Source organism: Polypterus senegalus, chromosome 4 (assembly GCF_016835505.1).
Source record: "Polypterus senegalus isolate Bchr_013 chromosome 4, ASM1683550v1, whole genome shotgun sequence".
NCBI classification, from domain to species: domain Eukaryota; kingdom Metazoa; phylum Chordata; class Cladistia; order Polypteriformes; family Polypteridae; genus Polypterus; species Polypterus senegalus.
The window spans coordinates 217,282,604-217,346,000 of record NC_053157.1 but is presented as its reverse complement, the minus strand read 5'-3'; the positions used below and the strand labels follow the sequence as shown (position 1 = coordinate 217,346,000).

Genomic DNA, 63,397 nt, shown 5'->3' with positions numbered 1-63,397 from the left:
ATACATTTTGTTTTTCCTTAACATGCATCATAGTTGTAAACTGTGTATGCTAACAGTAATGATGAAGAGTGATACTTCATTTAGGTCACGTACCTTCCCTTTCTGAATATGGACCATCAAGACTCAATATGTTGATTGTTTATGGATGAGCCATACATGTGGCTAGACATTCCCGAATAGTAGTCGGCGTGCTGGTGACATAGGGTACACTGAAATGCAGCCATAATGCCATTCTCCGTGCCGCAATCGGTCCTCAGTCTCATGGACACAACACCAAGGTGTCGCACACAAGTTAGGAAATTGTGAGCGATCACTGATGGATTGTTATTTGTTGGTCCACTTACAAGCCACAATACTTTACGTGAAAATCCATCAATGCATCCAGAAATAGCAAACCCGAATGGCTTTAGTTTGTCGTAACCATCAGCATGCCACATATAATTCGGCATCATCGAGTGGTATAGGTTCTTCTTATAAACCTTCTGCGCGCTCTTCTATCGCATCCTCGAAGATTTAGCTCCCAGAGTAAAACCATAACATCATATCTCTTTACTCGCAAATTGTACTTTTGCCTACTAGCCATATCATTCGGTAGCCAAAAAGTTGTCCAGGTCCACGAAGCTCCAACCTGATGGCATTCCTGGCAGCGTTTGTGGAGGAATATTTCTTTCTATGATATAGCCCAGCTTCTCTAAGTTTAGTTTTAAGACACCGCAAGCTAATGTTTACACCATGTAAAAAAGGACATGTCAACGATTACATTGTAAGAGTGGCCTTCATTGGCATAGCCTATACAACAACGTTTCATGTCTTCCATCTGGGGAGCCTCTTTTAGAAAGTCTAAACATTTCCCACAAGAATAACAAAAGCGAGCCAGCTGGCTACAATGGTTACCACAAAATGGACAAAACATCGTCGCCTGGCAGTACTTAATTGCTACAAACTCTATTCATTTTTCCCTAGCAAAACAGTTTGAATGACACAAAAGGTCAGCAACAAGCACTTCCTGTGTATTGTACCTACCCTTTCCATTTGATTTGCTGTTTGTAAATTTGTTTCGGGCCACTTGTAAAGTTGTTTTCTGAACTGTTAATTTGTTTTACCGCTTGTAAATTTGTCTTGGGAGTTGTAAATTGTTCTCACTATTGTAAAATTGTTTTCTGAAATGTTAATTTGAATTTCCTTTATAAATTTTTCTTAATGGTTATAAATTTGTTTTGTGAAATGTAAATTTGTTTTGCCCTTCTCGGCCACCGTACCAACCTGGTCAGCAATGTAAATTAAATGTTGCTGTTCTTCTTTATATGCCCTGAATTGTGCACCACTAAACACTGACACTTGTCAATATACCAATAATCCACTCATCCAACAAATCACTCAGAATGTGAAACCAATGTAGAACACAAGGCATAGAAGTTTTATCTGTTGCTCTTCTACAAAATCATAATCACCTTTTTCATCTTTCTCAAACCTTCTCAGTATTTAATCTTCTGAAAATGCTAAGGATTAAGATATTTAGAAAACATATTGCATCTTATTAAACAATTAACTCTTCATATTTAACTTTCCAACAATGCACTGTTCCCAATATTTTCAAATTACAAATTTTGTTAAAAGGATTCTACCACCACCTCAACAGTATAAAAAATATCTTATTAGAATGCAGCATTGAATTTAATGGCTCCATCATCTTAGAACCAGAACCTTTAAAACCACCCTTTCAAATGTTCTCTCTATTTTATTCTAAAGGAACAGGCTATTGGACCTCTTCTAATTGAAAATTATCCTTAGAATGATAACTGTACCTTTATTAAGTTTATAATGTAACATATTTGAGTCTATCTATTTAAGAAGATTAATATTTGAAATAAACCTTAATTATTTAAAAACAAATATAACTGTGTCTATGGATGTATGAAATTTCTGAGATCTGCCCTACAACTATAATATGACAGGTCCAGTAGGTTAAACCGTTAGATGTTGGCCAGGCTCAGCCAAAAGGTGGTCCCATAAAAATTATGTTTAGCAGTCATTCAACATTCAAGCCTTCCTAATTAATCTTTCCTTTGTCCAACAGATGAACACACTGCAATTTCTTGAAATAAATCTTTATTTAAGCAGAAATCAAAGTTTTCTGGAAGATTTTGAAAAGCAAAGCACCTTTTAGCATTAGTCATGTATTAATTACATATGAAGAAATATTAATTAAAATAATAAGCATCTACATTTTTAATATTAAGCATAACACTTTAAGCAGTATGCATCCTCATTTTAAACATTAATTGTGTTTATAGATCAATCACGTATTGTTGTTTTCTTCAACATTACATAAGATGTGTCACATAATCCACTTGTCTGTTATCCATTTGTATACTCGGAACGTGCAAAATGTATGCATGTTTTGCTAATATACTTTAAATACTTCCAGACAAGATTAACAGGAAAGGCACGTTCCCTTAATACTGTGCGTTTAAATTAAAGATCCATTAGAAGAATTAATAATATTTTAGCAAAAAATGCATGTATTTTTAACATTCTGAGATTACAAATGTATAGTAGACATGTGGATTGTGCAACCTCTCTTATGTGGGAATTTTTTTTTCTTTTTTCCATGGACATTTTTAACATTGCCGTTGTTCAGAGTCAGTTACCATTAGGCACCATTCAGTATGAATATTTGTTATTTCTCTTCTCCACAAAAGCATGAGATTAATATTTTTCTTACCAATCACTACAAACTACAAGCAATAAGTAACATATAAAAAACATATCTTTTTGGGTCAAATATTCCTTTAATGACCTTTTTTTTGGCAACATGTTAGATTATGTATTTTGAATTTTAATTATTGATATTAATTATTATTGCTCTGTACTTATTATTAATTGCATGATTAAGGTTAAACTGCCTAGGCATTATTACTTTGTTCTTTACACAGCACATATTATATTCACATAAGTTATGTGAAACAGACAGTAATAACACGCTGTGGTGCGGGTGTAGGTAAATACTGAATAATTACTTACTGGGCAGTGTTCACACTGGCTGAATATAAAAATCAATAATGTGCCACATTAACTGCAAATTGGAAAAAAATGTTCATTGAATAGTGGGTGTTTCAGTTTATATATTTGCTTATTTATTTTCAGAAAAAAAAAGTGTTTTTTTTAAGATGGAAATAAAAACACTATGAATTTAAAATTAATTTGAGCATAGCACAAAATAATTTCTAAAGGGGTTATTTTAGTTTGAACTTTCTTAAAACATTTTATTTCACTAAATTTGACTAGTCTTGCGGCAACAGAAACTTCAAGTACCTCTCATAACCTCGCTCCAAGAAGTTCTCTTTTCCCAGACTATGAAGAACAATTTTTTTCCTCAAAGTTTTACTTAAGCTCTGTATGTTTGTGTCCTCAGAGAGAGCTTTATTGAGGATTTCATTCCACTTTCTTGAAAAAGCAGCTTGAAAGTCTCTAGGTAGTATACTTAGAACATCATTATATACTTTGAAATAATCAGAATAAGCACTTTTTTGGGGGATTTGAATATTTTTAAAAAACAATTCGACTGCATTGGAAGTTTCTGTTCGCAGAGCCTTTTGTTGTTCTTCAGAAAGCTTACCTCTTGGAATATTTTCAAGGTTTAAAGTTGTCCGTAAAGAACTAATTACTCTCATGCTGGCTGATGTTATTTTTTTATTAATCTGTTGTCTTTGTTCTATTAAAAAGCTCTCAAAATATCTCTGAAAATTGTTTACTTTGAAATTCTGAGTTTGTCTGACATGATCTGCTAAAATAAACTGATCATAAGTTTCACCATCAAAGCCCCACCATTCATCAAACTTTACATAGCATTTGCCTGGTTTGTTCTTAAACCAGTTCTTACACCTTTCAAGAATAACCAACATGCAAGACTTGCCATCTGGGGTGGAACGAGTCATACATGGCGAGTTCTTTGTGTACCAGAATATGTCCTCTGCATCTGCCACAACTTCATCTTTTATCTCCAAGCTCAAACAAACTTCAGTATGGCACTGAACCTCCCTTCCATTAATAGTTATTTTATTATTTTTATTCAATGTGCTATCCCCAATTTTTTCAAGTTTGTTATTAACCTTCTTATAAACATATGAATGTTGCACATCAGTTTTCTCTGTTTCTGTCTTCATGCCTTCAAAGTATGATACAATTCTCCTATAATCAGGATAATTGTTATCAATAATTTTGTCAACTAAATTTCTTTTTAAAGTTTGCTCATTCAGAATTTTGTAGTAAGAATAAATATATTCCCTTGAAATGTCATTTATCCCTTGAAAAAAATGATCTTTAATGTAGATTAAATCATGGTCTTCACTGTTGGATGGAGTCATCCGTCGGTACCGCTTCACAATTTTCTCTTTGCCTGTTTGAATTTCTTCCAACTGCTTCATTGGCTTCTCCGCCTTGGCAGCCACTTCAGTTTTTGACTGCACTGCAGCAGCATCCTTCTTTGATGATCCCTGTCCTGTGCCACTCAGAAAAGAAGGTCACTGCTCTTGAACTTGAGGGACTTTTCAAACCTGACCTCAGTCCATCAGGGAGCAACAGGAGACTCAGAGAAGGACAAACATTAGGCTACTGGGCTGACTATCTCCTTGATTGTGAAGGTTTGCAAAATAGATTGCATAATTATTATTTATTTTACAAGTAGTTAAAAATAATACTTAATATGCCAAGATGTGCATGAACAATTCTGTTTCCTTACAGAAGGTCAGAATTCTCAGGATTTAGCTGTTTTTTAAATCAGGTGTGATTGGGTCCACTAGATGTGGATAAATCACTACAGCTTGAGAACTTCGCATCCATCTGCACTGGTGGACACACTTTAGCACTATTATTATTTCATTTTGTATAATAACTGCTGCATTTGTATATTTGAGATTTTGAAGAAACCACATGTTTGATTATTGTTTATTTAAGCTACAACTGAAGATGTTTTAATGTGTTCTTGTTTATATTATGTTACATTTGGACTGTTTTATCAAATCCTGAGCTCTGAAAGAGAGATTTCCTGGTAATAAAGCCAAATCAAGAGTACTTAAAATTAAACATTTATTTTTGATACTTAAATAGTGTAATAAATATTTTATACTTTGCCTTACTTGTACTCCACTTTATTTAATTTCACACTTACTAATAAAAGGCAAAGCCCTCACTGACTGACTGACTCACTCACTCACTCACTGACTCATCACTAATTCTCCAAGTTCCCGTGTAGGTAGAAGGCTGAAATTTGGCAGGCTCATTCCTTACAGCTTCCTTACAAAAGTTCTACACGTAATGGGCATAACTGGAAGCTATTTTTCTCCATTTACTGTAATGGAGTTGAGCTCGAAAGCCGTGGGGGGCGGAGTTTCGTGTGACATCATCACGCCTCCCACGTAATCACGTGAACTGTCAACGCAGTGCGTAGAAAACCAGGAAGACCTCCAAAAAGCACTGAAGAAAACATGCATTATATAATTGAGAAGGCAGCAAAACAATAAGAAGCGAGCGAGTGACACATACAACCATATTCATGAGTGCTGCTACTTCGGAAACAAAGCAAGGTGTAAACCTAAAGTTTAAATTAAGTTCATAGACAGGCTGCCGCTGGCGTTTGTCATGCCCACGGGTAATGCGGGATACAAGTTTAATGAGAGGATGCAGGATATAAACGAGAGTTTTGATCACTTTGTAACTAAGTTAAAATTGCACGTGAAGGGCTGTGCTTATGCAAATTCCGAGACTGTGTTTGTGGGGGATTGACAGTTAAAGGCGGGTGAGTCACGTCATCATCTCCCTCCCATTCACCTCATTTAAGCTCTGAGCTCAGCTACCGCTGCAGTGTTCACAAGCGACTTTGTGGCGCTGCCACCAAATACTCACAGAAAAATCCACAAGTTAATACACACACTGTCTCTACAGTTTCTCCACACTGAATCCTCCAGGCACTACTTACAAAAGGTTACATTGACAATCGTGTTACGTTATTTTTAAAATGTTTTCTTTTCTTAGCACAAGCACAGCTGAGAAGCTTTGATGCATGTGCTCCGAAGCAGCTAAAAAATCACGCATTTAATCACACTTTGCAATACAAGCAAAGGAGAGCTTCTGTCAATGCATGATTTCCTGGTACACGATTACATTGATCAGCGCTTCCGTTTCATTTTACCCGTACACCCTTGGTTTAAGAAGAAGTATGAAAAAATACGAGGTTAACACAGAAAAACAGATCACCAATTGAAGCTTTATGAATAATCGATTTGCCATCAATTAATTGTTTTGGTAAAGCCATACTCAGTGTAATCCTCCTTCCATTTTATAATTTTTACGCCACTAGACAAGATTAAATGAAGGGTAAAAAACTAAGAGCGAAGCGAGGGTGACTTATTCAGGCAGGCAGGCGACAGCTCATTAGCTCGAATTTGGATATAAGTAGGTTCTGTTTAATGCAGAAATATCTTTGTTAGGAATGGAAGTTGAATTTAGTCTTTAAATTTCTATGGTAAAGAAAAAGTTATGCAATGATGACTAAATTTAACTGTATAAAGTCAAAAGTTTTATATATAAAGTCATTCCCGAATATATAAAGTCAAACCTTGATTATATAAAGTCAGTGTCGGAGTAAATAAAGTCAAAACCTGAGTATATAAAGACGGCGTTGGAATATTTCTGAATATATAAAGTAAGCGCTGGAATATATAAAGTCAAAACTTAAATATATAAAGTCAGCGTCGGAATATATAAAGTCAGCGCTTTTTATATTCTGACGCTGACTTTATATATTCAAGTTTTCACTTTATATATTCCAGCCATGACTTTATATATTCAAGTTTTGACTTTATATATTCTGACGCCGACTTTATATATTCACAAAATCAATGTATTTGCCTGTTTGGCACCCCATAGTATATGTGTGTGTGTATATATGTACACATGTACTGTATGTATATATGCCAGCAACACTCATGACAGTGACAAAACAATTACATTGTCAATCATGTTACGTTATTATTAAAATGTTTCCTTTTCTTTTTACTTCTTCACTGCCAAGCGGGTATTTTGCTATATATATATATATATATATATATATATATATATATATATATATATATAGATAGATAGATATGAGACGTTATTTTTAAAATTTTTCCTTTTCTTTTTCATAACTTCTTTAACACACTACTTCTCCGCTGCGAAGCGCAGGTATTCTGCTAGTTTACAATAATTTAGGGCAGATGTGGAAGTTTTTCCAGTAAAAATTAAAATTCATGGACAGCACAAGTTACTCTTCACACGTTTGAGACACTGTTTCATTAATGTGTACATTATTACATCTGTAGTACACAGAATTATAACTGAGCAATTTCTTTAAGACGTATGTACAGTTCTGATGCAGGCTCCCAGTTCTCTGGCTTCTGTAGGTGACTGTGCTCCATAACAGTCCAAGTACTCCTGCATGTTCAGGTCACCACATGATTGCATTGGCTGATTTGATTCAGGGAAAGTATCCAGTTCTGTACATTCAATCCTAAATCAACAGTCTCTGCAGCCAAATCTAGATTGAGAAATGGATCGGAGTAATAGCATTTATTTACATTTAAGCTACAAAGAAAACAAAAAGTTTCTGGGAAATGATAATCCGTTACATAATCCATTAATCCAGGACATGACGCGGTTGTAGAAGGGCGAATCCGGTTACTGTTCCACAGAATCATGCATTCATCCAGGTCCTTCTGTATGACATCCTTGAAGCAAAATCTTAGCAAGCACTGATGTTCATGACTTCCATTAAAGTGTCCTGCATCTCTGAGGTCTGCAAATAACTCCATCCAGAACTGAGACCTATATAAATAACTGGGTTAAACTTCATATTAATTCTGCCATTTGCTTAGACATACCAGTTTATTTACACTTATAGATCAAGAGATGATATCAAGATAAAGAAAAAAAAAATGTTTACAAGGGACCAGTGTTGGGGTATGTTACTTTTAAAATTAACTTAGTCACATTCCTCATTACTTAAAAAAAAAAAGTAACCACATATGTTATATAGTTACTTATAAAATTGAATGCATTACAAACCGTGCTTTTTGCATTTTTTTCTTAAAGTAAGAGATACAAAAACCATACTTATAATAAAAATAAATCTATTTTCATGAACTCCATTATTCCTGAGCAAGATGTTAACAAACAGAATTCCATTTATTTATAATGCAGCTCACCAAACGACCTGAAGAACTCATGGGCACTATGTGGCAGCCTCAGAAGGCAACGACTTTGAGAATAGGGCAGTACTTATAGGAAATAAAGCCATACTAATCCTAATAATAAAACAGTAATTATTATTATCATTTTTTGCTGCTTAAGTAACATTAATATTTTCCTTCAACAAAATAAGTATCGCATTAAGTTACTCGCTACTTTAAAAATTAATTTGACTATGTAGCGCAGGGGTGCCCACATTTTTTCGGGCTTGCAAACTCCTTTAAAATGACCAGGTCGAAATGATCTCCTACATTAAAAATGATATATATATACTGAGTATACTTTATGCATAAAATATATGTTGTCATACCTTGCATAACTGAATAACCTTTATGGCACAATAACAATTCAATACATTTATGGTCACTACAGTATTTGGATTTAATAATCTTCATGTGGGAAAAGGCTCACTCGCATAAATAGGTGGAGCCGAATAATGCAGTCAAGGAGGTAGCTCTTGGAAGAACTTCTTATGCTTAATGATCGAGTGACTCACCCGGAACGATGCTTTGGTGATGCTGCCTTTGCTTTTGAATTCGGCCGAGTGAAAAATGACGGCTGTCCGATTAACTGCGATTTTGGTTCCCTCTCCTTTCCCTTTCTCACATCGCTTTTCGGAAGGAAGTCAGTTTCATAGTTTTTATAAACAGTTCGAAAGTGCCTTTCCACATTTTCCTTTTTTTGGAATAGCAATGATAGATTGACAGATCAGACAAACGCGATTGTGACATTGTGAGAAAAATCCTCTTCCAATTCCACATCCAGCCCAAACCCTCCACAAACAATTTTTTTTAAAAATCCCTTCTTTTAACTATACAAATTGGAAGGCTAACTAGATCACAGCCGGAGTTTTGCAGTAGTTTGATCATGCATGGGATGACCAGTGTGTTAGAAGAAAAGAAATCACAGACTGGCTGCCCTGTATGTCAATCAAGTGGCAAATGCCATAGGGAGGATATATGATAGATTAACGTTTAAAAAAAAAAAATTTTGTTGAATGCAACGCAATCTATCTGCACTACCTTTCCGATCTACCGGTCGACCGCGATCGACATCTTGGGCACCCCTAATGTAACGTAACTTTTAACGTTGCCCCAACACTACAGAGGACAGTAAGTGGGCAGGGATCCTAAATAGCGCAGTTAGGGGTTGCGTTTAAAAAGTTAATCCCATAAAGTTTTAACGCTTATGGTGATTAATCAGCAGCCTTAACGTAACTTAATACATTTTGTTTTTCCTTAACATGCATCATAGTTGTAAACTGTGTATGCTAACAGTAATGATGAAGAGTGATACTTCATTTAGGTCACGTACCTTCCCTTTCTGAATATGGACCATCAAGACTCAATATGTTGATTGTTTATGGATGAGCCATACATGTGGCTAGACATTCCCGAATAGTAGTCGGCGTGGTGACATAGGGTACACTGAAATGCAGCCATAATGCCATTCTCCGTGCCGCAATCGGTCCTCAGTCTCATGGACACAACACCAAGGTGTCGCACACAAGTTAGGAAATTGTGAGCGATCACTGATGGATTGTTATTTGTTGGTCCACTTACAAGCCACAATACTTTACGTGAAAATCCATCAATGCATCCAGAAATAGCAAACCCGAATGGCTTTAGTTTGTCGTAACCATCAGCATGCCACATATAATTCGCATCATCGAGTGGTATAGGTTCTTCTTATAAACCTTCTGCGCGCTCTTCTATCGCATCCTCGAAGATTTAGCTCCCAGAGTAAAACCATAACATCATATCTCTTTACTCGCAAATTGTACTTTTGCCTACTAGCCATATCATTCGGTAGCCAAAAAGTTGTCCAGGTCCACGAAGCTCCAACCTGATGGCATTCCTGGCAGCGTTTGTGGAGGAATATTTCTTTCTATGATATAGCCCAGCTTCTCTAAGTTTAGTTTTAAGACACCGCAAGCTAATGTTTACACCATGTAAAAAAGGACATGTCAACGATTACATTGTAAGAGTGGCCTTCATTGGCATAGCCTATACAACAACGTTTCATGTCTTCCATCTGGGGAGCCTCTTTTAGAAAGTCTAAACATTTCCCACAAGAATAACAAAAGCGAGCCAGCTGGCTACAATGGTTACCACAAAATGGACAAAACATCGTCGCCTGGCAGTACTTAATTGCTACAAACTCTATTCATTTTTCCCTAGCAAAACAGTTTGAATGACACAAAAGGTCAGCAACAAGCACTTCCTGTGTATTGTACCTACCCTTTCCATTTGATTTGCTGTTTGTAAATTTGTTTCGGGCCACTTGTAAAGTTGTTTTCTGAACTGTTAATTTGTTTTACCGCTTGTAAATTTGTCTTGGGAGTTGTAAATTGTTCTCACTATTGTAAAATTGTTTTCTGAAATGTTAATTTGAATTTCCTTTATAAATTTTCTTAATGGTTATAAATTTGTTTTGTGAAATGTAAATTTGTTTTGCCCTTCTCGGCCACCGTACCAACCTGGTCAGCAATGTAAATTAAATGTTGCTGTTCTTCTTTATATGCCCTGAATTGTGCACCACTAAACACTGACACTTGTCAATATACCAATAATCCACTCATCCAACAAATCACTCAGAATGTGAAACCAATGTAGAACACAAGGCATAGAAGTTTTATCTGTTGCTCTTCTACAAAATCATAATCACCTTTTTCATCTTTCTCAAACCTTCTCAGTATTTAATCTTCTGAAAATGCTAAGGATTAAGATATTTAGAAAACATATTGCATCTTATTAAACAATTAACTCTTCATATTTAACTTTCCAACAATGCACTGTTCCCAATATTTTCAAATTACAAATTTTGTTAAAAGGATTCTACCACCACCTCAACAGTATAAAAAATATCTTATTAGAATGCAGCATTGAATTTAATGGCTCCATCATCTTAGAACCAGAACCTTTAAAACCACCCTTTCAAATGTTCTCTCTATTTTATTCTAAAGGAACAGGCTATTGGACCTCTTCTAATTGAAAATTATCCTTAGAATGATAACTGTACCTTTATTAAGTTTATAATGTAACATATTTGAGTCTATCTATTTAAGAAGATTAATATTTGAAATAAACCTTAATTATTTAAAAACAAATATAACTGTGTCTATGGATGTATGAAATTTCTGAGATCTGCCCTACAACTATAATATGACAGGTCCAGTAGGTTAAACCGTTAGATGTTGGCCAGGCTCAGCCAAAAGGTGGTCCCATAAAAATTATGTTTAGCAGTCATTCAACATTCAAGCCTTCCTAATTAATCTTTCCTTTGTCCAACAGATGAACACACTGCAATTTCTTGAAATAAATCTTTATTTAAGCAGAAATCAAAGTTTTCTGGAAGATTTTGAAAAGCAAAGCACCTTTTAGCATTAGTCATGTATTAATTACATATGAAGAAATATTAATTAAAATAATAAGCATCTACATTTTTAATATTAAGCATAACACTTTAAGCAGTATGCATCCTCATTTTAAACATTAATTGTGTTTATAGATCAATCACGTATTGTTGTTTTTCTTCAACATTACATAAGATGTGTCACATAATCCACTTGTCTGTTATCCATTTGTATACTCGGAACGTGCAAAATGTATGCATGTTTTGCTAATATACTTTAAATACTTCCAGACAAGATTAACAGGAAAGGCACGTTCCCTTAATACTGTGCGTTTAAATTAAAGATCCATTAGAAGAATTAATAATATTTTAGCAAAAAATGCATGTATTTTTAACATTCTGAGATTACAAATGTATAGTAGACATGTGGATTGTGCAACCTCTCTTATGTGGGAATTTTTTTTTCTTTTTTCCATGGACATTTTTAACATTGCCGTTGTTCAGAGTCAGTTACCATTAGGCACCATTCAGTATGAATATTTGTTATTTCTCTTCTCCACAAAAACGTGAGATTAATATTTTTTCTTACCAATCACTACAAACTACAAGCAATAAGTAACATATAAAAAACATATCTTTTTTGGGTCAAATATTCCTTTAATGACCTTTTTTTTGGCAACATGTTAGATTATGTATTTTGAATTTTAATTATTGATATTAATTATTATTGCTCTGTACTTATTATTAATTGCATGATTAAGGTTAAACTGCCTAGGCATTATTACTTTGTTCTTTACACAGCACATATTATGTTACGCAAGTTATGTGAAACAGACAGTAATAACACCGCTGTGGTGCGGGTGTAGGTAAATACTGAATAATTACTTACTGGGCAGTGTTCACACTGGCTGAATATAAAAATCAATAATGTGCCACATTAACTGCAAATTGGAAAAAAATGTTCATTGAATAGTGGGTGTTTCAGTTTATATATTTGCTTATTTATTTTCAGAAAAAAAAAGTGTTTTTTTTAAGATGGAAATAAAAACACTATGAATTTAAAATTAATTTGAGCATAGCACAAAATAATTTCTAAAGGGGTTATTTTAGTTTGAACTTTCTTAAAACATTTTATTTCACTAAATTTGACTAGTCTTGCGGCAACAGAAACTTCAAGTACCTCTCATAACCTCGCTCCAAGAAGTTCTCTTTTCCCAGACTATGAAGAACAATTTTTTCCTCAAAGTTTTACTTAAGCTCTGTATGTTTGTGTCCTCAGAGAGAGCTTTATTGAGGATTTCATTCCACTTTCTTGAAAAAGCAGCTTGAAAGTCTCTAGGTAGTATACTTAGAACATCATTATATACTTTGAAATAATCAGAATAAGCACTTTTTTGGGGGATTTGAATATTTTTAAAAAACAATTCGACTGCATTGGAAGTTTCTGTTCGCAGAGCCTTTTGTTGTTCTTCAGAAAGCTTACCTCTTGGAATATTTTCAAGGTTTAAAGTTGTCCGTAAAGAACTAATTACTCTCATGCTGGCTGATGTTATTTTTTTATTAATCTGTTGTCTTTGTTCTATTAAAAAGCTCTCAAAATATCTCTGAAAATTGTTTACTTTGAAATTCTGAGTTTGTCTGACATGATCTGCTAAAATAAACTGATCATAAGTTTCACCATCAAAGCCCCACCATTCATCAAACTTTATGTAGCATTTGCCCAGTTTGTTCTTAAACCAGTTCTTACACCTATCAAGAATAACCCACAAACAAGACTTGCCTTCAGGGGTGGTAAAAGTCATACATGGCGAGTTGCTTTGTGTACCAGAATATGTCCTCTGCATCTGCCACAACTTCATCTTTTATTTCCAAGCTCAGACTAACTTCACTATGGCGCTGAAACTCCCTTCCATCTATAGTTATTTTATTATTTCTATTCAATATGCTATCACCAATTTTTTCAAGTTTGTTATCAACCTTCTTATAAACATATGAATGTTGTTGTACATGAATTTCACCTATTTCCCCCTTCATTTTATCAAAGTATGAATTACATATATCTCTATATTGAGGAGAATTGATATCAATAATTTTGTCACCTAAGTTACTTTTTAAAGTTTGTTCATCCAAATTTCGATAGTGAGAAATAATATCTTTCCTTGAAAACTTATCTTAAACTTGAAAAAAATGATCATTAATGTATTTTAGCAGCTTTTTTTCGTTCTCTGAGGGTTGAGATTCATGATCCATCCGTCGGCACCGTTTCACAATTTTCCCTTTCCCTGTTTGAATTTCTTCCAGCTGCTTCACCCGTTTCTCTGCCTTGGCAGCCAGCATGTTTCCCATTTCGTTGAGCTTGCGAGACATCACTTTGGTTTTGGCTTGAATGCTCCTGCCCATGTTAGTTGTCATCTTTTTTGCATTTCCCAAAGTCAGGACTTTGGACGGAGTCAAGCTATGGCTTATTTCTGAAGCCTTGACAGAAGAGAAGAGTGAACTGTAATCTTCATTATCTGTTTCTGTGCTATACCTTGACATGTCTTCATCAAAGTAAATCTTCAAATCTCCAGTGGATGCTTTCAACATCACAATATGAAATTGCTGCAGAAGTAGAAAAAAACTCCAGAGGCCAACAAAGCGCAGGCTCCCTCGGCTCCCCCATCTGGTAGCCATGATGGATATGGCCTGTGTGTCTGAAAGTTGACCCTTTTATAATACAATTCTGAAAGGGGAACAAGAAAAAACATTTTGTCATCTCAGTAAAACTTTTCACTTTCTCAAACAAATGAAGAATGGGAGTGAAGATCACACTGAAATCTTTGTGGTTGCAAAATACAGATGTTTATGGTATTAATTTTTGCAAATTGAAGGTCAACTTCATTTATTCAATGACCAGAGTATCTTTTGCTTTGTATTTCATCGTAACACAACTGGATTTCTGGTTTGTGATTATTTCATTAATAGGCTTCTTCTTCCCCACAACCCTTATTTGGATAAGAAGGTATAGAAAATGGATGAATGGTTGAATTTTTGTAGCATTTGCAGGTAAGGTTGAGGTAGGAGAAGTTCCCAGTCATTCTTGCATCCATTTGTTCAACCTACTTAATTCAGTTTTAGTGTCAAGGTGAGGCTGAAGCCTACTGTAGTTGAACAGCACTGGGGGAAAGGTAGGCATGACCTGTGGAAAAGAAATGCTATATGTGTGTCTATCCATCCATTTGCTGAACCCTTATAATTCAATTGTAAGAATATGACTGAGTTAAACATTTTTAGGCAGTATTGGGTAAATGGGGAAACCAAAGCTGAATGAGGAATGACTTTACATCCATCCATTTGCTGAACTCGGTTACTGCAGTTCATGGTTGTGGATAGTTAGGGTCTATACTGGCAGAAATGGGTGAAAGGTCTACAAATACCTGACAGGAGAGCAGTGTATTGCAGGGCACACTGAAATACCCACCTATACACACTCATACTTTGGAAAGAGCCTATAATCATTAATTAATTAAACGTAATATATTAGCAAAAAAATAATAAATTACTGAATTCAGTTACTGAGACTCATTGTCAGTTAAAGCGGCAGAGTATTGGTAGGCAGTGTGGCATAATGGTAAAGGCTTTGGATTTCAAACCCTGAGGAGGTGAGTTCAAATCCCACTACTGACACTGTAATCATCAGCAAGTCACTTAACTTGCTTGTGCTCCAACTGGAAACACAAAAGAATTGTGATCGATTATCAAATGTTGTAAGTTGACTTGTATGAAGGTGTCAGCTAAGTAGTAGTAAAGTGATATTTACTTTTTGCTACAAAACATCAACAACACTTACCAAGCGCCAAACACTATAGCAAAGCAGATATACTTTTTTTGCAATCACTGTGACTCAGTCTGATCATTCAGTCTCCTAACAGCATTTTCCAAAGACATTACATGTAACAAAGGCGACATCTTTGCACTCATGTTTGTTCTGCTAGATCGCAGTATGGATCTCATTCAGCTGCTTTTTTCAAGTCTAACAAATCCTTCTAAATTGTCTATCAGTGCGGTTAAATGTGGCAAGCCACTAGAGTTGGAGGTGCTAGTCTGGGAGATGTGTTTATGTTCAAGAAACTTGAGTGAGGTTTCATAAAGGCAGACAGACGCTGCAGCCACGTGTACTCCTGTTTTAATTGCTGATGATGACTACTGAGGATCTCTTTGGCTGACAGCTGTGTCTTTTGGGCATGTAATAAAGAAACTTACTCTATACAACATATTCAAGGTAAAATAGCCTATTTCATCCTAAATCAGAAGCAATTAATTAAGCTGTAATTGAAATTGTCTAGAGTACCTCTCTGTCTGTTTTAAGGACTGGAGAGGCACAGGTTAGAAATGCTTTGGACAGGACTAATTATAATATTCATTGATCTGTCCATCCTCTAAATCCCAAGACTGGGGGCAGCTGGAGCCTATCCTACCAAGCAATGCGTGTAGAGAGGGACAGCCCTTGGACAGGAGGCTAGCTCATCTCTGAGTTAAAACACATACACGCACACACATACACACACATCGGGTGTGTGTGTGGGGGGCAATTCACCTACCCCACATGTCTTTGGACTGTGAGAGGGAAACTGGAGCAAACCCTACTGGACCTTATGTAAACTCCATGCAGGGAGAATAACGGACGCGATCCCCAGAAACCTTATTATGAGGAATTCACACTACCCCTGCACAGCCATACTCTCCTAATTCATTGATTAACATATTTACATTAACGGTGTCCTTAAAAATGCAAGAAAAAATACCCTTTATTTGAGACATATTTTAGTAACATAGTGTATACATTGAGGAGAGGGGAGCAGGCCCCCTAGCCACACCTTAACCTCCGCCAAATGTCAGTGATAGTTTCATTATCTCTTACTAACGCTTTACCAAGATTTGAAAGTAAAGACATCACTCTGGAACATGGCCACATTTATATGGTGATTAAATCATAAATATACAAAAAGGGCATTTTATTTAAGCCATACATGGTTACTGGTGTGGGAAGAAGTGGGGAGTAGCTAAAAACTCGCACATGAGCGCATCGTCTTAAGTTGATTTGAGATTGAGGCCTGGTGCATGTATGGTTTCAAAAATCTAATTTATTTTTACATTTCTAGAGTAAGCAAAATTGTAGTATGGAATCTAAGCAAGGTTTTATACATGAGGCCCCAGGTTTGTAAGTCATCCTTTTTTGTTTCTCATTTCCTGCATGGAATGACAAAGTCCTTTTCCCTCAAGTCAGACACTGTGCGCAACCCTCTTGGATTTTGGCAGGAAAGTATTAACTTTGTGCTATTCCTCACCAATCTTCCACTTGAATGGGTAAGTGGGGTCCATCTCTCCTAGCTAGTAATCATTTATTACCAACTGGCCACTCCTGACATCCCTCCCTGGACTCTCCTTTTCTTGATAGATGATCAGGAATCCACATCACTAGCACTTATTGGGTGATCTTCAGTCTTATGCCCTGACAAAACATGTCCTGCTGCATCTCAAGTGTATCTCTTTATTGTCTTGGTGGTCTTACAACAACAACAACAACACCTAACCTTCCATTAAAATCTTGAGCATACTGCCCTCAAACAGCTTCTTTCTTTCCTCTCCTATTGCCAACTTCTCTGTCTCTCTTCACTGGAGTTCCTTCACGGAAATTTAGTTTAATGTGTGCAGATCTTGTTAAGCCAGTTTTATAGAGTTTAAATCCTGCACCTGGATGTTGTGCAAATGAATTTGGCTAATGGGCGTTGTGGTGTAGCAGGCTTAGCGAGGGGCGTGGTATGTGTGGTAAGAGCAGTTCCCTGGTGAGGCGTGATACGGATGGTCCTCACTTAAGTGCACAGGTGAGAAGTCGTCCATATCCATAATTGGTGCTGGGAGCTGCTAATTGCCACATCTGATCCATGTCCCCGTAATAAATAGAAGCGTGAGGTGGCTAGAGGAGGAGGAAAAACAGGAAGGAAGAAAAAAAATGAATGGGAGGTTAAGGGTGAAGAAGATGGCAGGAAGCAGAAGGGAGAAAGCCAGTGAGAGAGAGAGATGATTGCAGGCAGCTGGGAGAGGCGAGCCCTAGTGGGGTGTTTGGCCTGCACCCGAGGACCGACGGCAGTGGTCGCTCCTGCTGAGCGCTTGTTTAGAGCAGGAGTGACCAGGAGAAGGTTGGCTCGCCACCGCGAAGGCAGCGGGAGTCAGGGACTTGGGAAGTGGAAGCCCCAGTGGGAGCGTCCTGGTTGCTGGGGAGCCCAAGTCTCAGTCTGGGTGATTAGCACCAGAGCCAGGGATCGGAAGGCCACCAGACCAGTACTGTGAAGAAGATCAGCTGCATGTAGGGTGACTCCCCTGGCACATAGCCTGGAAGGGAGAAATAGGGGAGCCACCAGTAAAAGAAGGCACTGGGCTTTGTTTTTAAAAGACAGCTTCCAGCCATTGTTTTAACCTTGTTTTTTTTAAAGGATTTTTTTTTCTATTGGATTTTAACCTCCACCCTTTCACTTTTTTATGGATTATTTATTTAATGACTTATTTTTGAGACACTGCACTATTTATTTGAACACTGTTTGTTTGTTGTTTTATTAAAAGCACTTTTGCACTTTTTGCAGCATCCCCTTGCTTTGTTGTGTCTTATTGCCTAACTCATCGGTAGCATTACCGATGGTGTCGGGTTCAAGAACTCCCAGAAGCTGAATGGGAGCATGGAGCGAACCCGCATCATCACAGGTGTGTGAGTGGGACATACAATGGACTATTGATGTTTTCTGCTTTGAATCCCATCCTGCCAAGTTAGGCTCTGGCCTTCATGCTATTTTATTGGATTAAACAGGTGTAGGAATGACATAACAGAACATTCTCAAACATTGTAAATTCAGTTCATTGTTGCTGAGGTCCAAAGTCTATGCTGTGTGCATACAGCAAGACCCAGCCTGAATTGGGCCGGTCCATTGCAGTAATAATTTACTCACAGACACACTAGCATTAACACAATGTCAATTTAGATTTTCCAGTTAACCAACCTGAACTTCCCTGGGATTATTTAAGTAATATGTGCAAACTAACGTACACAGACAATGGCCGGACACAACATTAAAGCTACAGTTACTTGATCTGAACTTTAAATCCTTATCAGTTTAAACAGCAGGTCTTGGAAAATGAGCATTTAACATTTGATGCATTTTCAGGTAAAGCTTGTGTATCCTACCAACTATTACTCAATTACTGTAGTGCTACCTCTATTTAGTGTGACAATGTGTGAATCAATAACCAAATATAAAAGACAAATGACAGTAGCATTCATACTTAGCATAAGTTCCAGCATTTTGTTTTGTACGTTGCTAGAACACACTGCATAGTTGTTAGGTTTTGCCTCTCAGAAAGCTGTCTGCATCTCACCAGAAAACCAAATGCAGAGCTCAGGGTCTTTTAAAGATTCAGACTTTGAACAATCTCAGTCCTGCACTCTTAAGTGTCTGGCTTTGTCGTTTACTTTTTATAGCATTCCACTTCTCAATTCTTTTAACAGTTTTAGCATCTTAGCTTTGCTGATATTCTTGTCTTTTTGTTAACAGCTTTTGGAAATTCTCATACAGGATAACCTTCTGGTGTTTCTGAGCTTTGAGATTTCAGACATCTTCTTTTTTAAAACATGCACATCTCTTGGTTTGTCCTTCACATACCTGTGTGGTTGAGTGCAATCTACTTTGCTTACAGGCAGTTTGCTGGAATTAAATAAAAAAGCAAGGGGACCTTGCCTACACTGTGGTTAATTTAAAAAGTACAACAGAGTTGTCAGTCAAAGAGGTTGTTAGGTTATGACATTTGTATTGTCTTGACAAGAAGAGACCAAACAGCTACAATTTCTGCTCATGTACTGTAACATTTCCAATTAGAGGTGTGAATGTGCCATTTTCATCTGACCTGCTAAATAACTTTTATTTCTTAACCTGCTTAAGTTCCAACTTGCACAGGTGTATCTCTTATTTTATGCATTTACTCCCCTCTATTAGGTAAAGGATTGTAGAAGTTTCACAAATAATGATCAAGGATTGTGTTGGTTGAGTATAACTCAGAAGACTTGAATGCTCAAGAAGATTAAATAGGAGACATGATTGAAGTGTTTAAAATTATGAAGGCAATTAGTACAGTGGATGTTACTTTAAAATGAGTTCATCAAGGAAATGGGGACACAGTTGGAAACTTGTTAAAGGTAAATTTCACACTAATTATCGGGCATTTTTTCTTTACACAAAAGCACATGGAATAACCTACCAAGTACAGTAGAATTAGGGACCTTCAAAGTTAGACTTGATGCTATTTTGGAAGAAGTAAGTGGATAGGATTAGTGAGCTTTGTGCTGAATGGCCTGTTCTCGACTAGATTATTCTATTGTTCTAACTGGGCTAAATAACATTGTTTTCTATTGACCACTGAAAGACAAATGGAAGGCCCAATTAATCTGATTGTGTTAAGTTATTTCAAAACAAATTTTAAAAGGTACATTAAATAATGTTGATGGATATGAAATAAAGGTCTACAATATACTATATTATGAATACATGTCATCTCATCATTTACAGTAAACACATAAATCTGCTCCCATTTTCATTAGATTTTTAAATCTCTCTATTATAAAAAAAAATCCTGGAGAAAAAACACTAGGAAGTTGAGACATGATCTTCACGTTAAAATCATGGAAGACACTGGGGTGGGGATCGATCTGTTCTTAACATAATTCTTCTTTTTGTAAAAACTTGATTGCTATGTATGGATTGTAATAAAATTAATAAAAAAAAAAAAAAAATCATGGAAGACACTTAAAAGACCCGCGAGAAGAAAGAGAATGGCCATGGAGCGTCTTGCGGGGACCTTAAACATGAGACATTGTGCCAAGAGATTGACCCAAGACCGTCTTGCGATGACGTAGAACATGAGATTCTTACAAGACACGCCCTACTTACAAATAAATATCAAATAAGAGAATGGGCAGCAAAACATTCAGTCGTGTGAAGGATTTGAGCACACACAGATCCAGGGCTCTCAGCGCTTATAAAGTGTATAAGGACAGTACGTTATAAATGAAACATCGACGACTAAGCGAAGAAAAAAGCAGCATGGAGAAAAGAGACTCAAAAGCGTTGGGAGAGATAAAAAAGAAAAAGAATAATGTAGGTGCAAATTCAGAAAATAAGGAAAGTAATTATCATCCCGTAACAATTGGAACTGAAACAAAGCATGTCCAATCAGGCTTAGAATTAAAAGACAGAGTAAAAGACAAAGTAGAACTTCATAAAGACGTTCACAAACATTGGCGCTATACACATGCAGAGCAGGTTAGAGATTAGGAAAGCAGTGGAATTCAAAAAGCTCAAAAAAAAAAAGTTGGCGCTATACACATGTAGAGAAAGTTAAAGAATATGAAAGTAGGAAAATTGGAAAGTATAAAAAAACTAAAGTAAAGATCACAGTAGCGCAAAAAAATGGAAATTTTTACTCGAAAAAGGGAAAATAATCACTACGGACCAGGTATCACTGAAAAAAAGCAGGAGAATGCGAGGTCAAAAATAAAAGACAGAGTAGAAAACAAAGTAAAACATCATAAAGAGGTTAACAAAATGGGGGCCACACACATGCAGAGCAGTTTAGAGGTAATGAAAACTGGAATTGAAAAGACTCAAAAAAAACATAGCCATGAAACACACGCAGAGCAAGATACAGAATATGAAAGCAGGAAAAAACGACAGTGTCAAAACAAAGAAAATAAACGTTGCATTAGTGCAAAGAAAGAGAAATTATTACTCAGAGAAATAACAAAAAGGCGAATAGAGATCGAATATAAGGACATAGGTGATATGTCAGAAGTATGTAAATATTGTAAGGCTTTGAAGTTTAAGTCAGAGAATTTCAAAAACGTGGTTTATCTCACATGCATTTATTGGTTACTTTGCAAAAAAAATGATTAACTGTTGATGATGCGGATCGTTTTGTCTGTGCTGAAATTCCAAACAGAGAAACCTGTCCTGAATTATGGTACAAAGTCATTAAACACGTCTCACTGACCTCGTTAAAAAGATTCAGCATATTGGGACACGAAAGATTCCAAATATTATTTTTACAGAAGTTCTGAAATAAAAGTGAAACTAATAAAATAGCAACAATTCAAAGAAAAAACAATCTTAAAAGTGTCTATCTGGAAAACCAAACACGAATGAAGCGAGCAGGGGGCGAAGCCCCCTAGTTTGATTAAATGTACTTCTTATTAGAACAGATGAAAGCTCATAATTGTGCAATACCACTTACTAAATACAGTAGAGAAGACAGTCACAATGAGCTAATGGACATCTTCGATTGCACACAAAGAGGAATCTCCCAAGTGAAGATTTGCAAGTTAATGGAAACCCAGTTATTGGGTTTCTCTTTCACCCTAAAATCCTAAAAAGGTGTAAAACAAAAAAGAATCTAAAAATGGTACTCCACATATTTTAAAGTGAGGTAACATTCTGATCCACTGGTCAATGCTCCTTCCTCACAGATGTTGCACCAAATGCTGCCTGAGAATTGCCCGTGTGGAGTTTTTTTTTTGTTTTTTGTCTGGTTTTCCATGCACAAAAGTGCCAGACAAAAATATATGAAGTTAACTGGAGACTTTAAATTTTCCATAAGAGTATGTGCACAAGAGGGCCCTGAAAATGACTGTCGCCATTCAGAAGTTGAGCCCATTAACGCCATGTAGTCTGTTCTCCCCCAGACGCTGAATTAACAGTCCCAACTGACACACTTTATTAAATGGCATTGGCCCTGTTTCTTTCAAAGTAACAAAGTAATTACTATTAAATCTCTGTTAAACAAATTGCTTTTAAATATGAACTTCTTACAATTTCCGTATTGTGTTAAAAAAATACAAATTTCACTTCTGGTTTTCACCATTATTATTTTCTTCATATTTTTCATCATACCTTTCAAGCTGGGCAGTTTAGTTAGCCCGGTAGCCACTGTGTGGAACTGTTTACTTGATATTTAAGGAAACATTTTCAATATGTAGAAAAATCTAAAGACAGCACTACCTTATTCTTGTCCTTTGTCAGATATGGTGTCCCTCAGAGTTCAATCTTAGGACCAGTTTTCTTTTCCTTAATACAGTAGAACCTCAGCTTACACAAATGAAACTCTTTGTCGCTGTTACTGTAATATGAAGTGGCATAAACAAGAGGAAGGTCTCATAATCTCATCTATGGTGCAATGAGAAGAAGTGAGACATGCTCCTCTGCTATCATCACTTCTTCTTATCTACTGCAGAATCTGGGTGCAGGAGAAGCAGGGAGACGGGTGTCTCCTTTGCTTTCACTTTGCCTCGCCCATGGTGATATAAGAAGACATTTGCCTTCCATGCTCTCACTTTGCCTCACCCAGGACAGTGTGGGAAGCATCAAGATGCTCTCCTCATGTGCTACTGTTCTGTCTCAGTCACCATGCAGTTATTTTCAAGTTATTGCCTGGTTAACTGTAATTTTTGTTAAATATGTCTTATTTTTTACTCTGACTGTATGGGAGTTGCTACGTCTGACATCTGCATAGAGCTTGGATTGCTGACAAAGCAGCATTACTGTGAAAATATACTGCATGGTGTATTAACGGTTATTGATTTGCATTTGTATTTTATTGCTTTAAATCAATGGATTAAAGATAATCACTTGTTTTTAAACTAAGGAAAAAATAAAAGTTATTAGTGGGAGGTAACACTATGATCTGCAATGCAATATTAAAAACTCAATTCAAAGGCACAAAATGTAGTTTTGATGAATCCATCTGACGTGCAGGTGTTAAGCTCAACACACATTTAACCTTAAGCTGCCATGTTTCCGCATTACATCTTAAAAAGATGGTTCATTCATTTCTTTGCAGTTGAGTTGGCTGCTATGGTTCTTTATGGTCAGGTGTTCAAATTGATGCCTTACATCTCTGTGGTTAATTCAAAATCCAGCAGAAAGGGCCATGTTTAGAATGAACCAGTACTACTAATGTTTTGTAATCATTTCACTGCTGGTTTAGTGCTGAATTTAGTCCTGATTATTATATGTATCCTCATACATGTCACAGTTACCCACAGCTGACTGTGAAGATTATTTATAATCAAAATAAAAATAAAAACAAGAATGAATGGCATGGAATGTAGCAAACAATGAGAATGGGCGACAAGCATTGTAAGAGTTACAAAGTAAGTGAATACTGATATCCCAGAGGGGAAAAACATATAAGGGCGGCACGGTGGCGCAGTGGTAGCGCTGCTGCCTCGCAGTTAGGAGACCCGGGTTCGCTTCCCGGGTCCTCCCTGCGTGGAGTTTGCATGTTCTCCCTGTGTCTGTGTGGGTTTCCTCCGGGCGCTCCGGTTTCCTCCCACAATCCAAAGACATGCAGGTTAGGTGGATTGGCGATTCTAAATTGGCCCTAGTGTGTGCTTGGTGTGTGTGTCCTGCGGTGGGTTGGCACCCTGCCCTGGATTGGTTCCTGCCTTGTGCCCTGTGTTGGCTGGGATTGGCTCCAGCAGACCCCTGTGACCCTGTATTCGGATTCAGCGGTTAGAAAATGGATGAATGGATGGAAAAACATATATATATATATAAATATAAAGTATATGTATTAGGTGTCACGCTGGCTACACAGGAATCCTGGCCAGATTGGTTGATGCTACATTTCCTTGTCAGGAGACCATAATGGATGGACAAGGATTGATTGCCTGTCCAAAAAATTTCTGCCCAAGTACAATAAATGTCAATGTTCCCCTGGTGTGGACATAGTACGGACAACTGCAGGGATCCATGGGATTTGAAATCCTAAGGATCAATCCTGTCACTTGCAGAAGATGGCACTCACTTGGAGGACTGGAAGGAGGGAAAGGAGGAGGAGGTTAGGAGCATGCACTGATTACAGTACACCTACCACGAAACATTATATAATTGGTGGCTATAACATGTGTATCTTGTTCATACTTATCAGTACTGTGTTAATAAACAAAAACATTTATTTGAACCCGAGACTATGCTGGATGTGTTGATGTCTGGGGTTTAGGGCTCGGTGACACCCCCTCTTAGTTAGCATATATTGTGAACTGGGGGGCTGAATGCACCCCTCAGGTTAAAAAATGCTGAAAGACTACCTTCACACTGCTCCCCTGCTTGCTGGGCTTACTTGCGGCCGACCTATCAAGTGATCCACGCGATACTTCGCAGACTTAAAAGTCTGAACAGCACCTGTCGATTTTTGATTGATTGTTTGCCTTTCTCTCTCTCTGACCTTCCCTGCTCCTGATGCGCACTCCTTTGAAGAGGAAGATATCTTTGCATTCTTTTAATTGTGAGACAGAACTGTCCATCTTGTCAAGGAGCAACTTTAGTTTAAAAAAAAAAAAAAAGTTTAAAATTTTGAAAAAGAGACATGTTTGTTTGCAGTGTTTAAATAAAGCTCCTGTCTCTACAACCTCCTGTGTTTCTGTGTAAATCTGTGACCCAAACATGACAAGATATATACTAGGGGGCTTACCCCCTGGTCGCTTTGCTCACCAACCCCCCTGGCCTGTACTACGTGACAGCAACTTCGCATCTCTGCCAATCGTGTTGTTAATAGGGGGCTGAACGCAACCCACTCTTAATTTCAATTAATTTCTTTGTTTCAATGGGAAACAAATACAGTTTTTATTTTACCTCCTCTTTGCTCAAACAGCTGCTGGATTGCGCTTTGAACATTTAAAAGCCTGTACAGCAGCTGTCTTTGTCATCTACTCCTTGTCTTTTATTTCCAGCCCCAGGCATGGTTAAATCTCATGGCACAATGTCTCGTCTTGTGGGACGTGAGTTCTTGATATTTTAGTTTATAATTTAAAAATGGAATAACAATCTGAAAATCTAACAACATCACATTAAAGTTTGATAAATTCATATATGTACAGTAGGTATTAAAAAAATAAGCCAGATTTTAAAGCGTGACATAAAATCTTTTGCATGAAATCATTGCACTTTTAGGCTTAGGACTATATATATATATATATATATATATATATATATATATATATATATATATATATATATATATATATATATATATACTGTATATATATATATGGCTGGCAAAATCCCATCACCACCTCCTCGCGGTGCCGGCTGGAAACAACGACCCCATGGGAAGTTGGCCACGGTGAGGGTCGGCGTCAGGCGGAGCGAGCGCCCGATCGACGGACCCCTCCTCAGTCGCATCATATGCAACAACGGCTCAACATTTGGGCGATGATGCTAGGGCGGCCCCTGCAGGCGACGCGTGCGCCTCGCCTGAGCGGCGTGAGAAGTGGGCGAAGGCTACCTGCCCAAGGACGGACAGGCTAAAGAAGCAAGTCCGACCACGACTACGATTACGGTGTGGGACCCTCAACATCGGCACCATGACCGGAAGAAGCGCGAGTTGGCCGCGCACTCAAGACCCGTCGTGTCGACATCGCCTGTATTCAAGAGACGAAATGGATAGGATTAAAAGCCAGAGACATCGGCGAAGGCTTCAAACTGTATTACAACGGCGCACAAGCACAAAGCGGCGTGGGAATCGTGATCTGCCAGAAGCTACAAGACAACGTCGTAGAAGTCAGCCGAGTCTCAGACCGCCTCATGTCACTCAAGATCGACACTGGCTCAGCCGTGCTCCGAGTTGTATCGTGCTACGCCCCAAACTAATTGCCCCGACGACGAGAAAGACCGATTCTGGGAAAGCCTCGACGCCCACCTACGATCATTTGCCCCCGAAGAACACGTAGCTGTCGGTGGCGACCTCAACGGCCACGTGGGTCAAGAGCGAACCGGATACTGAACGGGTCCATGGGGCCAAGGACGAGGAGCCCATAGCGACGATGGCACACGGCGCTGGACTGCGCAGAGGCCCATGATTTCGCCATAGTCAACACTTTCTTCAAAAAGAAGCAAATGCATCAGATAACATACTCCAGCGGCGAGACACCCAGATCGACTACTGGCTCTTTCGAGGTGTCACTTCAACTTGGTCCGTGGCGTAAAAGTGATCCCATCAACAAACGCGCCCCCAACACCGGCTGCTAGTCATGGACCTACACCTAGACCTTGGCCAGCGTCGAATGAGTACGAACAACAACCGCCGAAAAGATCAAATGGTGGAGACTCGGCGAGTGGAAGCAAGAGCTTACAAAGAGCTCGCCCGCATGGGCGTGGACCCTGACCAGCCAGTAGCGGACACCTGGGATACCATCTCCAGCCAGATCTCCGAAGCTGCGTCCGCAACCCTTGGACGGACGAAACCGGGAAGAAAATTCATCGATAAACAAACATGGTGGTGGAGCGAAGAAGTGCAAGAACCCATCAAAGCGAAGAAGAAAGCCCTGAAGAAGTGGCTCCAGTCCAGAGACGATGAAGACTACCAACAATACAGAACATCCAAGTTGATGGCGAAGAGTGCTGTCGCAAAAGCGAAAGCGGCTCACTATAGCAAGCTCTACGAGGAGTTGGACACGCCTGGAGGCGAACAAGATCTATCGCCTTGCCAATATGCCATCGTTCGACCCAGGATGTCGGCCAGGTCAAGCATATCAAGGACGACCAACACCTAGTCTTACGGGACCCGCCCGCCATCCTCCAGCGTTGGAGCGATTACTACTCCAGAGTGAGCAACGAAGAATTTCCACACCGCCGATCAGCAGTGCCGACCCCGTCTCTGGCCCCGTCCCGCCAATTACCATCGCAGAAGTCACAACTGCTGTCAAGAAGATGAAGAACGGGAAGGCGACGGACCTGATGACATTCCTGCTGAAGTGTGGAGAGCTGCTTGGGCAGCGTGGAGCCGCGACGCTATGCGACCTCTTCAACCAAATCGTCAGAGAAGGCGAAGTCCCCAAGGCCTGGACCACCAGCATAACAGTGCCCATTTGGAAGGCAAAGCGGCGTGGCGAGTGCTCCAACTATCGCCCAATCCGCCTCCTATGCCACACAATGAAGATATTCGAGCGGATCTTGGGCGCCCGCCTCCGCCATATCGTCACCATCACGCCAAATCAATGCGGCTTTGTCAAAGGCTGTGGAACAACCGATGCAATCCATGCCGCCCGCCTTCTACTGGAGAAACATCGAGAAAAGAACAAAGGTGTCCATATGGCCTTCCTGGACCTGGAGAAAGCGTTTGATAGAGTGCCTCATGACCTCATCTGGCATGCGTTCGGCGCGCGGTGTACCAGAAGCATACGTCAACTGGGTCAAGCTCCTGTCCCGCAGCGTCACCAGCATGGTCAGGTGCCCAGTGGGAACATCACCGCCCTTCGCCATCAATGTGGGCGTGCACCAGGGATCAGCGCTATCGCCGCTCCTGTTCATTTTGTGTATGGACACAGCAACGGCGGACCTCCCGACCCCCACCCATGGGCGCTGCTGTATGCGGACGACGTCTTCCTCTCGGACGAGACACGCGAAGCCCTACAGCAACAGGCCCAACGGTGGAAGGACCGGTTAGACACCAGCGGCATGAAGTTGAATATTAAAAAGACCGAATACATGGAGTGTGGCCTGCAAACCGATGGTACCATCAAGATCGGGGAGGAAGACCTGAAGAAGACTACGAATTCAAGTACCTTGGCGCTGTCATCAGCCACGGCGGTGACCTGTCACCCGGCGTCAGCGCAAGAATCAACGCCGCATGGGCCAAGTGGCGCCAAGTCACTGGCGTGCTCTGCGACCGCCGCATGCGGACAGCCTGAAGTCAAAATCTACAAATCAGTGGTCCGCCCAGTTGCCCTATATGGATCAGAGTGCTGGCCAGCCTCTGCGAAGCACGAACAAGCCCTAAGCACCATGGAGATGCGTATGCTTCGCTGGAGCCTGGGCCTAACAAGATGGGACTGTATCATGAGCGCCGACATCCGAAGGCGAATGGGCATAGCGCCAATTGTAGAAAAGATGCGAGAGGCAAGGCTGCGGTGGTACGGGCATGTCACCCGAAGTGACCAGAACTCGGTGGCGCGAACGGCAATGCGGCTCGACCCGCGGGGCGGCGACCACGAGGAAGACCAAAGAAGCGGTGGATGGACCGGATCAGCGAAGACATGAAAATCGCCAATGTCACCCCAGAAGGCGCTTTAGACCGAGCCAAATGGAGACGATGTTGCAAGAGAGCGGACCCTGCGATCAAGCGGGACACAACGCCAGGATGAAGAAGAAGTATATATATATATATTGTCGGAGATGGCTGGGGGAGTGACCCAGCCGGAACGCCCAGGAAGCCTTCCCCAGACCATGTGGGGGCAACCGCCCTGGTACTTTTGGGGGCCACGGGTACAGAGCTTTGAAGCTCAACCCTGTAGGGGCCCATGGTCACCCCCAGGGGGCGCCCCTATGCCTTTGGGGCCCTGGACCTCAGCACTTCCACCACACCTGGAAGTGCTGGGGGGAAGAAGAGCAGGGACACCTGGAGTTCTTCCGGGGATGCAGCCGGCACTTCAACCACACTGGGGCGTGTCGGTGGAAGATTGCCGGGACACACTTGGAGCACGTCCGGGTGATTATAAAAGGGGCCGCCTCCTTTAATATGGGGGCTAGAGTCGGGTGGAAGAGGACAAGGTCTCTGGAGGAGGCAAGGAGGCGGCCTGAAGAAAGAGAAGGCATTGTATTGTTGGCCAGGACTTTTGGGGACTTTGGGGTTTGTGCACTTTGTAAATAATGGTGATTAAACGTGTTGTGGGTAACATGAACGTGTCCGCCTGTCTGTTTCCGGGCCGGCTACCACAATATATATATATACACAATCCTTAAGTCAGTGCTTCAGCAAATGTAGTTGGTGTACTGAGAGAGACATAGCAGCAACATGGAAGCATGCCAAAGACGAAGATGAAAGTTCAAGTCCAGATTAAAATTTGTTCTGAAGTGCTTAAGTCAGCACCAAATACTTGATATGTGAGAAACGTAAGAATTTTAATTCAAAACCTCAGAGGAAAAAAGATTAATGGTTTTGTTATGGGGACAAAATGCAATCCTTTATTGATTTTATTTGATTTGTAACTTAGCTTGATTTTGTTTTGATCTGATTTGCTTTGAAATTTCATTTAGATTTGTTTATATGTGTGTTCAGTTGGCCATCTCATTGTGAGTTGTAGTTATGTTTATCCTGTGCACTGTCAAGGTACAGCCAAATAAATAAAAATAATAAACAAAAAAGATAAATATTACCAACAAGTTGGACTAATAAAAAGAAATAAAAGATAATGTTTTCTTTTAAAGGCTGGTGGTGAAGGTGATTTTATTAAAACTCAAGTACCAGAGCACTGCAGAGAATTCTTGTCAAGTAACACATGCCAGAGTCATAACAAATAAATCATGCATTCAAAAATAAAATCTTAAAAGGTAAGATGAGAACTCAGAGTAAGGAGACAAACAGGTCAAACCAGGAATGTGCACAATATTAAGGTCTCTGGACAGGAATGGAAACTAGACTGTAAATCACAGGGTGGGCAGACTTGGGGTTAGGAGTTCCACTCAAAAAAAAAATTAATAAAGGGAGTGATCTCCCCTAGACTTTCTCGTATACTCAGATATGGGGATGTATATTTGAGGAGTAAACCACAAAACTTTAAGATTTTTATATTACTGCTTTCTTCCTGAGCATTCAGGAACGACCATATCTATACTAATAAAAGGCAAAGCCCTCACTCACTCACTCACTGACTCATCACTAATTCTCCAACTTCCCGTGTAGGTAGAAGGCTGAAATTTGGCAGGCTCATTCCTTACAGCTTACTTACAAAAGTTGGGCAGGTTTCATTTCGAAATTCTACGCCTAATGGTCATAACTGGAAGGTATTTTTCTCCATTAACTGTAATGGAGTTGAGCTCAAAAGCCGTGGGGGGCGGAGTTTCGTGTGACATCATCACGCCTCCCACGTAATCACGTGAACTGACTGTCAACGCAGTGCGTAGAAAACCAGGAAGACCTCCAAAAAGCGCTTAAGAAAACATGCATTTTATAATTGAGAAGGCAGCGAAACAATAAGAAGTGAGCGAGTGACATATACTACCATATTCATGAGTGCTGCCTCGGAAAGAAAGAAAGGTGTAAACCTAAACTTTAAATTAAGTTCATAGACAGGCTACCGCTGGCGTTTCACATGCCCACAGGTAATGCGGGATACAAGTTTAATGAGAGGACGAGGATATAAACGAGAGTTTTGATCACTTTGTAACTAAGTTAAAATTGTAGGTGAAGGGGTGTGCTTATGCAAATTCCGAGAGACTGTGTTTGTGGGGGATTGACAGTTAAGGCGGGTGGGGGAGTCACGTCATCATCTCCCTCCCATTCATCTCATTTCGCTCTGAGCTGAGCTCCGCGGCTAACACCCTCTTCCGAAGCAACTTCGTCAGACTGCCACCAAATACTCACAGAAAAATCCACAAGTTAATACACACGCTGTCTCTAGAGTTTCTCCACACTGAATCCTCCAGGCACTACTTACAAAAGGTTACATTGACAATCGTGTTATGTTATTTTTAAAATCTTTCCTTTTCTTAGCACAAGCACAGCTGAGAAGCTTGATGCATGTGCTCCATAACGCGCTAAAAATAATGCATTTAATCACACTTTGCATTACAAGCAAAGGGAGCTTTTGTCAATGCATGATTTCCTGGTACACGATTACATTGATCAGCGCATCCGATTCATTTTACCCTCGCACCACCTTAGTTTGAGAAGAAGTCTGAAAAAATATGAGGTTAACACAGAAAAACATCACCAATTCAAGCTTTATGAATAATCGATTCGCCATCAATAATTGTTTTGGTAAAGCCATCCTCCTTCCATTTTATAATTTTTCCGCCAATAGCCATGATTAAATGAACGGTAAATAAAGTAAGAGCAAAGCGAGGGTGACTTATTTAGGCAGGCATATATATGACAGCAACACTCATGACAATGTCAATCATGTTACGTTATTATTAAAATGTTTCCTTTTCTTTTCATTACTTCTTTAACACACTACTTCTCCGCTGTGAGGCGGGATTTTGCTATATATATAATATATGAATGACCTCCAAAGAGGCTGAGACTTTTGATATCATGAACGTGTCTGCAAAACTGTGGTCTCCTGCCCAGCAAAAGTCGAGCAGCCAGCGCAGCGCATAGCTGTGCCGGCCTTTGAGACGCTGACTGCGCTTCTGCCTTAAGTCAAAGTGAGCACTTTTAATTTTTCATTCTCCCCCTGCGCTATAGCCCAGACAAGTGCAAACACGGGACCCCTTTTCTACACCACGGAAAAATAATATTAAGGCGATTCACACTTTCTTTTGCACGATACGATTATGAGGTCATCACCTCGGATTATGAAGACACGCACACAGTGGAGGACTGACAGTGCCATCACAGCCGATTAATGGCGGGGCGTCTCACCAGTCTACACAAGACCCACGCGACTGTCCCCAAAAGGCGATCATAGCGTCAGCGAACACATCTCTCTATACCCTGGAGGCGAACAAGATCTATCGCCTTGCCAATATGCCATCGTTCGACCCAGGATATCGGCCAGGTCAAGCATATCAGGACGACCAACACCTAGTCTTACGGGACCCGCCCGCCATCCTCCAGCGTTGGAGCGATTACTACTCCAGAGTGAGCAACGAAGAATTTCCACACCGCCGATCAGCAGTGCCGACCCCGTCTCTGGCCCCGTCCCGCCAATTACCATCGCAGAAGTCACAACTGCTGTCAAGAAGATGAAGAACGGGAAGGCGACGGACCTGATGACATTCCTGCTGAAGTGTGGAAGCTGCTTGGGCAGCGTGGAGCCGCGCGCTATGCGACCTCTTCAACCAAATCGTCAGAGAAGGCGAAGTCCCCAAGGCCTGGACCACCAGCATAACAGTGCCCATTTGGAAGGCAAAGCGGCGTGGCGAGTGCTCCAACTATCGCCCAATCCGCCTCCTATGCCACACAATGAAGATATTCGAGCGGATCTTGGGCGCCGCCTCCGCCATATCGTCACCATCACGCCAAATCAATGCGGCTTTGTCAAAGGCTGTGGAACAACCGATGCAATCCATGCCGCCCGCCTTCTACTGGAGAAACATCGAGAAAGAACAAAGGTGTCCATATGGCCTTCCTGGACCTGGAGAAAGCGTTTGATAGAGTGCCTCATGACCTCATCTGGCATGCGTTCGGCGCCGCGGTGTACCAGAAGCATACGTCAACTGGGTCAAGCTCCTGTACCGCAACGTCACCAGCATGGTCAGGTGCCCAGTGGGAACATCACCGCCCTTCGCCATCAATGTGGGCGTGCACCAGGGATCAGCGCTATCGCCGCTCCTGTTCATTTTGTGTATGGACACAGCAACGGCGGACCTCCAGACCCCCCACCCATTGGCGCTGCTGTATGCGGACGACGTCTTCCTCTCGGACGAGACACGCGAAGCCCTACAGCAACAGGCCCAACGGTGGAAGGACCGGTTAGACACCAACGGCATGAAGTTGAATATTAAAAAGACCGAATACATGGAATGTGGCCTGCAAACCGATGGTACCATCAAGATCGGGGAGGAAGACCTGAAGAAGACTACCGAATTCAAGTACCTTGGCGCTGTCATCAGCCACGACGGTGACCTGTCACCCGACGTCCGCGCAAGAATCAACGCCGCATGGGCCAAGTGGCGCCAAGTCACTGGCGTGCTCTGCGACCGCCGCATGCCGGACAGCCTGAAGTCAAAATCTACAAATCAGTGGTCCGCCCAGTTGCCCTATATGGATCAGAGTGCTGGCCAGCCTCTGCGGCACGAACAAGCCCTAAGCACCATGGAGATGCGTATGCTTCGCTGGAGCCTGGGCCTAACAAGATGGGACTGTATCATGAACGCCGACATCCGAAGGCGAATGGGCATAGCGCCAATTGTAGAAAAGATGCGAGAGGCAAGGCTGCGGTGGTACGGGCATGTCACCCGAAGTGACCAGAACTCGGTGGCGCGAACGGCAATGCGGCTCGACCCGCAGGACGGCGACCACGAGGAAGACCAAAGAAGCGGTGGATGGACCGGATCAGCGAAGACATGAAAATCGCCAATGTCACCCCAGAAGACGCTTTAGACCGAGCCAAATGGAGACGATGTTGCAAGAGAGCGGACCCTGCGATCAAGCGGGACACAACGCCAGGATGAAGAAGAAGTATATATATATATATTGTCGGAGATGGCTGGGGGAGTGACCCAGCCGGAACGCCCAGGAAGCCTTCCCCAGACCATGTGGGGGCAACCGCCCTGGTACTTTTGGGGGCCACGGGTACAGAGCTTTGAAGCTCAACCCTGTAGGGGCCCATGGTCACCCCCAGGGGGCGCCCCTATGCCTTTGGGGCCCTGGACCTCAGCACTTCCACCACACCTGGAAGTGCTGGGGGGAAGAAGAGCAGGGACACCTGGAGTTCTTCCGGGGATGCAGCCGGCACTTCAACCACACTGGGGCGTGTCGGTGGAAGATTGCCGGGACACACTTGGAGCACGTCCGGGTGATTATAAAAGGGGCCGCCTCCTTTAATATGGGGGCTAGAGTCGGGTGGAAGAGGACAAGGTCTCTGGAGGAGGCAAGGAGGCGGCCTGAAGAAAGAGAAGGCATTGTATTGTTGGCCAGGACTTTTGGGGACTTTGGGGTTTGTGCACTTTGTAAATAATGGTGATTAAACGTGTTGTGGGTAACATGAACGTGTCCGCCTACCGGTCGGCTACCACAATATATATATATACACAATCCTTAAGTCAGTGCTTCAGCAAATGTAGTTGGTGTACTGAGAGAGACATAGCAGCAACATGGAAGCATGCCAAAGACGAAGATGAAAGTTCAAGTCCAGATTAAAATTTGTTCTGAAGTGCTTAAGTCAGCACCAAATACTTGATATGTGAGAAACGTAAGAATTTTAATTCAAAACCTCAGAGGAAAAAAAGATTAATGGTTTTGTTATGGGGACAAAATGCAATCCTTTATTGATTTTATTTGATTTGTAACTTAGCTTGATTTTGTTTTGATCTGATTTGCTTTGAAATTTCATTTAGATTTGTTTATATGTGTGTTCAGTTGGCCATCTCATTGTGAGTTGTAGTTATGTTTATCCTGTGCACTGTCAAGGTACAGCCAAATAAATAAAAATAATAAACAAAAAAGATAAATATTACCAACAAGTTGGACTAATAAAAAGAAATAAAAGATAATGTTTTCTTTTAAAGGCTGGTGGTGAAGGTGATTTTATTAAAACTCAAGTACCAGAGCACTGCAGAGAATTCTTGTCAAGTAACACATGCCAGAGTCATAACAAATAAATCATGCATTCAAAAATAAAATCTTAAAAGGTAAGATGAGAACTCAGAGTAAGGAGACAAACAGGTCAAACCAGGAATGTGCACAATATTAAGGTCTCTGGACAGGAATGGAAACTAGACTGTAAATCACAGGGTGGGCAGACTTGGGGTTAGGAGTTCCACTCAAAAAAAAAATTAATAAAGGGAGTGATCTCCCCTAGACTTTCTCGTATACTCAGATATGGGGATGTATATTTGAGGAGTAAACCACAAAACTTTAAGATTTTTATATTACTGCTTTCTTCCTGAGCATTCAGGAACGACCATATCTATACTAATAAAAGGCAAAGCCCTCACTCACTCACTCACTGACTCATCACTAATTCTCCAACTTCCCGTGTAGGTAGAAGGCTGAAATTTGGCAGGCTCATTCCTTACAGCTTACTTACAAAAGTTGGGCAGGTTTCATTTCGAAATTCTACGCCTAATGGTCATAACTGGAAGGTATTTTTCTCCATTAACTGTAATGGAGTTGAGCTGGAATGACGTGGGGCGGAGTTTCGTGTGACATCATCACGCCTCCCACGTAATCACGTGAACTGACTGTCAACGCAGTGCGTAGAAAACCAGGAAGACCTCCAAAAAGCGCTTAAGAAAACATGCATTTTATAATTGAGAAGGCAGCGAAACAATAAGAAGTGAGCGAGTGACATATACTACCATATTCATGAGTGCTGCCTCGGAAAGAAAGAAAGGTGTAAACCTAAACTTTAAATTAAGTTCATAGACAGGCTACCGCTGGCGTTTCACATGCCCACAGGTAATGCGGGATACAAGTTTAATGAGAGGACGCAGGATATAAACGAGAGTTTTGATCACTTTGTAACTAAGTTAAAATTGTAGGTGAAGGGGTGTGCTTATGCAAATTCCGAGACTGTGTTTGTGGGGATTGACAGTTTAGGCGGGTGGGGGAGTCACGTCATCATCTCCCCTCCCATTCATCTCATTTCGCTCTGAGCTGAGCTCAGGCTAACCCTCTTCGAAGCAACTTCGTCAGACTGCCACCAAATACTCACAGAAAAATCCACAAGTTAATACACACGCTGTCTCTAGAGTTTCTCCACACTGAATCCTCCAGGCACTACTTACAAAAGGTCACATTGACAATCGTGTTACGTTATTTTTAAAATCTTTCCTTTTCTTAGCACAAGCACAGCTGAGAAGCTTCGATGCATGTGCTCCATAACGCGTTAAAAATAATGCATTTAATCACACTTTGCATTACAAGCAAAGGGAGCTTTTGTCAATGCATGATTTCCTGGTACACGATTACATTGATCAGCGCATCCCGATTCATTTTACCCTCGCACCACCTTAGTTTGAGAAGAAGTCTGAAAAATATGAGGTTAACACAGAAAAACATCACCAATTCAAGCTTTATGAATAATCGATTAAGCCATCAATAATTGTTTTGGTAAAGCCATCCTCCTTCCATTTTATAATTTTTCCGCCAATAGCCATGATTAAATGAACGGTAAATAAAGTAAGAGCAAAGCGAGGGTGACTTATTTAGGCAGGCATATATATGACAGCAACACTCATGACAATGTCAATCATGTTACGTTATTATTAAAATGTTTCCTTTTCTTTTCATTACTTCTTTAACACACTACTTCTCCGCTGTGGCGCTGGATTTTGCTATATATATAATATATGAATGACCTCCAAAGAGCTGAGACTTTTGATATCATGAACGTGTCTGCAAAACTGTGGTCTCCTGCCCAGCAAAAGTCGAGCAGCCAGCGCAGCATAGCTGTGCCGCCTTTGAGACGCTGACTGCGCTTCTGCCTTAAGTCAAAGTGAGCACTTTTAATTTTTTTCATCCTCCCCCTGCGCTATAGCCCAGACAAGTGCAAACACGGGACCCCTTTTCTACACCACGGAAAAATAATATTAAGGCGATTCACACTTTCTTTTGCACGTATACGATTATGAGGTCATCACCTCGGATTATGAAGACACGCACACAGTGGAGGACTGACAGTGCCATCACAGCCGATTAATGGCGGGACGTCTCACCAGTCTACACAAGACCCACGCGACTGTCCCCAAAAGGCGATCATAACGTCAGCGAACACATCTCTCTATACTATATAAAAGAAAAAGGCAACTTTCCTTTCTTTACACCTTTTATCCCAAACCAAAGCCTTTCTCTCTTAACAGTGCAGAGGACACAAAACTAATTTTCTTTAAATGCCGGTAAGGCACATTACCAGAGGCACAAATTTGAACGTTCACATAGAAAATGTAATTTCTATACCACAGCCGTCGTGTAGCGCCTTTCAAAAGGGATCTACTACCGAGAGATGATCCATATATATTTTAGCTGCTGTTAGTTACTTACCTGTTGTGTTACACAGTCTTTAAAATGTAGTTTACCTGCAACCACTCCAGTAGTGCTCAATGTACCTGTACTTCTTAAAACGTTAATGTTTTACTGTTTAATAACTTATAGACTATATTTTATTATTTTTCCCTTGCACTCAGTGACCAAAGCTATACACACACATATAGACACATACAAACATACACACAAGTATATGTATGTGTATATATATATATATATATATATATATATATATATACACACACACACCTATCCTATCTACATATATATATATATATATATATATATATATATATATATATATATACACACACACACACACACACACACATACATACATACACACATATATATAATTTGTGTGTGTGTATGTATGTATGTGTGTGTATATATGATGTAGATAGGTATGTATATATATATGTGTATATGTAGATATGTATATATAGATATGTAGATATGAAGATATGTATGTGTATATATATGTGTATATATATATATGTATGTATGTGTGTGTGTGTGTGTGTGTGTGTGTATATATATGACAGCAGCAATCCAAGCTTTGAGAAAACAGTAAAAAGGAGGCGTGTCAGGCGTGTGGTACATTTTCTGATGCAGCTACGAAAACAACTTGTGAGCTGCCGCCAAATACACAAAACAATTACTTTGACAATCATGTTACATTATTTTTAAAATGTTTCCTTTTCTTTTCATAACTTCTTAAACACATGACATCGCTGAAGCTGGTATTTTGCTATATATATATATATATATATATATATATATATATATATCACAGCGACACTCATAACAGTGACAAAACAATTACATTGACAATCATGTTACGTTATTTTCAAAATGTTTCCTTTTCTTTCTCTTTCCTTCTTTAACACACTACTTCTCTGCTGCAAGCGTGAGTATATATATATATATATATATATAGATAGATATATATATATATATATATATAGATAGATATGAGAACAATATATATATATATATATATATATATATAGATACTGTAGATATATATATATATATATATAGATAGATAGATATGAGAACAACACTCATATCAATGACAAAACAATTACATTAACAATCATGTTACGTTATTTTTAAAATTTTTCCTTTTCTTTTTCGTACCTTCTTTAACACACTACTTCTCCGCTGCTAAGCGCGGGTATTCTGCTAGTTTTTTATATAAGTCAGAGACATGCACTGAATAGTTCCCTGCTCTGTCATTCACAGAGAGATCAAGAGATAGATTTGACTACATTACCGATTACCAGGGCTGAGGTGATTCCTCCTGTATGGATTCTGTATCCCTCTTTACTTTACGCACATGTGGCTCCTGTGATTCCTCTTAGTTCAAAAAGTCTTTAGTGCTGTTAATGAGGCTGAAAAGTGCATTTTCAAATTGCTGCTTTTTTTCATCTGTGGCTGTAAAGAGGGGTTTTAATAATTTCATTACTTCTCCCAAATTCAGAACATTTTGAGACAGAAGTTTAAATTTCTTTTCAATGGTTGCAAATTTCTCATCATCATCTAGAAGCTCTGCTTGCTGGAGAAACTGTGAAGCATGGTGGTGGTAGCATCATGCTCTGGGGCTGTTTTGCTGTTCTTGGGTTTGAAAGCCTTACTTGTACTCAACCAAACATACCTCTTGTCATTGTGACCAAACACCTCAATCTTGTCTCGTCTGACCAAAAAAATTTTCCTTTAGAAGGCTTTTTGGCTTGTCCATGTGGGCAGCTGTGAATTTTAGTTGAGCTTGAAGTTGTCGATTTTGGATCAGGGGCTTCTTTCTTGGGCGGCAACCTTTCAGTCCATGGTGAAGTAAAACTCACTTGACTGCAGACAGTGACACTGGTGTTCCAGCACTTCCCAGTTCCCAGTTCATGGCAGGTGTGGGTCTTCTTCCAGATACTGGGGTCACTTCCTAATAACGTGTCAGTCAGATATAACCCAACCCGCTATAACCTAACACAGGGTAATGGGGGTCTGCTGGAGCCAATCCCAGCCAGCATAGGGAACAAATCCCCGGGCAGGGTGCCAGTGCACTGCAGGGCACACACACACTCCAAACACCAAAAACACACTAGGGACAATTTAGGACCGCCAAAGAACCTAACCAGCATGTGTTTGGACTGTGGGAGGAAACCAGAACACCCTGAGGAAACCCACGCAGACACAAGGAGAACATGCAAACGCCACGCAGGAAGGACCCGGGAAGCGAACCCAGGTCTCCTTACTGTGAGGCAATTGTTTGAACTGATGATCTTGGAATTTGCAGTTGTTTAGAATTGGCTCCAAGGGACCTTCCTGACTTGTGTAAATCTACAATTATCTTTCTTACATCTTCACTGAGCTCCTTGGACTTTCCAATTGTTTAGAGTGTTGGTCAATCTAATGAGTGCCATTAAAAATACTGGCACAGAGAAGCTATCAGCTGTGGTCAATCATGATCACTAATGAGAATTTAATAGGCCTTGGCCCTGTCAGGTTAAAAGACATTGCAGAATCTTCAGTGCCACTCGTTTAAAAATTTAAGTGGGTGTATGTATATATTTGAGCTTGTTTGAATAATTTTAACCCTGTGTTGATTTTAGAAAATACAAAATAAATTCAAACTTGTGCACCAAATTCTTGTATTTTAGAGTCATTAACAATGTACTGTATGTTGTACAATTATTCAACCCCAGAAAAAAGAACAGTTTAAAGAAATCATTAAAAGCCCACAATTACCATGACATTTATGTCCATGATGAGTGCATGTAAACATCTGACCACAACTGTACAGTAAATGTGGGAGAGTTCTCTAAGAAAGTATAAGCTAGTACAGTAGATTGAAGTGGTATAGATATGTAATGAAGAGAGACAATGAATATGTGAACAAAAGAGTAATGGGAATGGAAATACAGGGGAAAAGAAAGTGAGGGAGGCCATATCAGAGGTGGATGGATAAAGTAAGAGAAGATCTGAAGGAAAAGGTTTTGACTGGTTAGGAATGACAGGAGCAAGCTGTCTGGAGAAGTATTTGTAAATGACCCAGATTATTTGTTCTATTTGATATTTTTTTAGATACTTAAATCCCTGAACGAATTATACGTTATGTTCATTAGACTCTTATTTTGAAATGGGGAACGGGCAACTTCCGGGAAGGAAGTTCGAACTGCTACTGTTTGCTCACCAGAAAAGGTTAATGAAAAAGTTATCGTTTTCTATCCATCTTTAAATTAGCATCTAGGTGGAAGGCGAACAGCTCTTACGATGTGTCTATGGTAATTTGTGAATAAATGTGTTGGAATACCCCATCATGGTCCATTCGTCATGATTATTGAGTGCATCGTCTGAATAAAGTCCGGCTGGAATGCTACAGTATTATCAAGCATATCAGCCCCACAAAGAACTGGGAAATGATGGACAGGAAGAAGATGAGTTACTAGTCTGGTCAGAAGATCATTGAATAGAATTGAATATTTTATTGGTCTGCGTGTATAAACTATCTGAAAGTCTGGTTGTATTGAATATTATCCTAACCCTAACAATGTCAATATATAAAGCAGTTTGGCTCCTGAGAGGATGAGGGCCACTGTATCCACCTGCTCCAGCACATTGTGGATTACCACAGTGCAGCTACCATGCCATGTTATGACTTTGCTGAGCCATACTTATTCCATACCTGTAGGCTTTCCACTGTGCGTCTGTAGTTTAGGATGCAGGGAGACAGATGGATTTTTATCAGCCTTCTGAAACAATGAATATGCTGCTCAGCTAATATAACATGGTACTGAAGGACTATGAGAGACCATCAGTGATGTGGAACCCTTAAAAATTAAATTACAAACCTCCATAAACATGATAAAAATTAATTTTGGTTATGTAGAATTTCACTTTTCAGAGTTGGTTATGACAACAAACATGCTTTGAGGACAGATATCCCCATCTTTCTTGACTAAGAGGTACTTTGTATAGCACCTCATGGAGCACTGTCAGTACTACATAGCACAGTAATGTTCATATGACTGAAATGAATCCATGGACAGTATAGAAAATACTAACATACTCCATTTAAATATGCCTTTCTATGTAATCTGTCTACATTTTGAAAAGGTATTGTACATATTGTGTACAGATATGTTATTCAAACTTTAAACATTTTTTTTTTTAACTTTTATTCTTGTTTCTGCTGTCACTATTGTACTACAGTATGAGCTTAGAGTGGTACTGTGAACTGTTGGCCAACAGCTTTTTCAGTTGTACTTATTTATGTTACTATTGCAATTAACATTATACCCCCACCCCCATCAGTACTTGTCATCCCAAAATACAGTATGATTTTTAAAGATTCATCATAGTGAATTGCAGAAGATGATGCTCTCTTCCCCTTCATCATGCTTACTTTGAATGTTAAGTTATCTTTATTATCAAACCTTTAAGCTATCTGCCCAAATATTTATTACCTAACCAGCCAATTTAAGGAAGAAAATAAACTGATAAAGCTCCCACACCCAAAGTGCTAAGGTCCAAGGGAGTTCACTGTGTAGGGCGTTGCTTGATTTTACTGATATGCTTTATCAAGCACATCTATTATATATATCTTAAAGATACAATGAAGCAGCCTTCACAAGCTGATTAAAAAGAATATAAAATAATGAACATACAGTAATTAATTTAATTTAATTCAATTTGTTATTGTCATGTGTCCAAGTATCATGTACAATGAAATGCTTGCTTGCCCCCACAGACAGTGAACATAGAAAAAACAACAAAAAAATACACAATAAATAAATAAATAATATAAATAAGTAAATAAAAACAGAATCATAGGAATAAATAGAGACAGTGGCAGAAGTATATGTGCAGGTAGCAGTGGAGGTGACACAAGGTTACTGATTGTTCTTGAGTCTGATTGCAGTTGGGTAGAAACTGTTCCTGAACCTGGAGGTGCACGTCCGAATGGACTTTAGTTGCTTCCCAGATAGGAGGAGGGTGATAATTGACAGTGCAGAATGGCTGGGGTCTCGCCTGATATGGTTCACTTTCCTGAGACAGTGTGTAGTGTGGATGTCATGGATCGAAGGGAGCTGTGTGCCCATGATCTGCTGTGCTGTATTCACCACATGCTGCAGAGCTCTGCAGTCTTGAACTGAGCAGTTGCTGTACCAGGATGTGATGCATCCTGTCAATATGGATTCCACAGTACACCTGTAGAATCTGCACAGGGTTGTGGGGAACATCTGGGCTTTACTCAGTCTCCTGAGGAAGTAGAGGTGTTGTTGTGTTTTCTAGGAAGTAGAGGCATTGTTTCGTTTTCTTGACTACTGCCGCAGTTTGACTTGATCATTTAAGGTCATCAGTGAGGGTGACTCCGAGGAACCTAAAACTGCTGACCTGCTCCACAGCCTCACCTCTGATGTAGTTGGGGCTGTGCTCTGTTGCCTGTTTGCAGAAATCCACAATCATCTCCTTAGTTTTGTTAACATTGAGGGTGAGGTTGTTGTCATGACACCATTCTGCCAGGATTTTGACCTCCTCCCTGTAGCCTGTCTCTTTGCCCTCGCTGATCAGACCTATTACAGTGGTATTGTCACCAAACTTGAAGATGGTGTTAGAGCTGTACTTAGCTATGCAGTCATAGGTGTAGAGAGAATTAAGCAGGGGGCTCAGCACACTGCCCTGCGGGGTGCCAGTGTTGATGCTGATGATGGAGGAGGTTTTTCCACTGCCCTTCCTGAGGTCTGCCGGTGAGGATGTCCAGTACCCAGTTGCACAGTGAAGAGCTAAGCCCCAGATCCAGGAGTTTAGCAATGAGCTGGGATGGAATGACTGTGTTAAATGCAGAGCTGTTGTACATAAATAGCAGCCTGGTATAACAGTTCTTGTTCTCCAGATGAGACAGGGTGGTGTGAAGTGTTATGCAGATGGCATCCTCCGTGGACCTGTTGCAACGGTAGGCAAACTGGAGGGGGTCTAGACTGTCAGGGATGATGTCCTTGATGTGTTCTAGCACCAGCCTCTCAAAGCACTTCATGGCTATGGGAGTAAGTGCTACTGGGCGGTAATCATTAGGGAAGTCTACTTTATTTTTCTTTGGGACAGGGATGATGGCTGTGTGCTTCAAACAGGTGGGGACAAATGAAACTCTCAGAGATGTGTTAAAAATATCCATAAAGACAGCAGCTAGCAGGTCGCAACATGTTTTTAGAACATGACCTGTGACTCTGTCTGGGCCGGGTGCTTTGTGGATGCTGAGTCGGGAAAAAGTCTTCCTCACGTCATCCTCAGAGAGCCTCAGGCTAGGTCTTGTGGCACTGAATGGCTTGAAGTGAGCAGTAGTAGCTGTGACTGTGTGTGTCTGGAGTTTGTATTCTGTGATCAACTCAATACCCTGCCATATCTGATGAGCGTCTGCTGTGCGGTTAAACTGAGAGTCCAGTTTGTGGGCGTACTGGCGGTTTGTGTATTTAATGGCTTTTCGGAGATCATACCTGCTCTTTTTGTATGCCTGTGTATCTCCGAAGTGAAACGCACTGCTGCGCTCACATATCTGCCGGCATACTTCAGCACACATCCAGGGCTTCTCATTGGGAAATAACGCGTACAGACTTGGTGGGTATGCAGTCATCCACACATTTCCCGATGAAGCTTGTGACAACTGCGGCATACTCGTCCAGTAAGTGCAAAGCTAAATAAACCAAAAAGAAATAAACTCATTTTTAGGATGAGTAAAAGAAGATCATTTATGTGAAATGTTTTGATTGTTTAGTTTTTGCATTCATTCAGGAAAAACATGGATATTTTATGTACAGTGTCCATTAAAAATATTCAGCCCCTTTGGACATCTCACATTTTAACACCAAATCACAGTGTATTGTATTTGACTATATGTACACTAATCAACAAAAACAATTTTCTAATGTCAAAGTGAAAACAGTTCTTCGCAAAATAATCTAAATTAATTACAAATATAAAACACAAAAGACAGTAGATGTAACTTTGGCAGCCATGACAGTCCTGAGACAGTGTGCTCATTTCTCTATCAGCTTCGCACATCGGCACTTTGTAATTTTTCTGCATTGTTCCTTGTAAAACTGCTCAGGCTCTGTCCGGTTGCATGCAGTGATATTTTAGTTCTGATATTAATTGTAGTTTTTTTTAATTTTATTTTATAAAATTAATTTTTATTTTTATTTCATTCTAGTTCTCAGTGGAGTGAACAATTTTTATTTAGTTCTGTGTTTAAAATTTAAGTTTTTATTTTATTTAGTTCTGGCTTTTTTACATAATATTAGTACAATTTTAGTTTTTCTCTGTTGCAAGACCACAAATTCTGGCCTACACATATTTCAATGAAAGTTATGTTTCAGTCAACAAAATACACTCAAAGTCAATAATGCCGTTAAACACAGCTTGACTATCAATAATCAAACAGATTAAATGGCCTAATGAGTACAGTCATCAAGATCAAATGTTTCTACCCAAGAAACCAGTCAGTGCAAGCACTTTGCTGTTAAGCTTTAAACAAGCATGTATTTCGAGAGATTTGTTCATGTTTCAACCACGTCCATTGCACAGATAGCCACATAGTGAAAATATTCCCTTGACGAGAGTCTGTAATGCGGGTGCACAGACAAGGTCCTCAGCAACTGGTGCCAGCAGACTGTACATTGACGATTTCTGCTGCCAGTACTGAAGCAGTGACGTGCGGTGAGGTTCATGGCTGGCGAGGCACTGACTCAGATTCATAAATATATGAACCCAAAAGAGTACTTTATTCACTATTCGATTGGCAGCATGCACATTGACTGCTGGTTATGTTTCATATCTCATCAGCATTCTTTACACACACATAGGTAAGGTACATATTTGGCTAAGAAAGAACGTTACATTTATAGCAGCGAGAGAAGGGAGAGAGTGCATTTGCTTCTCACCCTCCATGTGTTCTAAATTTGCCATTTCAATTCCACAATTCATACTCATTCAATACAAATGAAAGTATAGAGTGGTGTACAAAAAAACAGATTTCAATTTTGACCTTAATTGAAATATTTAGTTGTTTTTAAAAGCTTTTAATTATGATACTTTAATCAATTTTAATACAAGCTTCTCAAAAAAAGGATATTTTATTTAAAGTCAAAATTAAGTTCTTACATACCAGATTTTTTTGTTAGTCTGATCCCATTTTATAAAATTGAAAACCGTTTATGGTCTTACCTTTATTTGTAAATGAAGTCCTTGTGCCTATCCTTCTCCATGAAAATCGTCGTCACTTTTTTGTAAAAGTCCTCCTTATTTTCTTTTAGTTTTAAAACTGTTAATCTTCCATTTTTGGTAGTCATTCGGAATAAAAAATAAAAATGAACGGACCGCTGCAGTGCACTTGACTTTCTGATATCGCTAACTTATTGGCGCCTTCAGCCTCTGTAGAAGCACCTGTTGGGCTCTCACCCTTGTACCTTATCACTGCGGTTTTATGTCTGATTAGCAAGGCTAGATGTGTCACACACATTTATTAAAGACATTAATCAGACTGTGGAAAGTCAGATTGTATAATAAATGTGTGTGCAAACATTTCATTGGCAACATACAGGGAAACAGCAACAGGCACGCGCCAATTGCATGCCTCAGTCTGAGGTGAGGTGAGGCTTGTCTTGTTGCACATCGTGTTTCTCCCCTATATTTGAACAGGAAATGCAGCGATTTTGACTATAAAAATGATCACAATTATTGGAATCATACAGAAAATAAATTTATAGCACAGACCAGTAGACAAATTTATTTGATGTTATCATTATTATTTTTTTTACTTTTCATGATGACAGGTGAACCGCATGTCCCTGTGTGAAGTGCAGTCATGGTGCCAGAGAAGTGCTGGACTTCCACTAAGCATTGTTCAGTGACTTTAAACATTGCACTGTCATTAGGATGGAACCTTTGTCTCAAGTTAGTACTGGAAATTTCTGCTGTGCTATATCTGCCCTGTTTAACTGTAAGTGCTATAATTGAGATGTGCAAACATTGAGGAGCAACAACAGCTCAGCCATGAAGTGGTAGACCACGCAAACTCAGAGAGTTGGGCCATCGAGTGCTGAAGACATAGCTTGTAAAAATCACCTATCCCCCACTGAAACACTCACAGCAGAGCTCCAAACTACTACCTCTGGAAACAACATCAGCACTAGAACTGTGTGTCAGGAGCTTCATAAAATGGGTTTCGATGGCCAAGCAGCCACAAGCCCAAGATCACCCATGAGTAATGTCAAGTGACCGCTGGAGTGGTGAAAGGCATGATGCCAATGGACTCTGGAGCAGTGGAAACATTCTCTAGGGTGATGAATCACACTTCACTCTCTGGCAGTCTATTGGACCAACCTGGGTTTGGTTGATACCTTCTGGACTGAATAATGCCTACTATCAATTTTAGTGGAAGATGGATAATGATGTGGTGTTGTTTTTAAGTGTTTGGACTAGGCTTTTATGTTCCAGTGAAGGGTACTGTTAATATTACAGCATACAAAGACCTTAAAGATAATTTTGCACTTACAATTTTGTGGTAAAAGTTTGTGGAAGGCCCTTTTCTGTTCCAGCATGACTCTGTTAGATCCATAAAGACATAGAGGAACTTAAGTGGCCTACACAGAGCCCTGACCCCAAATCTATTGAACACATTTGGAATGCCGATTGCAAAGCAGGTATTTTCTTCTAACATCAGTACTAAGTTTCAAAAATGCTCTTTTGGATAAATGAGTACAAATACCTATATACACTTTCACAAACCTTGTGGAAAGCCTTCCCAGAAGACTGAAGGTTGTTGCCTCGAATAAGTTCATTTTAATGCCCATACTTCTGCAATTTGAGGTCCAGCAAACTCATGTGGTCAGGTGTCAACAAATGTTTTAACTGTGGTTTCCTACCATTGTAAGCTAATTTAATAAGATGTGCCTTGACATTACATCAGGAATATGATCGGGGAGATGAACAAGTGGAGAAAAACAATAATTTTGGATGTTGTAATTTGAACAGGAAGAGACAAAAAAGGCAAAGACCAACATGGATCTGTATAAATTCTATGAGGATATGCTAGAAACACTGCAAAATATAAAAACGAAGCAAATGAGAAGTATTTATATCATGACATTAAATCTTTTTTCATTATTGTAAGAAAAATTGACTTACCAAAAATTAGTATTTGCGATCATTTAGTTTCTTTTATTTTTTTCTAAATAAAAGTAAAACAACTCCCATGTAAAGATTTCTTGTTTAGTTTTTCCTTATGCACCTTTTGCAGTGTAAAAATGATCTTGTTTGACAGCTCTACGAATAACCTTGTGACAATAAAGCACTAAAACTGTTGCAAAAAACATAAGGTCTAATTCATGAGAGAGATGGGTCTATAATTCTGACATTGAGTACTTGGTGTGTTTTAGTAGTGGAGTAATTACTGTGATACTTAGTAGGATGGAAGAGACAGCTAGAAATGAAAGTGAAGTATTTGAATTAAAATACTGGTATCTGCTCTGAAATACCTACTATAATGCCCATCAATGCCAGGAGCTTTGTCCTTATTCATGACAAAGAGTATTAAGTGTGACTCTTTAAGAGAATTTAGGGCATTTAGTGAATAGGCTTTTTGCTATACATCCAAGGAAAATCAAAGTTAGATAAAAAAAATGTAATTTCTCTGTGCAACCTTATTCTGATGAAACCCATTTTAGAGTATTAATAAAATTCAGGGCACACAATGAAATATTCCACTTTCTTATTTTAATGTAAAAAACTGTGGCAGACAATTCAGACGTGTATAGATGCATTATGAGATAACATCCAAAACATGCAGATTTTGTTTCATTTTTATGCAATTGAAATTCATCCTATATACATATAGTGAACCACTAGGGGGTGTTGCAGCACCCCAAACCTCAGGCACAACAGCACAGAAACAGTTCCAGATGCAAATAAATAGATTTATTGCTACAAATACCTTAACACACTCTACACTCTACAGCTCAAACAATATGACACTTCCCTTCTCCTCTCTTCCCAGGTGAGCATTTTCAAGCTTACAATGAGTTCATATATTGTGAGGAACAGTCACAAACCTTGCCCAACATAGAATGAACTCATGGTGAAAGAACAGAATGCCAGGTGACAGCTCCCCCTGGACTGCAGCAGCACTCTGAATTCCCACAAGGCGGTATGGGAACTGCAATTCTTTGACTCATTTTTGGGTATGTGGACACTGACAGTGGGTGTTGTGTGGTCCAGTAAGCCCGACATCGTGGGGCTCCCACCTTGTCTGGAAGTGCTCCTGGGCCAAGTCTTTGGAACACTGGATGTACTTCCAGGGATTACTTAAAAGGAGCTGCTTGTCACAACTCAGAGAGCCATAGTCAGGAAGAAGGAGGGCGAAGCTTTCTGGGAGGAGTGGAGGAGACAGTGCCAAAGAGAATGAGAGAAGAAAATTGAGAGATAGGCTATTGCTGTGTGCTGCTTTAGACTGTGATTGTGGTTTGGGAAACAATTAGCAAGAAGTTTCTCACAAATAAAACTGTTTTGTTCATTTTATACTTGCCTTTGTGTCGCAGGTTTTGGGGAGCTAGAATGCTCTATACAGGTCCACAAGTGGTGTACTTAGCATGATTCCAGGCTGTCTGCTGCCAGGAACCTGTTTTGGAAAAGTTTTGTTGCTAAACACACTGGCACAAGAGTGCATGAGAGATCTCACTGAAGAAATGTCCTGCCGACTCTGGGAAGACAATTTGGGGAAATGGTGTGGAACTAGGTGACCGCCATTGTCATTTGCAAGGGAGCTGATGCAGAGAGTGACAAGGCAGTCTGGGAGAAAAGAGCACCAGATGAGGTCCAAGTGAAAGTATGTGCTGGGTCCAGGGATGATATGCCCTGGGAGTGTTTTTCTTGTTTGCTGTACAAGTACCTCCTAGATTGGGAATGCACAGACACCCATCTGTGGTTGAAACACATCCCTGAGATATATGGTGATGGTATAAACTTGAAAGATGAGGACTGCACCCTGCTTTTTCCCAAAGAGAGAAACATAACCTGCCCTGAGGGATTGTGCGAAGTCTGGACCTTGTATTGCCAATGTCCACTAGGGGTGCTAAAGGCCATTTTTTCTTTTGCAGATGCCGTTAAGGGAATTTGCCAATACCCTTTTGTCATGTCAAGGGTAGTCAAGTATCGAGCCACACCCAGCCACTCAAGTAGGTCGTCGATGCGGGGCATCGGGTAGGCGTCGAACTTGGAGACCTGGTTCAGACGTCTAAAGTCATTGCAGAACCTCCAGGAGCCGTCCGGCTTGGAAACGAGGACGATTGGACTGAACCAAGGGCTATGGCTTTCCTCAATAATGTCCATATCCAACATTCGTTGCACCTCCAGATCCACTTCAGCGCGTTTTGCCTCCGGGAGTCTATAGGGCCTCTCCCGGACGATTATTCCGGGGTCCGTGACTATATCGTGCGCAATCAGCAAGGTCCGGCCTGGTGACTCGCTCACTACTTTGGGGATGGCGTGGATAGCCTGGGTTATCTCTCGCCGCTGTAAGGGTGTCAGCTCGTCATCGAGGTTAAGGGTAGACGTGCTAGCGAATAGGGAAAGGGATCTACGAGTGTCGGGAGACTCCTCCCTGTCCTTCCAAGGTTTAAACAAATTGACATGGTAGATCCTCTCGCTCGGTCGACGATTAGGTTGTTTAACTAAATAGTCGACGAGCCCCTTTCTTTCCATAACCTCGTATGGCCCCTGCCAGTGAGCTAGCAACTTGGAGTGGGAGGTAGGAATGAGCACCATCACTAAATCCCCCGGGCGGAACTGCCGGAGGACGGAGTTGCGGTTGTAACACTGGGCCTGCGCTGCCTGCGCACAAGTCACGTGGTCCTTTAGGAGTGGCCTGATTTTAGCGAGCCTGTCACGCAGTTGCGGAGGGAAGGGCCTCACATACTAAAAGTCCAATATATTGGAGGAGGGAAGGGGGCGTCAGCCTCCCAGCCCTCTTTAGTATGTCTAAAAGTCCCCGGGTTGTGTCTTCAGGTGCTTTATTAGCAGTAATAATAATAAAGGGGTACCCTGGTTCGTGAGGGGAACCACCTCTGGGTATCGGGTCGCGTAATCCACCATGACTAATATGTATTTATGGCCACGGTTAGAGGGTTCCAGGGGTCCTACTAAATCCACCTCTATTCTGTCAAATGGGATTTCTATCAGGGGAATTGGGATGAGAGGAACGCGGTCCCTCCTAGGAATCTGGCGAATCTGACATTCCGGACAGGATTGACAGAAGCGCCGGACCTTCTCATTGATCCCAGGCCAGTAAAAGCGGAGCTTGATTCTCTCCAATGTTTTTTCGGCTCCGAGTTAGGCACCTAGGAGGTGAGCGTGAGCTAGTTCACATACCTCCCGCCGAAAGGTACGCGGCACTAGCAGCAATTTCCGCACCTCACCCTCGTGGGTTGCCACCTGATACAACAGATCATTCTCCAGCACAAAGAAGGGCTCGCGTGGCATGGAACTGTCAGCTTGTGAGCTGCCTGGAAGAACAATCGCATTCCGGGCAAACCTCAGGGAATCGTCATTCCACTGCTCCCTTTTAAATGAGGCAGGCGTGGACCGAAATTGATGGTCCAAATTGCTCAGGGGGTCTTGTGAGCGGGTTGGCGGAAGTGTTCCCTGGCTTGCCCCTTCTCCGGCGGATACTTCTGGGTCAGGGTCCGTCGCCTGAGAAACGTCACCCGATGGGCCTGCGTCACTAGGGCCTGCCCCAGAGCACGGCGTGGAGACCGTAGGAGGGGTGCCTCGCCCCCTCATCACTAGACCTAGTGAGGCCCCGGGAGCGGTGTTCGTCTTACCTCGTTTTCTTTGCGACCAGTCTTGTCCCAAAATTACTGGAAAGGGGGGTTTGGGCAACACAGCGACCGTCAAGTTGGATACCAGCCCCTTCCGCGTGATGTAACAGCGGGCAGAACGGTAAGACTTGGTCTCCCCATGCACACAAGTGACTTGCAAATGCTGCATAAGCTACTGTTGCGGTAATATGTAACGGCGAGCAACAATGGTAATGTTGCTGCCGGAGTCAAATAAAGCCACCACCGAGTGACCGTTCAATAACACCACTCCCGTGTTTGGACTTGCCAGCGGGTGCGACGGAGTACAGTACCTTTCCGTGGTGGACCAGGTGCAGTCCAACGGCTCCGAGGGGGTGTTGAGGGGACAGGTCGGCAGTAGATGGCCGGTCTCGCCGCACTTGTAACAGGCGGGGAGGCCGGCTTTTCTTTGGGCCTTTGCGGTGCTTCCGCAGCGCGTCGAGAGGGCTCGGGGGTGGCCGCCCGTCCCTGTCGGTTCCCACGAGCGTGCCTTTCCAACCCCCCGGCTTGGTAGACCGCGAGCTGACGCTCCAGGACTTCCAGGAGGCCTGGCATATCCTTATAGGGGTGGCGCCGGACCTGTTGGGCGAGGGAGCTTGGCAAGGCGTTCACCAGGCCCTCACAGGCCACCTGCTCCACGACCTTCCGGGCTTGGGGACCTTCAGGCCGTAGCCAGCGTCCCATCTTCCCCCAGAAGTCGAAGGCCTGTGCACGGGCTGGCTTCTCCGGGTCAAACTGCCAGCTCCGCCATTCGGTCGCCTGCTGGCCCGGCGTGATGCTGTAGCGTGCCAGGATCTCCTGCTTTAGGAGGTCGTAATAAGCCCGCTGCGCGGGTCCCTTCAGGTAGGGCGCCAGAATGGACGCCCACTCGGACCGCTGCCACTCGTTCCGGGTGGCTGTCCATTCGAATATGCCCAGGTAAGATTCGATGTCATCCGCCTCTGTCATAGGTACCAGAGGCGGGGGCGTTGGACGAGGCGGATCGGGTCTTACCCTTCGGGCTTCTACCAACCTGGCCTTCGTTTTCTCCAACTCGCGGGTGGTAGTGGCTTGCACTTGCTGCAGGGCCAGGATCTGGGCATTCATTCCCTGCAGCACTGTGTTGAGGTCTTGTCCTTCTGTCATGTTGCACGGACTAGTATCCTGCCGGCTACGCCACTGTAAAAGATTCAATAGCAAACAGCATAAAGGTTTGGTGTTTTCCGGCCCTGTATAGTGTGACTGCTCCACAACAAAAAACTCAAACACAAAAACAGGTTCATATGCGCGACGCCATTCTGAGGCGTCGGCGGCTATTTTATAGTGGAGGAGCCAGAAGTGGAGGAAGGCTGGGAAGGAACCGTGAGGGAGGATGGGACTGCTGACGTCAGGAAAGATGGCGGAAGAAGGGTGGAAGTAGACGTACTGCGGGAAGGCTTATGATGGTGGAGCGTCTCTTTTCCTGGAAGACATTAAAGGAGAAAGGTTAGTACCCTGCCTCTCCCTGCTGGCGAACGTCTTTCGAAGCGGTTTAATGTCCGTCCGCGGTCTCCTATTCGCGTGTGTGTGACAATATATATATAGTCCTTGAAGTTTGCAAAGAATGCAGTTACCTCAATGGATACCCCAACCATTGATCCTGTGCAATCCAGGGCACACTTTGTAATCCCCAGTGATCTGTCATATCAGGTGGTGACGGCCCAAGATAAAACACAAAACAAGCTCATCATCCTGTTGCCCTACTGCCACAAGAACTGTTTGCTCCACATGCTTGTATTTTAAGAACGCTTCTGGGGGTAGAGAAAATGCTAGAGAGCATCACAGCACGCTTTTATTGGTCTGGCGGAGATGCGCCACTTTTGCAGGTCTTGTCCAGAATATCAATTAACTCAAATAGCCTGGTGAGACCATGCACTTCTGGTGCTCTTGCCCATTATTAACATCCCTTTCAAGTGGGTCGGCATTAACATTGTTGGTCCTTTCAAACATTCTGCAAGAAGCCACAAGTATATTCTTGTCCTCTTGGACTATGCCACCCGATGTCCGGAAGGTATACGCCAGCAGGTGGTTAACACAAACATTATTGTCCAGGAACTTGGGGTTTTTTCATGTGTTAGTATCCCTAAGGAGGTCCTCACCAACCGGGAGATGCCCTTCACATTAAGTGCCTTCAAAGAATTCACTAAGCTGCTTCACATCTCCCACCTCTAAACCTCTAGCTAGACAGATGACCTGGTTGAGGGCTTCAACCAAATGCTCATTTTGAAGAAAGGGTGAGTGCAGAAAATTAATGACTGGGACCTAATACCATTCGTCCTGTTTGCCTTCCCAGAGGTACCCAAAGCCTCAGTGTGGTTTTCTCCCTTTGAACTGCTTTACAGGAGACAGCCCTGGGGATTGCTCAGTTTAATCAGGGAGTGTTGTTAGAAGAAAGCAGAGCCCATTATCTGAAACATCATCAACAATGTTGCGGAATTACACAACTGTGTCAAACTCCAATCCCTTGTGAAGGAGCATCTCAAGGGTGGGCAGCACACTCACACTTAGCTTTATAATCATGGCTCCCATCTATGCAAGTTTTGTTCAGAGGATCGGAGCATGGTCCTTGTCCCCACATCTCACTCCAATTTCCTCATGCACTGGAAAGGGATCTTCAAGGTGAGAGAGGAGGAAGGAACTGGTTGACTATTTGGTGTACAGTGCCATGCAAAAGTACATTATGAGAATAACGTTTGTGTCACAATAAAAACATGTTACACCTTCACAGTGGTAGGCATGCTGTGTAAATCAAATGGTGCTAAATTAAATATTTTAATTTAAGATTATAATGCAACCAAACAGCACAAACAATGAGGGAGATTAATACTTTTACAAGGCACTGTATAACTGAATATAACAAGCAGTCTTAATATTTAATGCAGGAAATCCAAGTATTAATTTCAACTATTGATCATCTTGAAAACCCAGCTTCAACAATGGAATACCTCCTGAAAGTTTAAAGGAAACATTGAAAGCATTTGCTGCATTTTTTAAACACAAAATAAGCAATATTTAGTATAATATAATATTCTTAGTTTATCTTGTTGAACCTCAGCATGCTCCTCTCAGTAAATTAAATTGTTTCACTAAAGAAGTTTTATCTAAACATCTTTAAATAATTACTTAACTAAAACCCTATACTTGTGTCCTTGACTCAGTCTGAACAGGGTTTTTCAAAGAAGTCTCCAATGTGCTTATTGTTATTGTACTTGGCATAGTTAACTTACTCATTAGATCTGAGAGTGTTCCCAGATTGACTAAACATAGTTAAAATAGTTAAAAATGAATAGTTAAATCCCTGCTCAAGAAAATAATCTAGACTCCTATGTCTTTGACAATTTTAAACCTATTTCTAACCTGTCTTTTTTAGTGAAATTCTAGAAAAATTAGTTCAGCTATTAGATGGTTACTTGCATATACATTCTATTCTTTCAAAAGTTAGACCTCTTATAACATTACAAAATGCTAAAACAAAATAGTTAACACTTTTGTTTTTATTCAACCATATTACTGTAATGCACTCCTAACAGGACCATCCAATAATGACATCAATCAGTTTCAATTAGTGCAAAATGCAGCAGCAAGAATCTTGACCAGAAAAAGAAAATTTAAACACATCTCACCCATCTTATAATTACATTGGTTACTTGTATCCTTTAAAATTAATTTTATAATACTATTGCTGGTATATAAAGCTGTAAATAATCTTGCTTCTTCTATTTTGTAGTCCCTGTCCCTCAACATTCCTAGTCATAATATTAGATCTTCCCATGGTGGTCTGTTTATTATTCCAAGAGCTAAGAATAAAAGAAGTGAGCTTTTGCTGTTATGCAGCAAAACTTTGGAATGTGTTATCAATAGGTATATACCAGGCTGGCAATGTGGAAAATTTAAAAAACTTTTAAAGACCTAATTTTTAAATTTACCTTTTTTCATAGCCATTTTTAACTTCTGCTTCTTCTTCTTCTTTCAGCTGTTCCCATTAGGGGTCGCCAGAGCAGATCATCTTGTTCCATATATATTTAACTTCTGCTTCTAATAGATGATATATGCACCAAAATATCTTTATGGCTTTTTGACAATCACTAATTTCTACTTTTCTCTGTTTTCTTTTCCATTTTCACCTGATCAAAGTATTATATTGTATATATATATTCATATGCCAAATTTTGAAATATTTGAGTGCTAAGATAAGGTAAGTGATTGGCATCCTTTTGTTATCATCTTAGACCTACGATTAGGAGGCAATAAAAATAAATCATTTACAGTTTAATTACACTTCAACATTTTGCGATCCTAAATTGTCCCTAGTGTGTGCCTGGTGTGTGTGTGTCCTGCGGTGGGCTGGCATCCTGCCTGGGATTTGTTCCTGCCTTGTGCCCTGTTTTGGCTGGGATTGGTTCAAGTAAACCTCCGTGACCCTGTGTTAAGATATAGTGGGTTGGACAATGACTGACTGGCTGACATCAGATGTAGTTCCTCATTTAGAAAACAATATTTAACACAGTTTAATCTTAGTCCTCTCAAAAAGGTGGGTTTTAAATCTATGTAAAGTAACATTCCCCTTTGCTTTGATTTCAGAGTAACATCAATGGCTTCAAAATGTGGCAAAGATTGGCCATCAGTTTCCTTCTCATCGCTCAACTGCCCATTGTTCTGACTAAGTCCCATTACACTCACCTGGGAACTCCTTGTACTACTGATTGTGAGAAAAGAAATAATCAGTACATTTGCACAAGTGTTCAGGATAATGGCCATTATGCTTCCATGTATTGTTCTCCTCTAGAAGGGTCTGACTTTCAAGGAACAAAATGTAAGCAGGATGAACCATGCAATAAACATGGCTACAATTATTACTGGTGTAATTTAGAAAGCTTCTGGAAGGAATGGGGTTATTGTGGATTAGTGATAGAGTACTTGGAGCATCTGACTGCAACTTACCATATTCCTTGCAAAAATCAATGTGATCAACAAGGATCAGCAACTTATTACTGGTGTGAAACAAGGAAAGGCTGGGACAACTGCTCACCTAAACAAGGTTTGGACATATACGGAAACAAATTCAAACCGGATCATCCCTCTGACTATCATGATGGATCCACTGGATACACTTGGTGTAATTTAGATAAAGGTGGATGGGGAAAATGTGGGAAAGTGCATGAGAGAGATGTATTATTTATCAGCTCCACATATAACCTTGTCTGTCAGGATGAATGCTCAACATATGGTAATGATTATTTTTGGTGCAACACTTTGAAAGGATGGGACTACTGCTCTCCAGTTCCAGATATAACCTACAAAAAAGAACCACGCAGGTCAGATCACAATTGTGGACTGAATGGTGAGAGCTACAATTGGTGCAGGACTGAGAAGGGTTGGGACAAGTGTGGGCCTATAGCAGAGGGGGAGTGCGCCTATACTGTACAGAACACACAAAAACGATCTTTTGTGGCACCTGAACTGATCTGTACAATTAATGATGAGGGGAACAGGAGGTTGACTAGATTTGAGATGCAGGCTACAACTGATTTGTTAGATGGTTCATCCTACCTGAACACTGCTACCGATCTGATTGCTCAGTGGAGAAATGATCTCTTGACAAATCAACCGCGCTCTAATTTAATCATTGAAGATAACCTACGCATTGATCTTCAAAACCTTCCAGTCAGTGGAGGAGTACGTTACTACAATCTCCAAATTCAAGTTAATCGTCAACGGAACAATGGAGAAAGCACCAGCATTTCCCAGATTCTAATTTCTATATCCCAAGATATTCCTGAGAGATATTTCCGCAGATCATTTACTGAGAGCCTTGTTTGGCAGGCTAGAGTTAGGATTGTAGTAACACAATGCAGAAACGACTGTTGAAACATGCATTTCTTATTTTTTCGGATTCTTTATCTTTCGCTTCTTTCTCTATTCAAGTTTTACTTAAACTATAATGACACATATTGATGTTTACAGTTTATTTTGTGGGACCTCGACTGTATATATTTGATGCATTGATAAGTATGAAAAACTAAATTGACTTACACTGTAATATTACTTAAGAACTATTATTATTATTAATATAATAATAAATAATAATAATAATAATATTAATGATAAAAATAATAATAATTTTTATTTAATAGGGAACCTTTCTTAGCCCTCAAGATCACCTTACAAAGAAATCAAAACAAAAGTAATAGAAACACAAACAAATAGAATGGTAAAATCAGATATCAAAAAAGATAAAAAGTAGTAACAAACATAAAAGATAATGATAATGTTGATATTCAACTTTAAAAAGATAAGATTTGAGATAAGTTTTAAATTATGTTATTGAGTCCAGTTGACGGATATAAAGGGGAAGAGAATTCCAGAGCTGTGGAGCACTATGAGAGAATGCTCTTCCTCCCATAGAACAGAGTTTGATATGTGGTACAGAAAGTAAAGCTGCAGTTGAGGATCTGAAGATTAGTGAGGTAGGGAGGAACAAGATTGTGGAGAACTTTAAATATTAAGAGCAGTATTTAAATTGTATTTAGTAGTAGACAGGGAGCCAATGAAGTTGAGAGAGAATAGGTGTAACATGTTCAGTTAACTTTGAACAGGTAATTGATAGATAGATAGGTAGATAGATAGATAGATAGATAGATAGATAGATAGATAGATAGATAGATAGATAGATAGATAGATAGATAGATAGATAGATAGATACTTTATTAATCCCAAGGGGAAATTCAATTATCAAAATCTCAATTATCCCAGCAGTGGAGTTTTGTATGAGTTGTAAGTAATGGATATGTTTTTTGGGATACCAGATAGAATTGCATTGCAGTAATCTATGCATGAAGTAACTAAGGCTTGAACCAATACTTCAATGCTGGGTTGTGTAAGAGAAGGACGGAGTCTACATATGCTTTAGAGATAAAAAAAGGCAGTCTGAGAAACATTATTTATGTGAGATGAAAAGGAGAGAATACTGTCTAGAATGAAACACAGGCTCTTAACCTGGGAAGAGATGTGTGTAACAGTGTCGCTAATTAATTACAATGGAAGAACTGTTAACCTTAGTGAGTGTAGATTTAGAACCAATGAGGAGCGCCTAAGTTTTATTGCTGTTTAGTTGGAGAAAAATAGGAGTCACCAATGAGCTTATGTCTTGGAGACATGCTGTGAGAATACAGTATTTTGATAGAAAATGGTGGTAGCTTTAGCAAGTGAAAAAAGCTGAGAGTCATCAGCATAGCAGTGAAATTGGAAGCCATGATGTCAAAAGATATTGCCTGTTGGGAAGATGAAGATGAGAAAGAGAAGCAGCCCCAAGACAGAGCCCTATGGAACTCTCCTTTAATTACTACTGCATTCTCAGACTTAAAGCTAAACTCACTTCTTTGAAAAAATCTCTTTATGCCTACATAAAGTAGTCATATTGGATAAAACTTACATTATTATTATAATTAAGTAAGAAAATAAACAATTTGAAAGAAAAGAATAGCCATTACATTTTGATGTTTAAAACTCTGTCCATTAACCAACTTCCTGAACTTTATAGATACAATTTTTTGTTTTGTAGGAGTTAGAATTTTTCCTAGAAATCATGAAATCATACCAATACATTCATTGTTTGACTATAATTATTACATTATAGCATCACAGGGAGCCAGCCCTATCCCAGCAATATTGGACAAAAGGAATTTTATTAGGAATGATTTGGGTGTTTTTGAAAATATAGAATCCATTTCAACATTCAATGTAATATTAACTATATTACTTTTCTTTTGTTATTTTTGTTTATCATGGGCATTGACCTTTTGTGTATTTTTAATAGCTGATCATGACATAGTGGATCCCAATATCTGACAACAAAGTTTCTAGATACATTGCCTATTTTTACAGTGCATTAGGATGTTTAATATCACTTAAATTTTTAAGACTGAAAAAAGTTTTTGTTAATGTGATTTTCAATTCAATTTTGGACTTTGGTACTTTTTGGCCTAATATGCCTGCCATGAGACCTCCCCTGGAAGGATGGATAGACTCTTGGCCTGAGTGGGAGTGTTTCCAGTTTTCATTGTCCATGTTTGAGTACTGTTTTAGTGATAATGTATAACAATAGAGATGCAGTATGCACATCTAATCAGCAGCTCTAGTCTGGGTATGATAAACTGAAGTAGTGAGTCTTCAGCCGGGATTTAAAAGGTGGGACCGAAGGGGCATCTTAAAGTAGCAGGCAGACCATTCCACAGTTTAGGGGCCCTGTAACTAAAAGCATGACTTCTCAGTGTTATTTTATTAATCCTAGGAATAATAAGCAGACTGGCATCTTGAGATCTTAATGTGTGCTCTGGTTTGTAAGTCATGATAAGTTCAGACAAATTAGTAAGCTGGACCTTGGCCTTTTAAGGCTTTATATGTTTAAATGAGGATTTTGAAATCTACCAGTGTAAGGATTTAAGAACAGGAGTTATGTGTTCGTATTTTCTTGTTCTTATAATAATTCTTGCAGCATCATTTTGGATTAACTGGAAGCTGTATAAGGAACCATTTGAACATCCAGTAAACATCACATTGCAGTAGCCAATCCTACTAGAAATAAATGCATGAATTAATTTTGCAAAATCATGTTTATTTAGAAAACGCCTTAATTTCCCAGTATTTTGAAAATTGAAGAAACATGATTTAGACAATTTTGTAATGTGTGCTTTAAATTATATGCTGGAGTCAAAGATAACTCCTAGATTGTGGGCTGATTCAGTGAAACTAATGATGATTCCAACTGCGTTAAATGATGACAGAATATTGTTGTGATCAGCATCATTTCCTCTAACAATTAGCTTCTCTGTTTTATCTGTGTTTAAAGACAAGTAGTTCTCATCCATCCACTCTAATTCACTAACTCAATTAATTAAAAACAACATTGGCGAAACTTAATTTGGTCTAAAAGAAAGGTATAACTGGGTGTCATGTGCTTTTGAGTGAAATGTAACATTATGTTTTCTAAATATATATATCGGTGGCTGCATGTAAAGTGAAAACAGTAAAGGTCCCAGTACTGAGCCCTACGGGAAAACATATTTAACTTCAGTGTATAATGATGGAGTATTGTCAGCACATTTCTGTACATACTGGAATTGATTTGATAAATGAGACCTAAACCAGGCAATGAAACTGGCTGTAGGACCAATGACATTTTCCAGTCTGTAAAGTAAATTACAATGGTCAATGGTATCAAATGCTGCAATTAAGTCTAACAACATAATTACAGTGGAGTTCCCTTCATCAGAGGATATCAGATGGATGGAATAAAAGGCAGAAGTCTACGTGACCATTATTTTCAAGTTCTTCCGTGAGAACCTTAAATCCAAAGAGGACTGTTTCATTTATGTTAGGTAGATTGCCCAGAGGGGACTGGGCGGTCTCATGGTCTGGAATCCCTACAGATTTTATTTTTTCTCCAGCTGTCTGGAGTTTTTTTTTGTTTTTTCTGTCCACCCTGGCCATTGGAACTTACTCTTATTCGATGTTAATTAATGTTGACTTATTTTATTTTCTGACTGTGTCTTTTATTTTTCTATTCTTTATTATGTAAAGCACTTTGAGCTACTGTTTGTATGAAAATGTGCTATATAAATAAATGTTGTTGTTGTTGTTGTTGAATGTCATTTACAACACACGTTAGTACCATTTCTGTACTATGGTCTGAACTTACATCTAGGATCTTATATTTTTAATTTTCTCATTAAAGAAGTTCATAAAGTCTGTACTAGGGATTCCCGGACTTTTTTCATTCCCGCATTCCCGGGAATGAAACTGCTGTAATTCCTAGGAAACCGGGAATGGCCAATTTCACATATATGGCGTGTAAAAGTGTAAAAATTGATCAAGAAATAACAGAGTTATAGTTGAAAACTGAAGACTTCATTGACGTCTGTCAGACAACAGCTTTGAACAGCAACTTGCCATCACAGAATGATGACAAGAAACTGGATGCATCAGTAAAAGCTGAAATGGCCGTGTTTCACAGCAACGGCGCGGGCGTTGTTTAGAACAAGTGTATCTGTATCTGATGATTGTGTTGTCTACTTCAGTGGAGGCAAAGTGTGCTTTCTCAGCAGCTGGCGTACTCTGCACAAAGTACTCTCTCACCTAGACGACCGCACGCTGGACAAGTTATGCTTTCTACGCTCTTATTACCGCAACTAACTAGATCAGGGGTGCCCACAGTTTTTCGGCTTGCGAGCTACTTTTAAAATAACCAGGTCGAAATGATCTACCTACTGTACATTAAAAAGTATATATACCAGTACAGGCCAAAAGTTTGGATACACCTCCTCATTCAATGTGTTTTCTTTATTTTCATGACCATTTACATTGGTAGATTCTCACTGAAGGCATCAAAACTATGAATGAACACATGTGGAGTTATGTGCTTAACATAAAAAGGTGAAATAACTGAGTACATGTTTTATATTCTAGTTTCCTCAAAATAGCAGAGTGAAGGCAAAGGGGCCAACAAGTGCTAAACACCTCTGGGAACTCCTTCAAGACTGTTGGAAAACCATTTCAGGTGACTACCTGTTGAAGCTCATCGAGAGAATGCCAAGAGTGTGAAAAGCGGTAATCAGAGCAAAGGGTTTTTTTTTTTTTATGGGTAACAGCTTCAGGAAAGTAACAGAGTAACAGGTGGGATAAACAACAGCCTGTGATTTAAGATCACAAGTCTGTGGCCTGGACAGTGTTCTAATCAGTCAGCCAGAGAGTTTTGCTGCCATATTTTGGGATAATACAAAGGACCCCCTCCAGTTAGGATGAAGACCATCTCTTTTGAAAATCCAGGCCTTTCCCAAAAATCATCCCAATTGTTCACAAAGGCTATGCTTTTATTTACACACCAGGTTTCTAACGAACAGTGAAGGGAATGTAATCTGCTATAAATCACATTCCCTCTATATAATCTTGGTAAGGCGCCAGATACAACTAAATTCCTACATTTTCTTTTAGCTTTGGTGCATAGAGAGATGAAGTTCCCCTTTAATACCTCAGATTGCTGTAAATAAATGCCAACATGCAGCAGTAAGGTAGATACTTCACCGTCGGTGATATGATCCAATTGGGTCTCTATGTCAGAAATCCTCACCCCTGGGAGGCATTTAATTTTAACTGCTGGTTTAACATAGTTTGGAATTCTAACATTCTGCACTATGGAATTGCCAATTTTGAGCACTTTCTTGTTCTCTGGGTCCACAGGCACACTGCAGAGTGCTAAGAATCTGTTCTGGGTCTGAATTGGTGACTTAGGTGCCGGGACTAAATTTTGGTTTCTTAGAACCCTGTGTTGCTATTACCCACTCGCCCTATGGCTGATTTAGCAGTGCTGATTTCGGCCACGCACTGACTAAAGTTGGACCTGGAGAGACTGAAGCCGAATCAGAAAATAGCTGAATTGTCTAAACAAACTGGGTCAATCCAATTTTCGGTTTGCCTAATTGTTATCAGGTAACCTAATGCAGTCATTAAATGTGCGCATTATCCTGACCAATTATAAATTAACTAAACTCTTTTGCCAGGTGAAGCTGTCTACATTGTTGGCTGGAAAACCTGCACTGTACATGCAGTAGGACACACAACATATAAACGTGCCCTCGATGGGCAGAGAACAGATGGAACTTACGTTTTGCGCAAAGTTCATTTTCTCTGTTTCAATAGTAGTTTCTAAAATTTCTATACTGCTTTCTGCATTCAGCTGAATCACTAGGAGATCATTGGCTTCAAGTATCCACCATCCACTGGGTGATCAACTTCGACTTCCAATTGCCGTTTACTTATCCTTGTCAGATGTCGGCTTTATGCCAATTGAACTTACTCTGGTGTTTGTGAAGAGCTATGTGTGTGTGGGAGACTCTGCTGCTCTGTGCTTCCATTTGCTGCTGGTCAGAAGAGATGGGGCCTGAAAGAGAAAAAGGGAGAGATTGTAAGTGGCTGGGTAACTTGCTCATAGTCACACAGTGTCAAGAGACAAGTGACATAGAGTGTCGGATAAAGTCAAAAATTCAAGTTCACAAAGTCGCACAGTGCCCCGAAATTAAAAAGTTGTCAGATATCAAAGTCGCTATGAAAAGATAAGTCGTAGCCCACCGTCT

At 40.2% G+C, this 63,397-nt stretch overlaps 1 pseudogene; it reads left to right on the top strand.

The window, feature by feature from the left end:
• Positions 1-26,746: 26,746 nt before the first annotated feature.
• On the top strand, positions 26,747-33,833 carry LOC120528803 (annotated as a pseudogene).
• The last annotated feature ends 29,564 nt before the right edge of the window (positions 33,834-63,397 follow it).